Source organism: Jaculus jaculus, chromosome 13 (genome assembly GCF_020740685.1).
Source record: "Jaculus jaculus isolate mJacJac1 chromosome 13, mJacJac1.mat.Y.cur, whole genome shotgun sequence".
NCBI classification, from domain to species: domain Eukaryota; kingdom Metazoa; phylum Chordata; class Mammalia; order Rodentia; family Dipodidae; genus Jaculus; species Jaculus jaculus.
Genome location: NC_059114.1, coordinates 62,849,877 through 62,921,965, shown reverse-complemented (window position 1 = coordinate 62,921,965; position 72,089 = coordinate 62,849,877).

Sequence of the window (72,089 nt, the reverse complement as noted above, 5' to 3'; positions counted from 1 at the left end):
AGTGGCACACAGCCATGATGGGTAACCAACTGCTCTTCGATTGGCTAACAGATCTGCTCAATAGAATGGAACCCATATATGGAACTGGGAATCAAGTCAGGATCATATTCTCTTAATGAATTTTCTTCCCAATACCAAGCCCCCACAAATATTGGGGTACAAGAGGGCCTACACCCATTAACTTCTCTCTAAACTAACGACCTTTGTCCTATTTAACCTGTGCTGACTTCACTCTCCACTGAAAAATCTGCTTCTCTTTTTTCAGACAGGAATAGGACCTGAGGAGAGAAATGACTCATTGCACTTCATCCCGGACCCAGCTGAAACCATGGAAGAATTATGGAAATGAGCAAGAGTGCTGCTTTCAGTGAATCTGATAGATAACAGCACAAGGGTGAAGGAGATAAGACACTGAAGACACTGAACACCTACCAAAGCAGAGATCCAGGGGCTTCTATGAGCCCATCACTGAAGTAGACTGAAAACGAACCCAACATGGCTCAGGAAATTTTGAGGGGGGCTAGAAAGTTTGTTAGAGCACAAGCTGCACACAGATATTGCCTCTTCCCCAAAACTGACTGTTTCCCAACAATGCACGACCCACAATACCCACGGTGATGAACTGCATCCCTAAGGAGAAGAGCCCCTTTGGAAGAGGCAGGGATGAGGGAAAGGATGATGCCAACATATGCTGTTTACATTCTATGTATATCTATAACTAATAGAAAATAAATAAAAAAATCTTTAGTAACAATTATATGATAAAATTTACTGAAAAGGTAGACGGAAGGATTAGAAAGAGTGAAAGAGAGTAAGGAGTGATGAATGAGTCTAATTAAATACATGTGACAGGGCAGCAGAAAGGGGCAATTGTTTGGAGAGAGATGGATGGGAGAATACAGTGGAGGAAGACAGTTGGTGATGAAGACCATAAGAACAAAATAAAACAACATAGATGTGTGGGGAAAATGCCACAATGAAACGGAACTAAACTACCTCATATAGTCTCAAGTCTTTTTTTTTTTTTTTTTTTGAGGTAGGGTCTCTAGTCCAGGCTGATCTGGAATTCCCTATATAGTCTTGGGCTGGCCTTGAACTCGCTGTGATCCCCCTACCTCTGCCTCCCAAGTGCTTTGATTAAAGTCATGTGCCACCACACCCAGCTCCTCAAGTGCTTTTGATTAAGCCTCCTACTTATCCCCCAGCTGGTAGATCCTTTGGGGAGATGAAGTCTTGCTAGAGTAGTTATACCACTGGGAAGGTCTCGCAGTTTATTAGTTCAACCTACAGGAAGTTCAGAGCTTCATCACGTAGATTACTTTCATTATTACAGCTGCTATGGCACGATGTGTCACCCCCACTGCCCGCTCTGTCATGTTTTTCCCACCATATTAAAACTTCCCCTAAAAATCGTGAGCCCAAATAAAACCTTTCCTTCCAAAAGTTGCTTCTTGCTGAGTGTTTTGCCCAGACAACATGAAGGTAACTGCTACATTACTTTATATGCTATCATGTAAATTAATGAAAGCTTTTAGAGAATATGGTTAAGAGTAATAAAGAAAAATTTGACATCTTGCCACACAATAACAATTATAAATATTTGCATATATTCAATTAAAACCTGTTCTACACATAAATGTGCATATACACATTTGTGTGTATAGGTGCATATGCATAGGTACATATTTGCAAACCTAAAGTATATGTGTTATTAACCAACTTTCCAGTAACTGTTCATAAGCCTTTCCTTCATGTGATTATTATTTTCAAGCTTATTTTGGTGAGTGACATGTGGTATATTTGTGTGCATGTGGTGTATGTATGTGCCCAGATCTGAGTACCCCAGGTACACATATGCAGAAGGCAGAGAGGACATTATGCATCCTCTTTTGTTACTCTTCTGCCTTATTTACCTGAGGCAGAGTCTCTAAATGAACCTAGCAATTGCTCCCACCCCCCGCAATCAGTTTGAGTACTTGAGCAGCCAGCACCTTCAATCCTGTCTGTGCTCTCCTCAGCATTGGACTTTTTAAATGGGTGCTAGAGATCAAACTAGGGTTCTCTTGCTTGCATGGAAAGCATTTATTTGCTGAGCCATCTTCTCAGCCCCTCATATGATTATTTTAAGAATACTTTTGTGATAGCACATATTCTATTGTATGGATGTTCTATAATTTAATTAAGCTGCCATTGTTCCAAATAGACTGTTTTCATTTTTTTTATCTCCCTAAAAATATTCTGCAACAAACATGAGTGTAGTAAATGTTCATACAGATTTCAGCAAAAATATGCAAGTAATATTCTGTGAAGGTGAGAGGGTCAGCTGCCTGTCATATGTACCTGCTATTATCAATACACTATTTGAGGTTCTCTGAATAGATTTAAGTCCCACCTAAAACTACACAATCTTTTTGTCATTCAGAGATAAATTATATTTTACTTAACTGTGTCTTTATGCATATTTGCACAAAACTTGGTATTCATCAAATACAGTCTCTTAATGAATTTGCCATCTATCTTAAATTTGGGCTTTTTCTGTGCAACAAAAAGAAAGTAGTAAAAGGGATGCTTGCATGACTTCCAGTGTTACAATATAAGAAACTGTATGATATCTATTTCTTTGTGTATTCTCAGAATATGTATCCCAGAGAATTTAATACAAATATAATCTTCCTATCTTTGCCTCCTGAGTGCTGGGATTAAAGGTGTGTACCACCACTCTCGGCTTGGAATTAAGTTTTAATAGGAAGTGATTTGCAAAAATTTTCCATCAACTAAAATTTTATTTCAATTACTTGTTTTACATGTGAATAGATGTTATACTTGAAGGTGCAAACAGTTGGAATATAGTTGTATGAAATGCATAAATACTTGTCATGAATGATAAATAAAGTTGATGTAATTGGTATGTGCGATTAAAATAACTTTTCATTCTTTTAAACATTAGCCTATGAATTCAAAAGTTTATATACTTTAAAATATGGAATTCAGAGCTAGGAGAAAGCTTAGAAATTATCTGATATCATGTTTCCAAATGAGAAAACTGAGGTCAAGAGAAGAAGTAACTTGATAAAGTGTCAACAATGGGTTAAAAAAAGTCCTATGAATTATACTGATTTACATTCTGGGATTTCTGGGCCAACTTTGAGTGTTTATATTTTTTTTTGTATTGATTATTTTAAATCAGTAGCCTTTCTATATGTAAAGGACAAATACACAGAGAACAAAATCAGTGAGGCTGTCCCATTTTCAATAGCAACAAAAAATTAAATATTTGCAGTAATACTAACAAAAGATGTATATAGCCTATAAAATGAAAACATGAAAAAAAAACTCAAGAAAGAAATTGAGGAAGACTTCAGAAGATGGAAAGATCTTCCATGCTCCTGGATAGATAGAATTAATGTTGTGAAAATGACAATTCTACCGAAAGCAATATACAGAAATATACCTAAGTTTTGACAAAGTTTATGAATGAATATAATATATTTTGATCCCACCCACCCTTCCCGTTATCGTCCTTTGCCTTCCTCACATTCCTGCAGGAACCCTTCTTCTTTCCAACTTGTCCTTCTACTTTGATGTCTTTTTTTGTTTTGATGATCCAGTAAGTTTAATTGGAGTTGCTTGCATAAGCATGGGTTGGGATTATTTACAGCAACAAGGACAATTTGCCAATTGCTACAGTAATAAAGAAAATGTCTCTCCCCTCCTCCAGCAGCCACTAGCAGCTAACAGCTCCTCTGTGGTACTTAATATTCCTTTCCCTTATCTACGAAAAGGTGGCGGGCCTGGTCTTGTGCAGGTAAACATAACTGAGTTTGTAAATGCAGCAGTCATACAATGTTTGGAAGACATTGTTGCTCCTTATCCCTTGGTTGTCACATTCCTTCTGTTTCCTCTTCTGGTCTGGGGGATACAGCCATGTGTGAGCACTACTAACTTTTTACATGGGTCTTGCAGCAATTAATTAGCATAAGAGAGGGTGGTATAGATGTCTCATTAAGAGGTCAGCACTTACTCTCTTGATCAGTTACAAGTCTTTGCTGTAAAAGCTGCACACTGCAAAAAGAGACTTTCTGACAAAAGCTGACAGGATTTTAAGGGAAGTTTGAGGGGCAGAACATGTTGAGCATCTTCTTATAATTGATTTAATTCATTACTTTACATAGTATGTTTGGCTCTGAAAGGCATTTCTAAGTATGTTGTTTTGTTTTCATAGGATATGTGAATACAGGAATAGGATTAGTTGAACATGCCATTGAGGATATAATTGTGTTGAGTAAATTCTCTATACAATTTAAAACAATATCGATTGTTTGGTGTTATGTTTTAAAACACTTGGCTAATTTTAACTCAGTTATTACATATTCCTGGGAGAATTTTTATGCTTTCCCATGAGGAGCGAAAATCCATGCAAACAATGATTTCATCATCTTAATTTAAGAGCATTTTCTGAGGGAATAAAACTATTTGAAACATTCATTAGATTTTACTTTAGCATTTGAGATATTCCCTGTATACAAATGATAAGGAAGATGCAAGGGAAAATGTGCTGTATTCACAATTAGGACAGAAGGGCTGAAGGCCTAGGGCAGAGATCACAGAATCTCTTTCACTTTAATACAATCAATATTACAGACAGTCCTGTGCTAAATAAGAAAGTGCTCAGTACATTCTATCATGTGATTAGGATAATGATGAATATGATTTCTATTATCTTTTGAAAAGGTACTTGGTCATGCCCCCAAAATGCTATCAAGGGAAAATAAATGTTCCTATCACGTGGTGTTTAGAATTTTTAAAAGGTAGCAAATCTCCAACCTGACCTTCAAGGTAGCTTGAAGTGTGCCTGCTCTGCTTTCAGTTCCTGTGTATTAAGAGTGATCAAGTGGAAGGAAAGGTGGTGCAGTTACTCGCTTGTTGCCGCTGGCTTGTTTCTGGCACTCAGCTTAGATGGATCCCTGCCTTGTGTTCCTTCTCCTTGTTGTCAAGACTCTGACAATGGCTGGCCTGCAGATTATTAGCCTTGTGATTTTTCTTTTGGGAGAAATAAAGGTCAAACATCCCACTAGACCACTGAAATGTTTTCAAATCAATAAAGTCGGATTCAAATAGCTAAGAAAAGGTTCAATGTTTCATCTGTCAAAAGATTGTGTACACTAGAAAGGCTCTGTATTTTAACTCCCTAACACCATGGGCACACACAAAATAATTTATTTTACTTTTGAGATAAAAAAAATAAAACAAGGGAAAGAATATTACTGTAATGGATATTTGGAAGACATAAAACTTGAGTTATACCAATAAGTCTTTAGATTTAGCAGTTCCATGATATCATGATACTTTACTTAATTTGAACCTTACAGGTCAAAAGGCCAGAGTTTATGAAATAGCATATTAATGATATTGAGTCACATTCAAGTAGGTAGATGTTATATATTTATATTACTCTACAAACCAAGATTAAACACAGGAAGCATAGCATTTTTATGTTGGTTATGGAAACAACAATGCTTTTGTGTAGTGTATGTAGGTGGTGTGGCGTGTATGCATGGTTATATGTATGTGCAACTCATGTGTGTGCATGTGGAGGCCAGAGGAGAATGTTTGTGTCCTTCTGTTATTGCTCATGTGTGTATTTCTTGAGATGGGACCTTTTCCTCAACTAATTCTCTGTCAGACCCCCAAACCACCTGGACATCACTTATCTGTGCATTTCTTTCCTTGAGATGAGGGTCTTTCCTTCAACCCAGAGCTGCTGTCTGATTATCTGTCAGACCTCCACCTGGTATCGGGATACAGACATGTGTGACCACTCCTAGTTTTTTTACATGGGTTCTGGGGAGTTTGAATCTTAACTCACTACCCACACATAAAAAAAAAAAAAATGCGTAAACTTGGCAGTATCAGGCTGAAAGGCCCTCATGCAAAGTGGCAAGTACTATTACCTACTGAACCAACTCCTTGGGCCCAGTAAGTCCCCTAGCAAGTTTTTTTTTAAAACTGGAATTTCTTATAAGAAGAAGAATGAACTATTAGATTTTATTACTTCTTTTTTTTTTTTTTAAATCTATGATGTTTTGTGTCTTCACCCAGGTGAACTACCATGATATTTCCATAAATTATGTAGCTGCTTAGCAACTCATGTTTACCTTTTAAATTCTGGAGGCTATTAATTCTTACTTGAAGTACCAGGTGATTCAGCATTCGGTCAGGGTCTATTTTCTGGTTTGTGGGTGGAAATGTCTCACTATGTTCTCACATTGTGAAAGGGGAAAAAGAGCTCCTTTAGGCCTATTCTTATATGAAACTTTTGTTTTGTCCTAATCATCCTAAAGGCTCCATCTTCTAATAACATCACCTTCTGGGGTAAGATTTCAATATACAAATTTTGTGGAGCTTGCAAACATTTGAATTATATTATTGAAGTTAGTGTTAGTAGTCATACAAATCTGTACCTAGGTATATTATAGATCAGTGTTGTACAGGCAAATGCAATTTAGCTACTTGAGAAAGGTATAAAATTGCATAATTCCTACTAAATAAGAATGGTAAGGGCTGAAGAGATGGCTTAGTGGTTAAGGAACTTGTGAGGAAAGCCAAAGGACTGAATTTTCATTCTCCAGTACCCACATAAAGCTCAATATACCAGGTGGCACATTGAGTTATACTTTTATGTCCACTTTCACCACCCCTATTCCACTGAGGGTCCCCCTCAGTGAGGTTATTGGCATTTGCTGTAGGGTCATGAATGTACCAGTCAGTCTCTGTTTGGGAAGGGGACAATTCCAAAGAATACACCTTCCTACCCTGTTGCTATTAAAATCTTTCCATCTCCTCTTCCATAATTTCTCTTGAGTTTTGAGAGTATGTTATCAGTCTCCTTCTGTGTTGAGCTCTTAGCAGCCTATGATTTTATGCTCTACTGAGTTTTGAGTCTTTTTGGTGTTTACTGCCATTTCCCTAGAAAAAGTATTAAGGCTAGTAGTCATATTAAATCTGCCACTTCTTCTGTTAATGTTTCCTGTGTTCTTGCAGAAGGGATAGAGATGAATCATCTTTTCACTTATTTATTTTCTTTTAACTTTTTTGGGGGGGAGGGGTTTCCAGGTAGGGTCTTACTCTAGCCCAGGCTGACATGGAATTCACTATGTTGTCTCTGGGTTGCCTCAAACTCACACCCATCCTCCTACCACTGCGTCCAGAGTGCTGGGATTAAAGGCATACACCACCACACTCGGCTTTCTTTTAACTTTTTATTGACAACATGCACACATATACATAATAGACCATGATCATAGTCCCCTCCCACAACCTTCCCCTTTCCCCCTGTCATATGCCCTCTCCCCCAAGTTTCTTTTTATCAACTAATCCTTCTTCTATTTTTTTTAATTTACAGCTTTTATGCATGTACAAAATGTACTTTTTATTATTTTATTTTATTTTTGTAGTCAGTGAATACAGTCAAGTTGGTACCATTGTTAGCTTCCTCTGTGTCCTCACCCTCCACAGGGACCCTCCTTGTTGGGCTATATGGGTCATGAATTGTGGGGTTAGCCATCAGTTTTGGGTAGGAGGAAATGTCCCTGTGTGTCATGACCCAATGTGTGGCTCTGACATTCTTTCTGCTCCCTCCTCCTCAAATTTCCCTGAGCCATGTTGGGATCATATTAGGTCTGCTTCAGTGTTGAGATCTTGGGCACCTCTGTGGCTCTGGATATCTGGTTTTGTAGGGGTTGGTTGTTCTCTGTGTCTATCTCCTTCACCGTTGTGCTTGTTCCTCCTTCACCAAGAAGATAGCATTCTTGCTTGTTTCCCCAATTATTCTTAGTTTCAGCTGGGGACCTTTAGATGTATGATGGGATGGTTCTCTCCTTAGGATCTTCGTCTATCTGAAAAAGAGAAGCAGATTCTCCAACGGAGAGTAAAGTTAGCATAAAGTAAATGTGATAGCCATTGTTTTTTAGAGATAGTTTAATGGAGAGTGGGTTCATTTTTGGATATGGTTCTGATTGCTTCCCAGCTCCGGTTATGGATTCCCTTACACTGAACAGCTCAATTAGCCAAATCTAGAGCAGTTGGTTCCCACCATGGCTATGCACCACTATTGCACTTGCATGAGCATCCCGTCAGGTTGTTTGCTGCTATGTAGGTTAGACCATGCATTGGTTGGACAAATATTTGTCATTATCCCCCAGTTGCTCATGTAGCACTTTCCGGCACTAGATGTGCTGACTGTCTGGGGACTACTTTCTTCCAGCCATGTCACTCCATGATACTTACCAACAGTGTATGGTGTCTTCAGCACTAAGGGCTTACCACTAACCTATGGTGGATCATCAAGTGCTCTAACATAAATCTGTCTTCTTTTGGGAGATGATGTAGTTCTCTGTGATCAAAAGCTAATTGTGGATGATAATCACCTGCTGGTAACAGGAGTTACAGGTCAGCACCCAAGAAGAGAAGGAAGAAAAAGATAAGTTATATAAAAGAGACAGAGAGATAAAAGAGAAGAGGGAGCGAGGGAGGGAGAGATAGAGATAGAGAGATAGAGAGATATACAGAGAAAGAGAGAGAGAGAGAGAGAGAGAGAGAGAGAAGAAGAAGAAGAAGAAGAAGAAGAAGAAGAAGAAGAAGAAGAAGAAGAAGAAGAAGAAGAGGAGGAAGCAGGAGGAGGTAATGGTCAGTTTTTGTTGAACCCTCTCCAGGGCCGTGTGAATCCAGTGTTCCCTCTAAGGGCATGGTGCAGGTTCAACCATTTGGTCTGTCTTTTAGGATGTAGAGTTTTATGGTAGCATTGCCTTTTGAGCCCAGTTTTATGCCCCACACTCCCTCCCTTAAACTCTCCTTCATCCCAACTTTCCCGATTGTCTGGTTGTTGAGATGCTTGGTAGGTATGTTGGCAACTTGGGTAGATTCATGTTAGCAGCTGTAGATGAGTGAAACTATGTGGCAATTATCTTTCTGTGATTGGGTAAGTTCACTGAAAATTATCTATTCCAGGTTCAACCATTTTTCTTCAAATTTCATTGTATTGTTTTTTCTTACTGCTGTGTAGAATTTCATTGTGTTGTTATACCACATCTTAGTTATCCATTCTTCTAGTGATGGACATCTGGGTTGATTCCAGCTCTTAGCTATCACAAACTGAGCTGTTATAAAGATGGTTGAGCAAATCTCTGAGCTAAGGCATGGAGATTTTAGGGTACATGCCCAGTAAGGGAATAAATGGGTCTGTTGGTAACTCTATAGTCAGTTTTTTTTTTTAAAGAGTCTGCATGTTGCTTTCCAAAGTGGTTATACCATCTTACATTCCTACCAACAGTGGATCAGGGTTCCTATGTCTCCACTTCCTCACCAGCATTGGTTTGCATTTGATTTTTTGATGTTGCTGTCCTTACTGGGGTATGGTAGAATCTCATAGTAGTTTTAATTAGCATTTCCCTGGTGATTAGGGATGATGAACATTTCCTCAGGTGTGTGTCTACCATTTGTATTTCTCCCTCTTTGAACTGCCTGTCCAGTCCCTTGCCCCATTTTGTGAGTGGGTTGTTTGACATTTTATAGTTTAGGTTTTTGAGTTCTTTGTAGATTCTAGAAATGAAGCATCTGTCAGTTGGATATTCAGCAAATATTTTCTCCCATCCTGTGGGAAATCTATTGGCTCTGCTTATTGTATGTTGTCTATGAAGAAACTTTTCAGCTTCATATGATTGCATTGGTTGAGTGATTGTTTAAAATCCTATGCTGCTGGGGTTTTGTTCAGGAAGCCTTTTCCCTTTCCTAAATCATGGAATGTTCCTCCTAACTTTTCTTCCAGTAATAGCAGATTTATTGCTCTCTGTGTTGATCTCCTTCACCCTTGTGCTGATACCAGGTTCACCAAGAAAACAGCACCTTTGCTTGTTTAACCAATTATTCTTTTTTTTATAAAAAAATTTAAAATATTTATTAACATTTTCCAAGATTATTAAAAAAATCCCATGGTAATTCCCTCCCTCCCCCAACCAATTATTCTTAATTTCAGCTGGGGCCCTTTTTGGGTATGGTGCGGTGGTTCTCTTTTTAGGATCTGCACCTATCTGAAAAAGAGAAGCAGATTTTCCAATGGAGAATAAAGTTAGCACTAGACAAATGGGATAACCCCCTTTTTTTAATAGAGAATTATTTAATAGCTGTAGCCCTTCTTGTAGCCTACAGTTGGTGGTAGGTTGATAATGGAGAGTGGACTCATGTTTAGATATAGTTCTGACTTGTTTCACAGCTCCAACTATGGGTCCCATTCCACTGAGCAGATCAGTTAGCCAAATCCAGAGCAGCTGGTTTCCCACCATGGCTGTGTGCCACTATTGCACTTGTGTGAGCATCACAGCAGGTTATTTGCTGCTAAGTAGGTTAGACCATGAGTTGCTTGACAGATGTTGGTCATTTTCCCACAGTCACCCATGTAGCACCTTCTGGCAGGCACTAGACATGCTGACTGTCTGGAGACTGATTCTCTTCCAGTTTCCAGCCATGTCATTCCATGTTACATGTCAACTGCATGTGGTGTCTTCAGAAGTCTTACCACTAACCTTTGGTGGGTCATCAAGTACTCTGACAGAAATCTGTCTTTCTTTTAGGAAATCTTGTAGGTCTCTCTGATCAAAAGTTCATTGTGGATGATAGCCACATGCTGGTACTGGGAGTTACAGGTTAGTGCCCACTAAGAGAAGGAAGTAAAAGATAACTTATATAAAAGAGTTAGGTAGAAGAGAGAGACAGAGAGAAGCTGTAGAAGACTAAGGTCAGTCTTCATTGTACCCTCTCTAGTGCCTTGTGACTCAGGTATTCCTTCTAATGGCCTGGTGAAGGTTCAAACATTTGGCCTGCCTTTTAGGATGTAGAATTTTATGGTACCATTGGCCTTTGTGGTCTAGATTTGTGTTCTCCACCCCCTCCTTTGTGCTCCCCTCCCACCCCACTCACCCTATTGTCCTTGAGATGCTTGCTTGGTATGTCAGTATCTTGGGTAGATTCAGGTTAAGTGCTGTAGATGAGTGAGACTATATGGCGATTATCTTTCTATGATTGGGTAAGTTCAGTGAGAATGATCTGTTCCAGGTTCAACCGTTTTTGTTCAAATTTTATTGTGTCATTTTTTTTTTCTTACTGCTGTATAGAATTCCATTGTGTAGATATGCCACATCTTAATTATCCATTCTTCTAGTGATGGACATCGTGATTAATTCCAGCTCTTAGTTATTATGAATTGAGCCACTATAAACATGGTTGAACAAATCTCTCTGGAATGAGGCTTTAAGATTTTAGGGTACATGCCCAATAAGAGAATAACTGGGTCTATTGGTAACTGTATAGTCAGCTTTTTTAGGAGTCTCCATATTGCTTTCCAAACTGGTTGTACCACCTTACATGCCTACCAACAGTGGATGAGGGTTCCTATTTCTCCAAATTCTTGCCAAGATTTATTTTTATTTGAATTTTTTTATGTTTGCTATCCTTACCGGGTTAAGGTAGAATTTCATAGTTATTTTAATTTGCATTTCCCTGATGATTAGGGATGATGAACATTTTCTTAATGTGTGTTTGCAATTTGTATTTCTTTCTCTGAGAATTGCCTGTCAAGCTCTTTGCCCCATTTTGTGAGTAGGTTGTTTGACTTTTTATTGTTTAGGTTTTTGAGTTCTTTGTCAATTAGGCCTCTGTCAGTTGGATATTCAGCAAATATTTACTCTGGTTCTGTGGGTAATCTACTGGCTTTGCTTATTGTATGCTTGTCTGTGAAGGAACTCTTCAGCTTCATGTGATCCTATTGGTTGAGTGACTGTTTAATCCTGTGCTACTAGGGTTTTGTTCAGGAAGTCTTTGTCCATGCCTATATCATGGAAAGTTCCTCCTATATTTTCTTCCAGTAGTAGCAGCATTTCCAGTCTTATATTACCTCCAGAGGTATTTCTTTTGGTGAGGATGTGCTTGGATATCTGAGGCCTTGTGCCTTTCTATTTGAATTTTGAGATCATTTTTTCTATTTATGTGAAGAACAATGTTGGGATTGCATTAAATCTGTATATTGCCTTTGGTACAATTGCCATTTTCACAATGATAGTTATGCCTGTCCAGGAGCATGGGAGGTCTTTCCATTTTCTCAAGTCTTCCTCAATATCTTTTTTTTTCAGTGTCAAAAGCCTTTTCTGCATCTATTTAAAATGATCATGTGGCTTTTGTGTTTTACTTTGTTTATGTGGTGTACTACATTAACATATTTCTCTATGTTGAACAATCCCTGCATTCCTGGGATGAATCCCACTTGGTCAAGGTGGATAATGCTTCTGATGTGTTTTTGGATTCAGTTTGAGAGGATTTTGTTTAGGATCTTTGCATCTAAGTTCATCAGGGAAATAGTCCAGTAGTTTCCTTTTCTTGTGGCATCTCTGCTGGTTTTGGAATTAGGGTGATACTAGCTTCATATAAGGAGTTGGGTAGCTTTCCCTGTTCTCCAATTGTGTGGCATCATTTGAGAAAGATTGGTTTGAGTTCTTCCATGAAGGTTTGATAGAATTCAGCTGAGAAGCCATTTGGTCCTGGACTCTTCTCTTTGGGGAGGGTTTTTTAAAAAAATTTTATTAACATTTTCCATGATTATAAAAAAATATCCCATGGTAATTCCCTCCCTCCCCACCCCCACACTTTCCTCTTTGAAATTCCATTCTCCATCGTATTACCTTGGGGAGGGTTTTTTTTTTAATTACTTTTTCAATCTTGATGTGTGATGGGTCTGTTTAGGAGATTAATCTGCTCTGAGTTTATCTTTGATAGATGGTATGTGTCTAGAAATTTATCCATTTCCTCCATATCATCCAGTTTTGTGGGGTAGAGGTTTGTGAAATACATCCTGATGATTCTCCCAATTTCAGTTATGTCTGTTATGATCTCTCCTTTTTCATTTAGGATTTTGTTAATATGAAGCATCTTTTTTTTTTTTTTTTTTTTTTTTTTGCTTGATCATATTGGCCAGGGCTTTGTCAATTGGTTTTTTTTTCTACTACTTTTCTATGTATACTTTCCATCTCTCTGTCAAGATCCCTTTTCACATCATTTTATGATTTTCTTGATGCTTCTTGGAGTTTATCTTTGCATTTCTTTATGTCTTCATTTAGCATTGCCAGCTGATTTTTGAGGTCCTTTTTTTTTTTTTTTTTACTCTCCATATCTCTTCACTGTCTTTGAACTCCTTTCATTTTCTTATCTAATAGGTCTAGTCTAGTGATAGCAGCATGATTATCGGTCCTTTGTTGCTTTTCTGCAAGTTTTACCAGTAGCTTGGTCAGGGTTGCATTGCTCATAGCTTCATTTTGGTGTTTTGATCCTAATTTCTCTTCTATGTTTTGATTAGAGATGTTCATTGTAGGACTGGGTGATCTTACTGGATTTACTTGCATTTGGTTTTTCCTGTTACTTCTTTTGTTCTGTGGTTTGCCTATGGCAGTGTATGGGCAGGGACAGTAGGACTGTGGTCTTGATGGGTGGGCAAAGTGGTGCCTCTTGGGGGAGCTGGCCTGAGCTAGCAGGCAGGCAAGCAGATGGGTAGAGTGGTCCTGAGCTAACACCTGGTTGTGTGGATCAGCCTGAGCTCTCACAGGGTGGGAAGCTGAAGCAGCCTGAGGCCTGATGCCAAAGCAGTCTGAGCTCTCACTTGGCAGAACGCCAAACCATCCTGAGCTCAGGTTTGGCAGATAAGCCAAAGCAGCCTGAGCTCTCATGCAGTGGGACATCGAAGCAGCTTGGGCTCATGCAGAGGGACACTCTAGCACCAAGCACTGAAGCAGCCTGAACTCACGCGTGGGGACTCTGGGACACTGAAGCAGCCTGAGCTCATGTGTTGCAGGACACTGGTGAGTGGCCGGTAGGGCAGACAGGCGATGGGGCCTGAGCTGGCCTGGGCGGAGAGGCAGTGTGAGCCTGAGATGCTTGGGCAGGTGGAATGGGCCTGAGCTTGTGTGTGGACAGACAGGCAGCCTGAGCAGTAAGCAGGCAAATGGGAAGAGCAGGCTAAGCTTTCAGAGCAGATGGGCAGCACTCGTGTAGTGGAAACATGGACTGATGGAACCTGAGCTGGAGAGGGCCAGTGGGTGGAGCCTGCCCAGGGTCACACGTGGGTGGGGGTAGCAGGGTGATGGCCACTGTACAGTGAGGCAAGTGGAACTATGCTGGCCTGGGTTTCCTTTCCTACAGTAAGTTCAGGAGTATCCTGAAGCTGGCACTATGGATACAGCAGCTGCTTGGGGGGTTGGGGGACTGGTGGGCTACCCACAAGTGAGGGAATCAGCAATTCCCTTTTATCCCCATCTGCACTCTCCCACTGGCTATCTATTGGAGATTGCTCTCCCCTAAAAGACCCAGTGAACCCTTAATGCCTAGCCTTTCTTTCTCCGGGAGGTGTGGCACAGTTGCTTGGTAGCCATCTTGACTGGAAGTCCCCCTGTTTCCAGTGTTTTGATCATGAAGTGGTGTTGTATTTTGTTGAAGGACTTCTCTGCTTCAATTGAGAGGATCATGTGGTTCTTATGACTCAGTTTTTTTTTTTTTTTAATTTATTTATTTGAGAGTGACAGACACAGAGAGAAAGACAGATAGAGGGAGAGAGAATGGGCGCGCCAGGGCTTCCAGCCGCTGCAAACGAACTCCAGACGCGTGCACCCCCTTGTGCATCTGGCTAACGTGGGACCTGGGGAACCGAGCCTCGAACCAGGGTCCTTAGGCTTCGCAGGCAAGCGCTTAACCGCTAAGCCATCTCTCCAGCCCTTTTTTTTTTTTTTAATGTGGTGTATTACGCTGACTGATTTCCATATGTTAAACCATCCTGACACCAGTGGGATTAAGCCACTGGGATTAAGCAAGATGGATAATGTTTTTGATGTGTTATTGAATTCAGTTTGTAAGGATTTTGTTCAGGATCTTTGAATCTAAATTCATTGTGGATATAGGAGAATAAGTGAGATAAAATACAATATAGTAGCTTGGTGTTTCAAAAGTTTACACAAGACCACCTTATTTCCAAGAGATTTATTAGAAACACTCCCAGGAGCCAGTGTAGTCCTGCCCATGACTGGGATTCACTATAAGGATGCAAAGTGATTGGCAACATCTGTAGGCTGCTAGGCACAAAGTTGCAAGAGTGTATTTGTGAATTACAGATAGCTTTGTCAATGTCTTTAGCAACCAGTTGTTGGACACTCATTACCTAAAGGCTTTACTGTAAACCAGCTGCATATGCATTCTCTGCTTATGCACAAATTTAAATTTTAACTTGCAGGAAAGTAATGTTCAGGATTGAATGTACTATTTTCACATAAAAATAAAGGACAAGCTATGGGGGTACAAATGGGCCATTCCTATCAATCTTTGGTACCATCATGGAATACAAATCCTTAGAGCTACCAATCAAGATCCAGTTTGACAACCATATACATAATGCCTACTTGAAGGTAATAATCATAATTATTGTGTGTGATGTACATGCAGGTATATATGTGGACATATGTGTGTACATGTGCACATATGTATATGCATGCATGTGGAGGCCAGACAATAACTCAGAAATGCTGTATATCTCTTTTTGAAACAAGATGTCATATTGGATTGAAACTGATTAATTAGGTAGGATAGATAGCTGGCACACTCCAGTTTTTATTGAGCTAAGGAATTGAACTAAGGTCCACTTTACCCACTGTGCTAAAAACCCTACCCTGTATAATCATGATTTTAAGGTTAGAATGATGAATATAGCTGTGATTCTTTTCAGTCAACCAAAGTGAAGAGTTTACATGAATGTAGGTAGTACTGTTACAAATGATTATAGTGTATAATAAGAAACGTAAGGGGGCTAGATTAAAGGAAATATTATATACCTCCTATGAAATTCAAATTGAAAAGTGAAGAGAAAGAGGATATCAATGGGTTAATGGGAATTGGTTAAGATAGTACAATTGAGCATAAGAATATAAGATTATTGAGTTGAAGCTCTACAGGGAAGAAGCATTAATGATGTGTTGTGGTTACAAGGTGGGAAACATGCTAATGAGATTGTGCATGGGTTAGTTATTGAGAAATAAGAGGTGTCTGGCCAATTCTTTGGTGTAGTGATGGAGGTAGATTAGAGAACAGCATAAGTCAAGCAAAAAAAGATTGAGGATCTAAGAAAACAGAATATTAGAATGCTTCTATGTGGATGCTACACTTACCACAAGTTAAGGCAGAAGAATTGTGGTGGAAAATGACAAGGAGCCAGCAGCCAGAATGACTAGGGGCTAGCTGGTGAACAATAGTGAAGTGTAGCAGAGTGATGTGCCTGATAACATAAGATTTAAAAAAGGGGGACTGACAGTGAATCTATGAAGAGAGGAGTGATGAGATCACACTGGGTGGTGGTGGTATTACTGGAACAGCCAGTTTTCTGCTTCATGTAACAAGAAAGTTAATGGGATGCTAAAAAATGTTTGGATAAAGACTTTTGTTTATCATGAATTAATTCTTAAGAGTTCAGTGGAAATATTTTGAAAATAGGTATTTGTGTTTTGGGCGAGGGTTTGAGAGTGATCTTGTTAAGGCCTTATGAGAATTAAAATATGAAAAGTTGGAGACAATCCAAGAGATTAAAGAATCTTGTGTTTATTGACACAGAAGTAAAGGGACTAATGCTATCGGTCTTGGTGTATTCAACAAAGTCAGTGGCCATGAACACTGGTTAGTGGGGAGTTGTTATCTAAATTTTTTCTGATGTCTTTTGTTACGTGATTTCCTGGGGACATGTGAGCAAACATCTATTCACTTCAGCTAGGCCACTACTGATGGATCGAGGAAATAATGCCACACACTTAGCTTGGTGAAACAGTGTGTTGGATTTACTGATTTATTTTTCCCACATTTTAAGATGCATATTGGCCATGAAAAAAATACTATCTAATGAAGAGAATTGCTTATAAAGTTCAGGAATACATGTGCTTCCTGAAATAAATATGAATGTGGCTGGAAGAGTCTCAGACACATTTTCCATTCTACAAAGGAGCAAAGTTTGGACATTAAAAACACTGCCAATTTTGTTTATTTATTTATTTATTTATTTTGGTTTTTCGAGGTAGGGTCTTACTCTAGCCCAGGCTGACCTGGAATTAACTATGTAGTCTCAGTGTGGCCTTGAACTCACGGCAATCCTCCTACCTCTGCCTCCCGAGTGCTGGGATTAAAGGCGTGCGCCACCACGCCCGGCAACACTGCCAATTTTGAATAAAGCAAAAGATTTATTTGTTCATATAGCTCAACCCATGTATAATGCTTGTTAATTTTATTTTTTAAATATTATATCCAAATCACAACAAAAATAATTTCAGGACTCAACACATAACATTGAGTTTGTTCATTTATTCATTTTCCAAATGTTACATTTTTCTTCCTGGTGGAAATTTCATCATTGTCTAAGTCTTAGCAAATTTATAATCTTTTTTTAAAAATTTTGTTTATTTTTATTTATTTATTTGAGAGCAACAGATGGAGAGAGAAAGGCAGAGAGAGAAAGAGAGAGAGAGAGGGAGGGAGAGAGAATGGGCGTGCCAGGGCCTCCAGCCACTGCAAACGAACTCCAGGCGCGTGCGCCCCCTTGTGCATCTGGCTAACGTGGGTCCTGGGGAATGGAGCCTCTAACCTTCACAGGCAAGCGCTTAACAGCTAAGCCATCTCTCCAGCCCAGTCTTAGCAAATTTAAAGGAAGAATTGCATGACATTTTAATCCTTTAGACCTCTCTGAAGGTGTGGAATGGCTGGTTTCTAGTTTCTTAAAAGGAAGAAACAAGCAGTGGCATTTGGGAATGTAATTACCTCTCACCATCAATTTTCTTATGGTTACTTTTGAGAATGTTGTTCCGTTTGAGATTCCAGAAGACCCTGAACTTAGATCTGGATTCACAGGTATATGTGATGCCTAAACATTTAAAAAAATATGGACTGTTTATGAAAAGAGCAGGGCTCGGTGAACAGTGTGACTGGATATGATGTTAGATGGAGCCAGGATTAAATGCTGTCTCTTTCACCTGGTAGCTTTGTGACTTGAACAGGTTACTTAACTATTTTGGGACTCAGTTATTTTTATCAGAAATAATGTATATGTTGCAGAATTATTGTGAGAGTGGCAGATATTTTTGGAGATGGTACATATGATTGTTAATATTGATTGTGAACTTGCCAGGATCTGGACTTACCTATGAGAAAAACCTGCTTATGATTGTGAGGAAGTTTCTAGGTTAGGTTAATTCAGGAGGCAATACCCATTCTAAGTGTGAGTTGCACCATGCCACAGGCAGGGCTCCCAGATTGCATATAAAGGAGAAGGTATGCTGAGCATAGATGTTCATTACTGTCTGACTCCTGTGTGGAGATACAATGTGACCAGCTGTCACACTCATGAAGCCATGTATTTGCTATCAGGATTCATTGCACCACTGAACTGTGAGACAAAAGGAGCCCTTTCTTAACTTGCTTTTGTCAGGTCTGGTTGTAGAAATGAGAAAAATAACCATACCATACATGATCACTATTTAGTAGCAAGATTTGTATTACTCATATGACTACATTCTGATTTTCTTCTCAATTTTAAATTTTCTGCTCTGTTTTTCTTTGGTTCTTCAGAGGAAAAAAAGTTACTCTTTTTCTCCTTCCAGTTTAAATCTTGAGAACAGATAGCCCTGTCTCCTAGAGTATATATAGTTTGTAGCTTGCCTGACATTGGGATTAAAGCAGATGTTTTGATGCCCCCAAGCATCTCTCCTGTGTATCAGCTAGAGGGATTTGTCAATGTGGCTGTTTGAATGTAATGGGACAGCCTGTTTTGTTCTGAGTCAAGACCCTTATTTGAGGGCAGTATCACTTGTACAAACATCTCATTTGCTTTTTGAGTAAAGACGTGGTAGCTAATTTCCTCATCAAGTAATAAATGCTTGTGGTTTGTAAAAAATTGACCTTTCTGCTCCATGTAAAGGGAAACATGGGTGCTATTAGTTTTGAGATTTGTTCTATTTGAGGTTTCTTGAGAAAATGATCAACAGCATAGTGATTTTTTTTAAAAGCATTAAAGTGCAGTAATTTCATTGTCTTTTTTTTTTTTTTTTTCCTGAGGAATGAAGACAATGGTTGCCAAGAGACAAAAATGAATCTTAGGGTAGTAGATGAAAGTAAAATATTCCACTAGCCCCTAAAAGAAAACCTGAAAATAGAAAATATTCACAGTAGCATTCCCAAATGACTAGAGCTTTTCACTTGGTTGGATACACCAATAAAATCTGTCTAGAAATCAAAGCCAGGTATTTTATGCCTGAACATACTGTGGAGATAAAGGATAGTGAAACTTTGTCTTGCAAACTCATTTTAAACCTACAAAAGAAAGCCTTCAAATTATTGCCCTGAATTGTTCCTTCAGCTTATAAGGATTTTCTTTGTCAATCCATCCCATGGATACATCTGTTATTTGTAACATTTTCATTTTATTTGTGATGCTGATGATTCTCAATGACTAGCCTCAGGGCAAACTGGGTGATCTTGTCCCAGCCTGTAGCCTCCCTTCTGTTGGAGTAGACTGCTTCTTTCTGTTGATCTGTAGATTGACTACAGCTTGGAAAATGCTCCTTCATCCATTCTTGCCTTTCTTTTCTTTTGTTCACAGAGCCTCTGATGAGTGCTTCTGGGCTTTATATATGAAAAATTTCATTCCTTGAAAAAGATGTGTTGACTTTCAAAAAAAAAAACAAAAAACATTTACCTCAGTCTTCAAAATAGGAAACTAATATGTACTGAATATTTGGGGGGATTAAGGGCAAATGCCTTCATAGATCAGGGAAGTAGCAAATATGTGAAATGTGACAAAGGCAGGACATAGAAGAAAATAGGGAAGAATGGAGTCTTGGGACACCAGAATTATATTTGACTTTTGTAAATACCTGTAAGTTAATTCGTTTTGGTTTGTTAATTTTTGTGAGATAGGGTCTCATATAGCTTAGGCTAGCTTTGAACACCTGATACTCTTATATCCACCTCCTTAGTGTGGAATTATAGGTGCCTACCACCATGTCTAGCTCTTTCTATGCTAAAACATTGTATCTAACCAGAAGTAATCACTACTGTATTCATCTGGTCAAATTATTGTGACATTTAATGCATCAGTTTAATTCTCTCCTTCCTTTCCTTCCTCGTTTCTTTCTGTGTTCAAAGCAGCAAGAGTTTTGTTACTATATTTTCAAACATGAATCTTCATGACTAGCCAAACAAGGCATCCCATATTCAGGAAGCTATATTAACAAACCTGTCAACTAAGTATCCTTTGGAATGTCAACAATGTGTGAATAACTCTAAATGAAATGTTTAAATTATTCAGTGATTAAGCCATAAAATCAGCTTATAATAGTTAACCTGTGAATTTTAATCTGATTCTTCAAACTTAACACAGATGACTATAATCCTCATATTTTCTCACCAGTAATCTTAGGAGCTTTAATTATATCAGTTATAAAACACACCTACTGAACTGCAATGAACACAATTCTTTTTTCTTCTTGTTTATTTTTATTTATTTGTTTCTTTGAGAGTGACAGACACAAAGAGAAAAATCCAGGGAGAAAGAGAGAGATAGAGAGAGATAAAGAAAGAGAATGGGCATGCCAGGGCCTCCAGCCACTGCAAATGAACTCCAGATGCGTGCACCCCCTTGTGCATCTGGCTAACGTGGGTCCTGGGGAATCGAGCCTCAAACCAGGGTCCTTAGGCTTCATAGGCAAGCACTTAACCTCTAAGCCATCTCTCCAACCCATGAACAAAATTCTTACCTACATTTAACTGTTCTTGCATTTTTCTTAAAAATTTTAAAACTAATGTCATTTTCAACTGATATATAAAAACATAAAATTGCACATATTTTTGGGATGCTATGTGATATTTTGATACATATAACCATTGTACAGAGTTTGTAAGGATATTTTTTATTCATTTGAGAGACAGAGAACAAGAGAAAGAGAAAGGCAGAGAGAGAGAGAGAGAGAGAGAGAGAGAGAGAGAGAGAGAGAGGGAAAGAGAGAGAGAGAGAGAGAGAGAGAATGGCATTGCAAAGAAACTCTAGGAATGTGTGCCACTTTGTGCATCTGGCTTTACATGGGTACTGGGGAATTGAAACTGAGCTATCAGGCACCAAGCAAGGAATTTAATTGCTAGCCATATCTCCAGCCCTATTGTTCAATGTCTAAATGAAAACAAATGTATTTATCTCTTCAGACATTTATCATTGTTTTGCAGTGAAAACTTTCTTTTTGCTTCTACCTTTTGGTAATATAGTGCATTGTCATTAAACTCAGCTTAATGTCCAAGAGCAAACCAGAAATGCCTTCTAATTCTTATGATAAGTGACTGGCAACAGATTTTATTATTTTGATTTTATACATTAGAAAAATTGAAGCGCTGGAAATTTAGGAAATTTATTCAAAGCCAGGCTGAAGTTTAAGAAGCATAGATTTAAAAATCATATTTTCCACAGCCAAATTTTACAATTTCCCATTTTAATTTACTGCCTTTTTTGGTTATTTTTATTTATTTGAGAGCAACAGACAGTGAAAGAGACAGATTTTGAGAGAGAGAGAGAGAGAGAGAGAGAGAGAATGGGCACACCAGGGCCTCTAGCCACTGCAAACAAACTCCAGATGCATGCGCCACCTTGGGCATCTGGCTTACGTGGGTACCTGGGAACCGAGCCTCGAACCGGGGTCCTTAAGCTTCACAGGCAAGCGCTTAACCGCTAAGCCATCTCTCCAGCCCCATTTTTACAGCGCTGCTGTCATAGCCTTGAGAGCACAGACAACGCATTCCTTCAAGTTACTCCTTATGTCCAAGAGAGTATTCTAACACAGGAAAAGAAGCGAAGAGTAGATTAGACAAGGATACCTTCATTCTGATTGATTTTCTGTTTCCTCTCCAATGTTAGATTATTCTTTATTACATGGAATTGCAAAGCCAGAGGTTCTCAGCCTGGATTCTGGCATTATTTACTTCCAAGGTTCCTCAAAATATGTGAAAAAAATAGTTTCTGTGTATTTCCATGTGTATGCAGAACTAGCTGTTGAGTAGGACATTGAGGGACTAATAAGATTTTCAAAGCCTCAAAAGTTCTAAAACTCAAAGAATAAAATGTTAAATATATCATTGGTCTGAAATGTTTTCTTTTTCTCTAATAGCACAAGATGATGCTACTGATGTAAAGTACATAAAATACATTGTTTATGAACGACAATTTTAAGGAAATTTTGTACTTTTAAAAATGTACTTTTAACGTTTGAGAGAGAATGGGTGCGCCAGGGCCTCCAGCGGCTGCAAACGAACTCCAGATGCTGGGCCCCCTTGTACATCTGGCTGACGTGGGTTTTGGGGAACCGAGCCTCCAACCAGGGTCCTTAGGCTTACAGGCAAGTGCTTAACTTCTAAGCCATCTCTCCAGCCCAAATTACTGATTTTTTTTTTTTTTTTGAGGCAAGCTCAAAACACTCTTTTTTTTTTTTTTAATGTGAGAGTGAAAGAGTGAGAGAGCGAGAGGATGAGAGAGAGAGAATTGGCATGCAAGAGCCTCCAGCCCTCCAGATTCATGCACCCCCTTGTGCACATGTGTGACTTTACATGCTTCCTAACTGTGCATCTGGCTTAGGTGGGACCTGGAGTTTGAAAATGAGTCCGCAGGCTTTTCAGGCAAGTACCTTAACTGCTAATTGGTCTCGCTAGCCCTGAAATTACTGATGTTTTTGTTCATTTTTATTTATTTATTTGGGAGAGAGAGAGAGAAAGAAAGAGAGAGAGAGAGAGAGAGAGAGAGAGAGAGAGAGAGAGAGAGAGAGAGAAAGGGGGAGAGAGAGAGGGGGAGGGGGAGGGGGAGGGGGAGGGGGAGGGGGAGGGAGAGAATGGGCACGTCAGGGCTTCCAGCCACTGCAAACGAACTCTAGACTCATGCGCCCCCTTGTGCATCTGGCTAACGTGGGTCCTGGGGAATGGAGCCTCAAACCGGAGTCCTTAGGCTTCACAGGCAAGCGTTTAACCCCTAAGCCATCTCTCCAGCCCCTGAAATTACTGATTTTTAATGTTAAAATTTCTTGAACTTACACAATGTCTCATCTAAGATACCAAGAAACTTGTACTTGCTTATTTTTCCTTTGTTTTTATATGGATATTTCTGTGTTCATTATAAAGAGTTGTGAAAGTTTATTCTTGTGAAATATTGTTTATATGATTTTTGCTTTTTGTCATGCGATTTTATTAAGTAGACACTTTGTATAGATACATCATGTGTTGGCACCATCATTTCCTTTCTCCATTCCCTGATTCCACTGAGGTCCCTCCTCAGTGGGATTGCTGGTATTCACCATGGAGTTTTGCATTATAAGTTGCTAGTCATTGTCAGTGGTTTTGGTAGTTGGCAATGCTTCTGGATATTCTGTCCCACCGTGAGACTTTTTCAATCTTTCCACCCAGTCTTCCACAAAATTTCCTGAACCGTGGCGGGTGTGCTTCCCTTCTATGGCAGGAGTGATGATCCAAGGGCATGCTGGTGGTGGGAAAGTAGATGGTTTTTGGAAGATAAGGGGGAGGTTCTGGGATCCATAAAACCAGGCCTTACTATGGTCTAAGAAGGTGGCTGGTGTGGGGTGTAGGTGTGCAGAGTTGATCAGCAGAGTGGCTTGGCTGATCAGAGGGGGTCCCCGTAGGCTAGAAAGATACGCTGGGGTTGGCAGGGTGGGGAAATATCAGGAGATGGTGGTGTGGGGTGGGGCCCTCACTGGTGGTGTGGGGTGGGGACCCACAGGAGCTGGCAGCTGGGAGAACATGAGGAAACATGGGGCCTAGCTCTGGCTAGTGGTGAGGATAGAAGTGTAGGCCCTGGTCCTGGCACTGTGAAGACATGCAGCTGCAGGTGAGGGGTAGGCAGAAGCAGCAGTGTGGTGCAGAGCATGGGCCCTGGCTCTGACACTGTGTGTACGTGCTCAGTGGTTTGATCCCAGTCTGTGTGCAGGTAGGGGTGGGGGTAAGGCCAATCGGATTATCCTGAAGGCCTGAGCTCAGGTGGCCCCAGTTAAATAGACCCAGGCTACCCCAACTTGATAGGCTAGAAGGGTTCCTGTGGTTGTGTACTATCTGTGCCAGAAAAGGTAGAAATTGGCAGCTTCCCTTGCATACATCCCCATGGCCAGCCATTGGAGGTCCACTAGGACCTACTAGTAATGGTGCCCCACAGTTATTGCCTGATTTTACCCCCAGAGGTCAAGTGTGGTTACAGGTCAGCCATATTGACCAGCTGTCATATAATTTTAATTAGGAAAGTATTAATTAATATTTTATTTGAGTTATTACACTTAAGACCTAAATCAAGTGATTGTATAGCATATAAATAAGTACACTAAATATTTCATTTTTTTTCACATCCATGTACATTTGCTGTGTGAATGCATGTTTGTTTTTCAGACTTAAGGTTTTTTATTGCTATAATGAACTAAGAATCTCCATAAGACATGTTTTTCATAGTAGTAAATGTATTTTAAATGTCTCTAGAACTTTGTCTCTTCTCCCAAACAAGACTATCAGCTCTTCACTTTAGAAAGCATGATACTTACTCTTATTCATTTTAGCAAGTCACTCATAGAGGCAGAAGAGTCCTCTGTGCATGGCGTTTGCTGACCAGATTAAAAAACAGCTAATGGCCAGGCTACAGGCCCTCAAGAATCAAAATGATAGATATAATATGAAGTTCCAATAGGATTTGTGGAATCCATTATAGAACAGAATCTCATCATTTCTCCCAGTCAGAGTGAGTATATGAATGAGTCTCAACCTAGACTCTACTAGTTTGAACATAATGGGAGAAAGTGCAGAGGGACAGGGATATGTATCAATCCTTCCATGTCCCCACATTCTGTAATAACCAATAGATTCTCCACGAGAATCTGTTCATAGCAGCTATGTGAACAACACTCTCAGAAAGTACACTGGCAGTTTGTGCTCTTGCACTTCAACAGTGGAAGTTAGGATTCACATAGCTTGTATGAATGTTTGTATGTGTATGGGTGCACTTTGTGTGCAGGTGAGCACACACATGTATGAAGGTGTGTGTAGAGCCACAGGGAGTTCTTCGTAGTTGCTCTCCACTTATTTCTTGAAACAGGGTCTCTTAATGAACCTCTAGTTAGCTAGAGGGATTCCCCCTCATTTCCTGGGCACATTATGTCTGTGTGTTGCCACACCTGCTATTTACATGGGTTCTGGGGATTTGATTTCTTGTCCTCATTCCTGAATATCCTCAGCCTCTGTATTAAATATTTCTGACATAAATTATCTTACGAATACTAAAGTAAAATGCTTCTTCTCAAGAGACTAGTATTTGTTACCATGAACAACTGCTACTTTTGAAATCACTCCTACTATTCAAAAAAAGAATTCTGTAAAACCCATTATATTTTAGTTGTCATATTTCTTGTTGCAACTGTTGGAAGATATACAGCCCCTCTCATTGGATATTACTATTCACAGTTAATGAACAGATCAAAATATGTCTGTGCTCAAAAGTTCTTGTTGGTCTTCTAGTAGTTGGAGCATAGTCTGTGCTGATTTTCTTGTCTCCTTAGGGCAAAGGTAGTATTTGTCACAATGTGAACATCTTTAAACTCCATCAAGGAAATAGCAGCATTATCATATGGCATTTACTCTCAGTGATCCCTGAAATGCTACTGGATAAATGGCATTTACTTAAGTTTTAGGTATTTGGAATAGTATTTTTCTCCCTGCATGTTTCAAGCCTTTACCACAATTATCAAAATTGCCCTTTGCATTTTATTGGACTCCCATTTCTCTTCTCTACCTTGAAGTTGGTTCTCTGACATGTCATCCTTCTTCTTCGCTAAAGGTCTCCTGTATGGATTCTGAAAACAAACAAACAAACAAACAACAACAACAAAACGAAATAGTAAGCTATTAATATCAACATCACCAACTAGTTTACTCATTCACTTTTATCCTCCTTTTCAGCCAGTCTTGATCATTAGTACTAGAGGTAATTTTTGCCCTAACTGGAGGGAAAAAAAAAATTGCAATAGATTAATTACTTCAAGCGATCTACTTTCATTGCTATAGCTTATAAATAATATATTGTTCACTTTATATAATTTGTTCAAATTCTCACTCCTGGTTTTAGAACTCCCAACTTGTTATTAATTGACATAGTGTTTTCATTTAGTGTGGTGGTTTGATTCAGGTGTCCCCCATAAACCTAGGTGGTCTGAATGCTAGCTCCCCAGCTGATGGATATTTGGGAATTAATGCCTCCTGAAGGGAGTGTATTGTTGGGGGCAGGCTTATGGGCTTTATAGCCAGTTTCCCCATGCCAGTGTTTGGCACACCCTCCTGTTGCTGTGGTCCCTCTTATGTTGGCCAGGGGGTGATGTCCACCTTCTGCTCATGCCATCGATTTCCCCTGCCATCGTGAAGCTTCCCCTCGAGCCTGTAAGCCAAAATAAAACTCTTTTTCCCAGAAGCTGTTCTTGGTTAGGTGATTTCTACCAGCAATGCAAACCGGACTGCAATAGTAAAGTGGTACCGAGGAGTGGGATTGCTGCTAGACACCTGACTGTGTGGCTTTGGCCTTTTGGAGCTGATTTTCAAGAGGAATGTGGGAGGATTTGAAACCTTGGCCTAAGAGATGCCTTGCAGTGCTGTAAGTACAGCTTAATGGACTATTCTGGTCTGAGCTCCAAGACCTGAATGCAGTAAGAACTATGGACTGTGAGGTTTGGCTTATGAGGGTGAGAAAGAGCTGTGCCTGGACTGGGCTGGCAGTTTGTGTGAGAAGCTTGCTCTTGTGCCTGTGTCCTGAGAAGTTGTGCAGGGTTGCTTTGCGTAGAAATGAATTGGTGTGAGCAGAGGGATATGGCACAGAAAGAAAAATCTTTGGGTGAACTCTTGCCCGTTCAGCTGCAACTGAGAGATTACAACCTTTGAGACTGGGCTAGCTGACCTGTGCTGGAGCAACAAGAAGAATGTCAACTCTTTTGAAGGGGCCTGAGTGCTCAAGGAGTGTCTTGTTCTTCAAAGTCTGCTTTATTCCCCCCTGGATTAACAAATTGGCACCCTACCTGGTATTGTGGAGTATAAGAAATGCTGGAAAGAGGGTCATTGAGTTTGCAACACGGTCTTGTGTTTTGGAAATGGCCATGGGCAGTGTGAAGCAGGTTTGTTGGTTGCCTGCATAGAGACCCCATGGAGCCATGAGGATGAACCGTGGCTTGCAGTAGAGACCCAGTGGAGATGCTGGGACCATGAGATGGCTGCCGAGGAGCTGCTGGCCCCGATGAAGTTTTCCAGGACTGTGAGTAGCCTAGCTGGAGGGGCGGAATTGGAATGCCAGAGACTCGTTGCTGGTTAGAATTATCAGACTTGAAGATTTGTCACTGGCTAGAGTTGCTGGACTTGAAGCTACAGAGTTTGATATTTGCCCTGGTTGTTTTAAATCTTGTATTGGTTGAATGTTTCTTTGCTATGCCCACTGCCATCTTTTGCAGTGTGAATATTTATTCTGTGCCATTATGGGTTTTTTGAGGTTATATTTTGGTATTATGGCTCAGTTAAAAGATCTTGAACTATGGGGATGTATGAACATCATTGAGATTGATAAAAAAACTATGGGGACTTTTAAAGTTAGACTGAATACATCATGCATGGATATCAGTTTATGGGGGCCAGGGGCGGAATGTGGTGGTTTGATTCAGGTGTCCCCCATAAACCTAGGTGTTCTGTATGCTAGCTCCCCAGCTGATGGATATTTGGGAATTAATGCCTCCTGAAGGGAGTGTATTGTTGGGGGCAGGCTTATGGGCTTTATAGCCAGTTTCCCCATGCCAGTGTTTGGCACACCCTCCTGTTGCTGTGGTCCATCTTATGTTGGCCAGGGGGTGATGTCCACCTTCTGCTCATGCCATCGCTTTCCCCTGCCATCGTGAAGCTTCCCCTCGAGCCTGTAAGCCAAAATAAAACTCTTTTTCCCAGAAGATGTTCTTGGTTAGGTGATTTCTACCAGCAATGCGAACCGGACTGCAACATTTAGCATATGCAAACTTGTAAGTATCCCCTTTGTCTAGTGAAGTGTGTTGAAATGTGTCTCCCAGAATAATATTTCCAAGTCCTAAGCCCCAGTACTATGAAGCGGACATTCATAAGGTCATTGCTTATGTAATTAAGGTAAAATGGGATCATCGTTATTTAGAGTGGGTCTCAGCAAAGGTGCAATGCTTTATAAATGATAGAAAAAGAGAGCACACAGAGATGCAGAAAAAAAAGACCACATGAAAATAGAATGAGAAAGGAAAGTATCTTTAATCTAAATGACACCAGCCACCATAAGTTAGAATCAATTATGTCCACACTATGATTTCATACTCAGTCCTACAGAACTGTGAGGGAATGAATTTCATTGTTTGAAGAAATTATAAGGACTTAATTACATTTAATATGTAGGCTATGACAGTAATTCCTCTTGACTTTGTTGCTGCCTATGTAATTGACTTCAGAAGACATGATCCATGGAACTCAGACAGCCTGCCAACCCACTCTCTGCCCACACAGAGATCCTTTTGTGTGTAGAAATGATTCTAGAGTGTAAACATGACTCAAAGAGTCCAGTGCTGGAACCTTCTAGCTGTTATCCTCTCTGTCCTTGTGGTATGTACAAATAACTTTTGCATGAAATTATTAAGGACTTAGATAGAGGGGAGATGGAATTCACTAACTCACTGATTAAAAGTCTCAGAGATTCCGTGGTACTTTGTGAACATACCCTCCAAGCAGCCTTTCTGCCTGTGCTTGCTTTTCTAATACAGACTTAGGTATCTTTCTCTGGGATAATTTTTGGTTGTAGCATTAATGATTCTGTGAAGGCTGCATATCATTTTTCCTGATCGCCCTCCATTCTTCAACCATAGACGGACTCTCAGCACCTGAGGTGGCAATCTTAAATGACTGTGTGGGTCATCTGGGCATGAAAGAAGTTGCCATCTGCTTCAAGGCAGAGTATAGCAGTATCCCACTATTCTCTTTATTAACTGTTACTTTTCCTTCTACAACATTCAGAATTCCTGGCACATTGCATAAACTGCTCGGGTCCTGTTCTTTAGTTCACACTGATAAAACTCCCACCTCTAATATGTGGCTTGTGCTCTGGCTTTGACCTACTCTGACCCAATTTCCTACCAGAGGAAAAATGAAGAGATTTAACTAGCCAGTTTTGCTAATTATTAGATTTTTTGTTATACCTTAAAGAGTGAATATTCCAGACAATATCAGTTTTGGGATTTATGCATTTCCATTTTCATGTATTGTATATCACCTATTATTGGAATAATTTCTACTTGGTAGTGGTAAAGCCAATGATTTATATGAAAACATAATATGTAGTGGCAAGACAATGAAACAAAACTAGTTATATCTGCCAAACAGATGTTAATTTGGTGTTTAAGTTAAGCCTAATGCATCCCAAGTAAGGTTTATTCAAGGAATTTTTTTTTTGGTTTATTTTTATTTATTTATTTGAGAGTGACAGTCAGAGAAAGAGGCAGAGAAAGAGAGAGAGAGAGAGAGAGAGAGAGAGAGAGAGAGAGAGAGAGAGAGAGAGAGGGAGAGAATGGGCACGCCAGGGCCTCCAGCCACTGCAGACGAATTCCAGACGCATGCGCCCCCTCGTGCATCTGGCTAACCTGGGACCTGGGGAATCGAGCCTTGAACCGGGGTCCTTAGGCTTCACAGGCAAGTGCTTAACCACTAAACCATCTCTCCAGCCCTATTCAAGGAAAATTTAAAAACAACTACTCTAAAAGGTACTGGCAAGAAACTAAGAAGCTAGAAATCTTTAGGGACAGTAATGATAAATGGGATAAATGGAAAGCATTGTTAAACATGAGTAAATAAGGTATAAGAATGGATTTTGAAAGCACAGACAAATTGTTCCCCATTATTTTAGAGAGCTCATCGATTGATCATCACTGAGAAAAAGCAACAGCGTCACTCTAAGTCATTATTCTGGACAGGTCAGACTCACTTTAAGTATCAGGGACAAAGATTTGAAACACTTAACCTGTTCACTGTGTAAACCAATGCATTTTTCTGAGACCTCCAGGAGTTGAAGAAAAAGATGGTTTCATAATGTGGTTTATTTTTCAATGGGTTAGTTGGTAAAATATGACCTTAAGGCTATGTGGGCTCAGTACATTAGCAGTCACCCTCAACCTTCCAAATTTCTTAGTGACACCTATTCGGAAGAAGCTGTAACTTCTTTTTTAAAAAAATATTTTATTCATTTGAGACAGAAAGGGAGAGAGAAAGATTGAGAGAGATAGAGAAAGAGAGAGAGAAAGAGAGAGAGAGAGAGAGAGAGAGAGAGAGAGAGAGAGAGAGAGTATGGGTTGCAAATGGATTCCAGAGGCATGTACCACCTTTTACACAGAGGAGACTTCCAAAGAAGTGAGGTGCTTTATTATGATTTGTTAATTGTATAAGTTTTGTATAAGATTTAATTAATTTTAATTAATGATTTGTTAATTGTATAAGATTTGTTAATTGTATAAGGGAAAGCTGAATGCAGTGAACTAAGATGTTTACTAGATCAACAGAAAACCAATTAATTACCTTCCTTCCTGTCATGGAAATGCATATATATGACCCAATAATCTTTGAGTTATATACTCTTATTTTTTTTGAAAAATGCAAGCAGCTTTTATAAATGTTTTATTTTTTTAAAAAAAGAATTCATGTTCTCCTGAATGATAGTGTTTCTTATCACTTTGACAAATGCAGTCCCATGGTATTAGAACAGACATTCAGGTTGATGGCAGAGAAGAAAATGGAAACAGTGAAAAATGATTTAATTGTTATATTCCCAGAAGCATGAGTATTTCTGGAAGCAAGGCTCTGATTAACAGTCTCTGGAGACATGTGTGAGGCTGACTTTATATTTGCTGTGGTAATGTCCTTCATTCCATCAGTCTTTCTCTGCTAGATTTCCCCAGGAATGAAGTCTCCAGGCTTTCACGATCCTTTCAAAAGAGAGTTGCAGGTGAGTACATTGTGAAATTGCCTGTAAACAGCCTTCTGCTTACGGATGAGTGAATACACCGGGAAACACTTTGAGGTGGCTTTCTGCAGACTGTAGTAGTGAGTTGTGCAGCAGCTGCAAGAATTATCATTGTTTATACACATAGGGTGGGGCAACTCCTTTCTCTCATAAAGAAATTAGCTGTGATGATAATGATGAGGGTATAGAAGAATGAAGGCTCACGGAGGCAGTTATTAATCCTACTGTACACAACATCTGCACAAAGTAGGGAATTATAGAGAACTTTCTGAATAACTGAAATAATATTAGTGATATAACAGTTGAAAATTTGCAATATCTTACTTCTTTACTATTTCATTTCTCTTTTTAATTGGAAACTAATATACAAACATACGACATATTGTTCACATTCTCATCAGGTTATATTGCTATATTTTCCCCCACCCTTATTTCACTGAGGGATCCTCAGTGGGATCGTCTACAATGACTATGGGGCCACAAATAAACCAATCTGTCTTTGTCAGGGGTAGAAGTAATGGCTCAGAATCCACTTTCCTTCCCTATGGATCTTACATTCATTTTCCCTTCTTTCCTTCTCCACTTTCACAATGTTCCCTGGGCCTTGGAGGACATTTCATAACTCTCCTTTAATGTTGAGCTCTCTGCAGCCTGTTGTTTTCTGCTTTGATGGGTTTGAGTCTTGTCAGTGTCTAACACCATCTCCCTGAAGGAGGTGATTAGGCTAGCAGTAAGAGTAGCACTTGCATTCAAATCACCACTTCCTCTGTCGTCTCTCTTGAGGTCTGAAAGATGTGCTAGAGATGACTCATCTTATGCTAGACAGTTGACTGTCTTTTGCTACTGTGTTGATAGATCTTGGCTCTCCCTTGTATTGCTGCAATTTATTAAAAACAGCAGATTCTCCAACCAAGAGTGAGAACAGCACTTTTTGATGGGCATACTATCTCCTCTTAGACAAAGAATGGAATTAGACAATCACTCAACCACTGGGACCTCATGAGACTAAAATGGCTATTCTACAAAGAAGCAAATCATCAATAGAGCTAATAGAAAGCCTATTGAGTAAACAATCTTCACCAGCTATACATCTGGCAGAGGTTTAATACTGAGAATATACAAGCAACTAAAAAATGGAGCAATAAAAAAAAAACAAGCAACTTACTCAAAAATTAGATAGGAAACTGAACAGAAAGTACTCAAAGCAAGAAGTACAAATTGCCAATAAACACCTAAAATAATGTTCACATCTTTAGCCATCAGGAAAATACAAATTAAAATGACTTTGAGATTCCGTCTCACTCCAGTCAGAGTGACAATCATCAAAAAATTCAATGACACCAAATTCTGTTGAAGGAATGGGAAAAGAGGAACCCTCATCCACTGCTGGTAGAAATACAAACTTGTCCAACCACTATGGAAATTAGTATGGAGTCTCCTCAAAAAGATTAAAATAGATCTACCATCTGATCCAGTTATTCTACTCCTGGGCATATACCTTAAGACCCTGCTTTTTACTATAGAGATATTTGCTATTCTTGTTTGTCACTGCTCTATTCATAAGGGCTAGGACCTGGGATCTGCCCAGACACCACCTGATGACTGGATAATGAAGATGTGGCACATATATACAATGGAAATATACTTAGCACTAAGTGAAAATTAAATATTGAAAATATAGTAAAAATGAATGGATTTGGAAAGAAATCATTTTAAGTGAGTGTCACAGCTCCATGCCTCTGGGATGAACTTTTAAACCAGACACAGTTTATCAGAGGAACAGTATTTATTTCAGACTTTCAGATCCAACAGAAGTTCCATAATGGCAAAAGAGGATGATCTCCTTTCATAGATCCAAGTAGTGAGACTTGTAGTAGCAAGAAAAGAAACCACCACCAGCACCACTGACAGCAAGCAGAACTGCCAGACAAATAGCAAGGAACCCAGGCAGAGCTCAAGCACTCTGAATACCTTAGGCTGGAATTCATATCTGACTCCATGTCACCCCCAGCCATAGCTGGAGCCTTCCTGCTAGGGACAGACACTGCAAACTCAATTTTAATACATGCCTGAGCCTATTAGGGGGCACATATTCAAACTACAACATTCCACCCTGGCCCCTAGTTGACTCATGACTATCTCACATTGCAAACTGTATGTAGTCCAGTGGTCCCATTGTCTTTGTTAACTGTAAGACTTGTTTTTTTTGTTTTTTTGTTTTTTTAACAGTGAATTCTTTAAAATTAAACAAGTTACATACTACCCACATATAATGGCACAGCATAAACATTTCCGTTGCTATAAGACATAATAGAGAGACTGGACCAGTGCAAACTCAAGAACCACTAGGCAAATATCTGCCGTTCAAGTCTGATATTCATAACAAGTGACCAGTGATGAGTCTCAGCATTTCTTTTCTGTGTTAGTGTTTAAACTACAATGTGACATGTGGAATATCTTCTCTGTTCCTTTCTATTTTGTGTTCTGTGTGTTTCATGTACTTCAATTTGTCTCTTTTTGATAAAACTCAGAAAATTTTCTTTCATAATTTTACTGAAGTTGTTCTTTATGCTAATGGCCTATAGATCTTTCCCTTCTTGTTTGCTCATAATTTGAATGTTTCATCTTTTTAAGCTGTCCCACTTTCCCTCATATTCTGGTCATACTTTCTTTTGATTTTGTCATTGATTTTGGCTTCTGGGTCTATTTTATTCTGTTGTCTCTTTAAGTGCTGATAATCTGCCCTTCACATAATTTATTCTGTTTGTGGGTCTTTTCTGGTAGTCTTTTAAATGATATACTTCATTTTTGCTTTCCAATTGGTTTTTCTTTAGTGTTTCTATGTCTTCATTGAATTTAATTTTCATTTCTGAGTTTGACTTTCTTATTGTCCTTCAAGATTTTCCTGTATTTGATCATTGTTTGTCTTTGAATTCATTCCACTGTGTATTGAAATTTCTTTAATTCGTATCCATTTGATTCAGCTATCTATTTTTAAAAATTTTTTAAATTTAATTTATTTTTTATTGACAACTTCTATAATTGTAAACAATAACCCATAGCAATTTCCTCCCTCTCCCCACTTTCCCTTTTGAAACTCCACTTTCCATCATATCCTGTCTCCTCTCAATCAGTCTTTCTTTTATTTTGAAGTCATCATCTTTTCCTCCTGTTATGATGGTCTGTGTATGTAGTGTTAGTCACTGTGAGGTCATGGATACCCAGGACATTTTTTTTTGTCACCCCCATTAATCTGTTCTTCTACTTACATATACACAATACAATACTAATAAGTCCCCCTCCCTCCCTTTTTTTCTATTCCCTTTATGTCCCTTTCCTAGCTTACTGGCCTCTACTACTGAGTTTTATTCCTACTCACATAGAAATCCAATAATTTGTAGCTAGTATTCACATGTGAGAGAAAACATGGGATATTTGGCTTTCTGGGCATAGGTTACCTCAGTAAGTATAATTATTTCCAGATCCATCCATTTTCCTGCAAATTTCTTTCAGCCAACTATTGAGTTTTACATGTTTCTCTTTCATTTTATTCAGCTGTTAGTGACCTCATTAAAGTTATTGAATATGGTTATCATAATTGTACTTTAGAATTCTCTGGAATCTCCATTAATTAGTCTTCACTGGTGATCTACTATGGGATTAGGAATGTTTTTAAATTTATTTTTATTAGATTTGAACATACTTAGTATGGAAACAACACATGATGGTACCATAGTTCCCCTTATCCATGACCCTTTTCCGAAGAGGCTCTCCTCATTGTGCATGCAGGTCAACCCCAGGCAGATTGTGGGTGATGCATTGTGGAGGCAGCACTCCATTATGGGGGAAAGGCAATGTCTTTGTGTATAATGTTCCAACTTATGGCTATAACAATCCTTCTATCTCCTCTTCTGCAAAACTCCCTGATCCATTTGGGTGCATTATAATCTACCTCAGTGATGGGCTCTTAGGGGTCTTTTGATCTCTGGTTTGGTAGGTGTTGAGTGTGATCAGTGGCTATGTCCTTCACCCTTGCATTGATATGAGGTTCACTGAGAAAACAACACTCTTTCTCATTATCCCAATTCCCCTGTGGTTTCATCTGGGGCCTGAGTGAAGTGAGCTGGGTTGTTTATCTCCACATGTCCCACTCCCATCTGAAAAAGAGAAGCAGAATCTCCAATGGAGAGTGATGTCAGCACTGGTTAAATGAAATGACTATTATTAATTGAGAGAGAATTTAAAAGATGTAGACCCTGTTATAGCCCAAGATTAGTGGGAGCTTAACATTGGAAAGAAAAATTGTTATATGGATATGATTCTGACTAGTTTCTCAGTTCCAGATACGGTTTCCTTTCCACCAAGCTGATCTGTTAGACAATCCAAAAGCAGTTGGTTACCCACTATGGCTGTGTGCCACTATTGCACTTGTATGAGCATCATACCAGGTTGCTTGCTTCTGAGCAGCTTACACTTTGAGTTACTCAGGCAGGTGTTGGCTACTTTCATCTGGTAGCTCATGTAGTGCCTTCCAGCTCCAGATGGGCCATTCTTCTGGCACTGGCTCTCTTCTAAATTCAAACTGGGTCTCTCTCTGGTCTGTGCAGACAGCATATTGTGCCTTAGCAGTAGGGTCTTACCATTAGCCTCTGGTGGGTAATCAAGTGCTCTGACAGAGGTCTGTTTTGTTTGTTGTGGGAGACTTTCTAGGTCACTCTGAACAACAGCTCACTGTGGGTGTTACTGCATCCTGGTACAGGTAATTACCCACCAGTGTCAAGGGAAAAGAAAAAGAAAAGAGAAAAAGACAGAAAAGAAGAGAAATAGGAGAAAGTGTACATCCTAAATAGTACCATAAAATTCTACATCCTTGGGCTGGAGAGATGGCTTAGCGGTTAAGCGCTTGCCTGTGAAGCCTAAGGACCCAGGATTGAGGCTTGATTCCCCAGGACCCACATTAGCCAGATGCACAAGGGGGTGCATGCATCTTGAGTTTGTTTGAAGTGGCTGGAAGCCCTGGTGCACCCCTTCTCTCTTTCTTTCTCTGTCTGTTGCTCTCAAATAAATAAAAAAAAATAAAAAATCTTAAAAATAACAATTTTACGTCCTAAAAGGCAGACTAACTTGCTGAACCTTCACCAGGCCCTTAGAGAGAACACCTGAGCCACAAGACGCTGGAGAGGGTATGATGAAGACTGACCTTAATTTTCTACAGCTTCTCTCTCTCTCCCTCTTCCTCTCTCTCTCCTCTCTAACTCTTTTATATTAGTTATCCTTTCCTTCCTTTTCTTAGTGGGCACTGACCTATAACTCCCAGTACCAGCATGTGGCTACCATTCACAATAAGCTTTTGATCAGAGAGACCTACAAGGTTTCCTTAAAAAAGACAGATTTCTGTCAGAGTACTTGATGACCCACCAAAGGTTAGTGATATGACCCAACTGCTGAAGACACCTTATGTGGTTGACACACAAAATGGAATGACATGGCTGGAAGCTGGAAGAGAGTCAGTCCTCAGACAGTGCATCTAGTGCCAGAAGGTGCTACATGGGCGACTGTGGGAAAATGACCAATATCTGTCCAAGCAACTCATGGTCTAACCTACTTAACAGAAAATAACCTGTCATGATGCTCACACAAGTGCAATAGTGGCACACAACCATGGTGGGAAACCAAATGCTCTTGATTTGGCTAACAGATCCCTTCGGTGATACGGGACCCATAGCTGGAGCTGGGAAACAAGTCAGAACCATATCCAAACATAAGCCCACTCTCCATTATCAAGCTACCAACAATCGTGGGCTACAAGAGGGCCTACACCTATTAAATTCTCTATTAAAAAGTAAGGGTTATCTCATTTGTCTAGTGCTAACTTACTCTTCATTGGAGAATCTGCTTCTCTTTTTCAGATAGACCTAGATCTTAAGGACAGAGCCACCCCATCCTATCTCAAAAAGGCCACAGCTGAAACTAAGAACAATTGGTGAAACAAGCAAGGGTCCTGTTTTCTTGGTGAATCAGGTACCAGGACAAGGGTGAAGGAGATTAACACAGAGAAAAATCAAGTCCTATGAAATCAGATATCCAGAGACCCAGAGGCCCCCAACACCTCATCACTGAAGCAGACCAAAGATGAACCCAACATAGCTCAGGGAAATTTAGCAGAAGAGGGGGTGGAAAGAATGTCAGAGCCACATGTTGGGTCATGATATACAGAGACATTTATCCTACCCATAACTGTGGACTAACTCCAGAATGCATGACCCATACACCTTAACAAAGAGGGACCAGGGGGAGGGGGTAGGACATGGATGAGCTTAACAATGGTACCAAATTGACTGTATTCACTGAGTACACAACTAATTAATAATAATAAAAAAAGACAGAAAAAAAGAGAAACAGGAGAAATTCTAGGTTAGGCTTCATCTCACCCTCTCTTGGTCCTTTCAGTCCACATGCTACCCCTAAGGCACTGCTGAGGGTTCCACCTTTTAGTATAACTTCCAGGACATAGGATTCTATGGTACCAGGTCAATTTGGGTTCAGTTTTATGTTCTCTCCTCACCCTTTCCCCTCCCCAAGCCCTATCCTCTCTATTGTCCAAGCCTTGTAATGCCATTCAGGCATGTCAGGAACTTGAGATCATCCATATTAGGAACAGCAGGTGAGTGAAACCAGGTGATGATTACCTTTCTGTGATTGTGTAAGATCACTTAGTATGATAGCCTTCAAGTTCAACCATTTTTCTACAAATGTCATTGTGTCATTTTTTTCTAACTGCTGAGTAGAATTCCATGTTGTAGATATACTAAATATTGTTATGCATTTGTCCAGTGGTGGGCACCTTGGTTGATTCCAGTTCTTAGCTATTATGAATTGAGCAGCTATAAACATGGTTGAGCAAATATCACTGAACTGAGGTGTGGAGCTTTTAGAATAAATGCCCAGTAAGGGAATAACAGGGTCTGTTGGTAACTTTATAGCCAATCTTCTTAGCAGTCTGCATATTGATTTCCATAGTGGTTGTACCAACTTACATTCCCACCAACAGTGAAAGAGTGTTCCTATTTCACTACATCCGCACCAACATTTGATTTCATTTGATTTTTTTAGTGTTTGCTATCCTTATTGAGGTAAGGTGGAATCTCATATTTGTTTTAATTTGTATTTCTGTAATGGTTAGGGATGTTGAACACTTTCTTAGGTGTGTATTTGCCATTTGTATTTCTTCTTCTGAGGACTTCCTATTCAGTTCTCTGCCCACCTTTGTGAGTGGGTTGTTTGATTTCATTAATAAGTTTTTGAGTTATTTGTAGATTCTAGCAATTAGGCCTCTGTCAGTTGTACATCCAGCAAAAATTTTCTCCCAGTCAGTAGGTAATCTATTGGCTCTGCTAATGGTACGTTTGGGCAAAAACATTTCAGCTTCATGAGATCCCAATAATTGAGTGATTGTTTGACTTCCTGAGCTACTGGCATTTTCTTAAGGAAGATTTTGCCAATTTTTATACAGTGGAAAGTTCCTCCTGTTTTTTTTTTTTTTTTCATCCAGTGATAGTGTTGGTATTTATTTCCTTTTTGTTGTCAAGTAGATTTTGTTTTATAAATTGTAGTGCACGTGTGTTTGGCCCATAAATACTTATGATTGTGATGTGCTCATGTTGGATTATTCCCTTGTTATTACCTTGATGGGTAAGAAGTGGTCTTCTTTGTCCTTTTTGATTACTTTTAGTTTAAAGTCTATTTTATCAGATATTAATATAGCAACATATGTTTGTTTTTATTTCCATTTTCTTGGAACATCATTTCCCATCCTTTTACCCTGAGCAGATGTCTTTATTTAGTGGTAAGGTAGATTTCTTGATGACAGAGTTAGGAGGGTCCATTTTTTGATCCACCCTGATAACTTGTATCTTTTTGTGGGTGTGTTAAGAACACTGATATTTAAGGTAATTATTGTGTTATCTTAATCCTTGACATGATGAGGTGCTTTATGGGATTTGTTGCTTTATTGTGTTTTGCACTACATTGAGCATGGTCAATTTTTAGTTATTATGATCTTCTTTTTGTTGACTCTTGAGATGGGTTGTTTGACTGTTCTGTGTGGAGTATTCCCTGACATATTCTCTGTAGGTTTGGCTTTGTGTTTTTATAATCATAGAGTTGACTTTTTCATGGAAAATTTTCCTTTCACCATCTATTATGAGTGATATTTTTGCTGGGTAAAGTAGGTTGGGTTGGAAACTATTGGTTTTTAAACTTTGAAGTGTTCAATTCCAGGGCCTTCTGTTTTTCAGGGTTCCCATTGAGAAATCTGAGATAATTCTGATGAGATTGCCTTTGCATGTTGTGAGTTGTTTCTCTCTTGCTGCTTTTAACACATTCTCCCTGTTTTCACTGTTAAGAGTTTTAACTATTATGTGCCTTGGAGAGTTTCTTTGGTCCTGTCCTGTTTGGTATTCTTTGGGCTTCTTTTATCTGGATGAGCCACTCTTTTGGGAGACTGGGAAATTTCTTTTTCAATAATTTTGTCAAATATGTTTTCTGTGTCTCTCTTCTGGATTTTCTCTCCTTCTGGTATATCCCTGATCCAGAAGTTTGGTCATTTTAGGGTATCCCTAAGTTCTCTCATATTCTAGTCACTTGATTTTTTGAACTTAGTGATGTTTTTCACATCCTGATCAATTTCTTCTGTCTTGTCTTCCAAGTAAGAGGTTCTGTCTTCCACATGAGTCACGTTGGTGAGGGGTTCTAGAGAGGTTTTATAAGTTTTATTTCATTTTTGTTTTTGTTGTCTTATTTTGCATTGTATCCATCTCTTTTTTGAATTACAATTTCAGCTTGAATTATAATTTTCTTGATGCTTCATGGAATTCATTCTTATATTTGATCTAGTCTTTGTTAAGCTTAATCAATTGGTTGTTGAGATCTTCCATTTCTTGACTCACCTTCAATTTATTCATACCTCTTTTTAGGGTTATAATGTTTCTTTAATCAAGTTAAGGCTACTGTCAAAAGCTGAATGCGCTAAGAAATGATTCTGTTCAATTTCATTGATATGATTGCTTATTCTTTAATTCTTTGTTTCCAATCCAGCTATTCTTTTTTTTTTTTTTTTTGTCAACTATTCTTTTTATTAAGGTCTCATTGGCTGTTGTGTTTTATTTTGGGATTGAATTTCTGTTGATTTCTCTGTGATTTCATTGGAGGCTTCCATTATAGGACTAGGCATCCTTGGTGGAGAACTTTCAGTTTTCCCATTTTTGGCTTTTTTTTTTTTTTTGCATTGTGGTCTACCTGTTTTCAGAAGACTATTTTATTGAGGAGGAAACAAGATTTTGTACTTTGGCCCATCTGCCCTCTGACTCAGGTGAACAGGGATGTTGGTACCCAGTGCCCAGTCAGGATTGCAGAATAAAAGGTCCTGATTCCACAGCCCACAGAGGGATCAGGCCTCCCCAAGCAAGGCACAATGGTACTTATCAGGACTAGGGAACTTGGAGGAGTCAGGGATCAGAGATATGACCTATTCATTACATGTTGCACTCACTTGCACACTGTCTGGCATAAGGTTCCCAGACCAGGGAACTGGGAGGAGCTGAGAAACAGGGATCTGACCCACTCACTCTGTACTGTGCCAGTCCACACACTGCCCAGAGCCTGGTACCTGGACTAGGGAAGTGGGAGGAGCTGGAAAATAGGGATCTGGCCTACTCACTCCATACCATGCCCACCTATACACCATCTGGCAAAGGGTACCCAGAACAGGGACAGGCCTAGTCATTTCTTATGGTTATACCTTGCCTTATTTTATTGTGTTATTTTTCTGTGTTGGAGTTTGCCCACCTAGAGATTGCCATATTGTCTTACTGAGCATGCAGCAAATTATCTCCTGTGGATCCTGTGTTGAGTATATTGGTCGTTTTGATCTAGGTGGTGGGTGTGAGAAAGTGGTCTATCCACAGGTATGGGCTGAACACACCAGAAACTCAGCCTGAGTGTGTGTGTAGTCTCCACAAGGGTCTAGGCAGGGATGTGGTGTTTTGCTTCAGTATCCTTACTCAGGACTGTCTAGGTGAGTTGGCCAGTGAGTGTGGTCTGTAGTAAACAGGCCTGATCCCCATTCTGAGTGAACAAGGATTGGTGTACCTGTGTAACTAAAAGAAAATACAGCAGCACTTACTTGGACACTGAGTGGCCTCCTCTGCCTGGGTCTGCGTAGTGGGATCAGTTTGTATGTTCCTACTCACAGTGGCTCTATGCTCTGTCTTCTAGAAGTGATATTTCAGATAAATAAGAGCTTAATATTTTTAAAAGCCATAAATTATAGATAACAAGCTTGTTTTATTTTTTATATATATTATTTATTTGTTTATGAGAGATAAAGAGGAAGAGAGAGAGAAAGAGAGAGAGAGAGTGAATGGGCACACCAAGGCCACCAGCCACTGCAAATGAACTCCAGATTCATGCGCCACCTTATGCATTGGACTTACATAGGTCCTGGAGAATTGAACTGGGTCCTTTGACTTATAGGAAAATGCCTTAACTTCTAAGCCATCTCTCCAGCCCAATAAGCTTGTTTTATGTCATATTTATATATCTTCAGAATAGTTAGAAGTCAAGATTATCTTATATTCATATAATAGACATAATTTGTGATTCTTTTAGAGCAATAACATGATATAGAGTTGTTTAGATACCTAAACGGACATAGAAGAAGAGGAAGACAGACACAATATTTTGTGTAATATAGGTTCCAGCTTTACATGAAATGTCATGTAATTCCATTAAAAACAATGATCTGATTAGTTCTGTCCATGCAATTATGCCACCTTATTATTATGCTTGTAGTTATAAGTAACATGGATTTATCAGAATAAATATTACAAATATAAATAGCACAACAAAATCATTATTTATGCTAAAGTTTTTCATTTTACTTAGCAAATATCTTCAAAGTTTGGTTTGTCTATCTAGAAGATGAGTACCTGAGAAGTTTTATGAACATTGCATCTACCTACCTTAGATGTTCAGTTGCATACCACCTTCTGGAATGAAGAAATCTACTTAGGAGGAAGGATACTTCTAGGCCAGTTCCAGCTTGGTTTCTCTATACACTGCAGTGAATGCATGTGGTGTCACTAGTAACAGGAACTTATCTCACTTTGGTGGACAACCATTACATGGAAACCTGTCTGGGGCCCCTGTAGCCTCCCTGTCCAACAACTCTTTGGGAAGTATCTCATTCCTGACACTAGAATTATCTATTGATACCCTATGATTTCTGGGAGTAGCTTTACCCACACATATAGGGGACCTTGAATTTTAAAAAATAAATTTAAAATTGGTTTACAAAGTAGTAAGTTTACATATAGCCTATGCATATGTCCTTAGTTTTAGTTTATTTTCTCACCATCCCCTTCTCTCCTTAACCCCCCTTTCCTATCCCTGATCAAGTCTCTATCTACTTTCATGTTCTATGTGTTCTACTATTGCCCTGCATGAACTCTCCCTCCCCGAGCCCTGCTATAGGCTCTCTCTAGCTTTCTATCTTTCACTAACACTCACTTTTACTTATACCCACTAATCTAGAAATTCAAAGTTAGGATTAATGTATGAGCATGACCAAGTGGCATTTGTGTCTGAGTCCGGATTATATCACTTAGTATGCATGTTCTTGTCTAAATGTATACCATATCTTCATAATCCATTTATCAGCTGATGGACATCTAGGCTGACTTCATTTCCTAGTTATTGTCAATAGAGTATCAATAAACATGACTGACCAAGTATTTCTGAAGTAGAATGTATATAGAGTCCTTAAGAGTATGTGCTCAGCAAGGGGGCGCACGCGTCTGGAGTTCATTTGCAGAGGCTGGAAGCCCTGGCACGCCCATTCTCTCTCCCTCTATCTGTCTTTCTCTCTGTGTCTGTCGCTCTCAAATAAATAAATAAAATTAAAAAAAAATTATAAAAAAAAAGAGTATGTGCTCAGGAGTGTTATAGCTGGTTTGCTAGTTCTATTTTAACTTTTTAAGAAGCATCTACATTAATTTATATAACGAGTGCACAAGTTTGCACTCCTATCAACCGTCCATGAGGGTCCCTACTTCTGTGGACCATAGCCAACATTTCTTGTCATTTTGGGGGGTGGGTAGGAGGCAGTATTTTGATCAGAGTGATATGGATTCCCAAAACAGTTTTAATTTGCATATTCCTTATGGCTAAGTATATTGAATCCTTTTTTTTTTTTGAAGAAAACATATTTAAACGATCTAAAGAGAAACAAGAGTATAATGAACACTTAAAAATTATTAACCACTTTTGGGCTGGAGAGATGGCTGAGTGGTTAAGGTGCTTGCCTGAAAGATTAAAGAGCCATGTTTGACTTTCTAGGTCCCATATAAGTCAGATGTAGAAAGTGATGCAAGAACACACATGTTGACATGTGCACAATGTGGTTCATGCATCTGGTGTTCAATTGCAGTGGCTGGAGGCCCTAGCACACCAACCTTCTCTCTCACACACACACACACTCTTGCACTTGCTCTCTTGCATAAAAGAAAGGCCAGTCTGTTGGGCTTGCCTCAAAAAAGGTATTAGACATTTTTATTTCTTCTTTTGAGGACTCTGTTCAATTACTTTGCCCAATTTTTGATTGGGCTGTCTGTTTTCTTGTTGCTTTATCTTTGATTCATTCATATATTCTATATATTAATCCTCTGTCAGATGAATAGCTGTCAAACATCGCATAAGAGTGGAAAAATTAGATACCCAACCAGGTGGAGACCTATATTAGCAGATTTACTACTGGACTAGGTGATTGTGAGGCTGGCCTGTAAGGGGTGAAATCTGTAGTATAACCTGTCAGGAAGAATAGGATAAAACTTTCAAATGGATACAGTTTCAGTTTATACAACATTTTTTTTTGAAAATATCAGTTATGCTAAGACCTTTCTAATAATTAGGTCACTTGTTTCATCTATGTCTATCAAATTATATAAGCTAATATTTGTTACTTAAAGGTAACTGCCTATGAATGCTAATTGGTTCTACAAAATACCTTCCTAGCAATACCTAGATTAGTAGCTGTGTGAATAACTGGGTATTACAGTTTACTCAAGTGGAACAGCAAACTAATGATTAAAGGAGCTTTAAGTCCTCTGGTCCCTATGTCTGCAAATTACCTGTACATAAATATTTCTAAGATAATTTCTTCCTACTTTTGAATTTTTAGCTAAAATGCTGTTGTCTAAAGAAGATGATGATCCAAAAGTAGTTCTCTACATGTGACTTTATGTCTACCATTTGAGATTTTGTTTATAGATATTCTACCATTCTTTTGTTTCACTTTCCTTCTTACTTGAGGGGCTTAGAAGGAAGATAATTATCATTGTTGCTTAAATTAAACACTTATCATGAGAATTAAAATGTGGTGTTTACTGAATGTGTATTCATTGAATTAATATATTTGGAAACATTTTAAGCAAAAAATAAGACCTGCTAGATATGTGTATATACCTATCTAAGAAGATATATGAAAACATATTTATTATTCTTTATGGTTAAGAATGTTACTGTGAGTTTTAGTTCATCTTTTTAAAATTTGCATTGTCATATTTTCTATAATGAACATATGTTATTTTAAAGTAAAATATTTGTAAAAACATCTGCACTGTTGTACTGTAGAAAAACACCAATAGAGCCCAAAGTTCTATTTAGGGCAAACTTTTTTTTTTTTTAATTATTTTTTTACTTAAAAATATGAAGTAGAAGATTCAAGGAAAAGATTGGTTATGAGAGTCCCAATATAGCTAAAGGTTTATTTTTCATTTTTTAAATTGACAACTTATATACTTACAGGTAATAAACCATGATATTTCCCTCCACTCCCCCACTTTCCCCTTCACAACTCCACTCTCCATCATATCCACTCTCTCTCCATTTGTCTCTCTCTCTCTTTTTTATTTTTGGTTTTCTGAAGTCTAGTCTCACTCTAGCTCAGGCTGACCTGGAATTCACTATGTAGTCTCAGGGTGGCCTCAAACTCACAGAAATCCTCCTCTGCCTCCCATGTGCTAGGATTAAAGGCATGTGCCACCGCATCCAGCTTCTCTCTTATATTTTGATGTCATCATCTTTTCCTCCTATGATGAAGGTCTTGTGAAGGTATTTCTAGGCACAGTGAGGTCATAGATTTCAAGACCAATTTCTTTGTGGACAGTTGCCTTATAAGGAGTTGTACTCTTCCTTTGGCTCTTACATTCTTTCCACCACCTCTTCCTCAATGGACCCTGAGCCTTGGAGAGTGTGATAGAGATGTTTTAGTGCTGAACATGCCTCTGTCACTTCTCAGCACTATGTTGCCTTTTGAGTCATCCCATTAGTCACCTCCATATGAAAAGAGAAGCTTCTTTAACCAAAAGTGAGAGATGCATTAATACATGAATATACACATTAAGCGAAGGGCTTTCAGGGCAGTTTGGTGAGCATAATGTTTGCATTTAACCAGACAAGACTAGGCTTTATACCCCTAAGTCTCATGACCTCCTCTGCCATAGGCTTTGGATTAGATTTTCAGTACCAGACATGTATTCCCACCTTTAGAGCAGGCCTCCCATCCAATTAGAGAGCAGTTGGTTTCCCCTAGATTAGACATGCCACTATTGCACCCATTGGGTCATTTGGCCTGGCTGAGCAAATTTGAGGCTTCTAGTGTCCATTGTTCCCACTGCTGATGACTTCTGTCTCCCATAGGGCTGCATGCAGTGTAGTGTTTTCCAGCTTTCAGTCAGCTGGTCTATAGGGAGGAGGTTTTCAGTTCAGCCCCAGCTTGGTTTCTCAGTGACCTTGCCACCCAGGCATATGGCATCTTCAGCAAGTGGGTCTTACCTTCTGTTTCTCATGGGAAACAAAGGGCCTTTGTAAAAGCCTGTAATATTTTGGAGGCAATAGGGACCTCCCTGGTCAATAACTCACAGGAAGGTATCCCATCCCTGACACTGAAAATTTTCTAGTAATAGTATATGGCTTCTGGGTGTGCCAGTATCCACAAAAATAGGCTTTCATATGTCTTATTCCCAATATCTTGAATTTTGAGTGACCTTCCTCCCAGCCTTCTTTTACTCAAGAGATTGAGTAAAAAAATGTTTTTAAGAAATGAAGAAACTCAGAGAACAATATGTATGATGGTTCATGAAGTTCGAAGTCATTCACAGATTATTGTATTTGGAGGCAGAGCTCTGAATTTAAAGAAGACTAACTCTTGAATTTTTTCTATCCAGAAGTGGGTCAACTATTTCTAGGAGTAGAGTCTGAGAAGTGGGAGAGCTAACTCTTGGTGTATGCAGTTCAGAAGTTGGCTGGTTGCCTTTAGCAGTAACCTGAGGAAGAAAGAAACTAAAGAGAAGTTTCATTTAAGCCATTAGTAAACTTGCTGCATCTGCTGTCACCTCTGCTCTGATCTTACTGCAGCTGTGGCTTCTGCATACAGACACTGGCATTTTCATTGAACCTCCAAAACCAGCAATACATAAACAAATAGTACATTGTATGAGCAAAGGGCAATGAACTTTTGACTTTGACTAATCATTAAACATTTGTTACAGGAAGGGATGGCTCCTGTTGGACACATGGCTGTTGGGCTCTGCTGATCCAGAACACACATACACTCTGTTCACAATAGCACTCACAGTGAGCCCACCCATTGTCTTTAAAAGACCTATGGGCCCTTAGTTACCAACCTTGTTGTCTTCAACAGTACAAATAGCACTCCTTATGCATGCATGTTTTCTCTAATTCAAGAGTCCAGTCAGATCCTTGTTGCAATTGGGTAAAGAGTATAACAAGATCAGTGATCATGTTTGAACACTGCTGGATATTTATGTAGAGTGCTTATATGTTTATGGACCTGAGTTTTATCTCTTATATTGGTAGAGGTAAGTAGACTAATGCAGTATTTGTTTTATGTTAACTTTTTTACTGACATAGTTTTTTTTTTAATATTTTTTATTTACTTATTTGAGAGAGAGAAAGAAAGAGAGAATGGGCACACTAGGGCCTCCAACCACTGCAAAGAAATTCCAGACGCATGCGCCCCCTTGTGCATCTGGCTTATGTGGGTCCTGGAGAATCGAACCCAGATCCTTTGGCTTTGTAGGCAAGTGCCTTAACCACTAAGCAATCCCTCCAGCCCAACTTACATAAAGTTTTAAAATCATCAATATTACTAAATATTTTAAAATTCATAGTTTTTAGAGGCTAAAAAATTCTATTTTCTATACTTATTTTTCCATTCATCTTTCACTGAGCATTGCAGCTGTTTTCACATTTTGGCTGTGAAGAGTATTATAACAAACATAGGGCATTCATGTGTCTGTGAAAAACTAATTTCATTTTTTTGGATGTGCTCACAGATGTAGAATCAATGTATCAAATTTTGTTTATTTATATTTTTAAAAACTTCATACTGATATTCACAGTGGCCAAACCATATTACATTCCCACTAATGAGTACATGAATGCTCTAATTTATGCATTTATAGTAATGATTAGTTTACTTTTTAGTTTGTTCAGAGCCATCCTGACAATTGCTGAACCTCATTACCTTTGATTTGCCATTGGATGATTAATGATCTTAAAGAAATTTTTCATGTACCTGTTTTATCATTTGTAGGTGTTCTTTAGAAAAATGTCAATTTAAGACCTTTGTTATTTTATAATTGGTTGTTACTTTGTTTTGCTACTGAGTTGTAGGAATTTATTATGTATCTTGGATATTGATTCCTTATCAGATATATGTCTTATGCATATGTTCTCCCATTCCATGGATTTCATTTTTACCTTTTATTTTCATTGATGTAGAGAGCCTTTCAGTTGGATGCAAGATGACATTATTTCTATTTATGTTATTTGTGTTTTTAGGGTCATATCCATGAAATCATTGCTGTGGCCAGTGTCATGAACCTTTGCCTCTTTTAAAATTTTATAGTTTTAGGTCTTATATTCAGTATTTTTTGTTTATTTTTTATTTATTTATTTGAGAGTGATAGACAGAGAGAAAGAGGGAGAGAGAGAGAGAGAAAGAGAGAGAGAGAATATGGGTGTGCCAGGGCCTCCAGGCACTGTAAGTGAACTCCAGATGTGTGTGCCCTCTTGTGCATCTGGCTAACTGGGACCTGGGGAATCGAGCCTCGAACTGGGGTCCTTAGGCTTCACAGGCAAGTGCTTAACCATTAAGCCATTTCTCCAGCCCATATTCAGTATTTTACTCACATGAGTTTATTTTTACATATGATGATTCACTGAAGAGGTTACCCTTTTTCCACTGGCCCACTTGTCAGAGTGATGAAGCATTTTGTGTGGTTTATGTCTGGGCTGTGTGTTCTGTTCTCTAAGTATGTATGCTGCTTATTATAGCAGTTTGATTGGGTAGCAATTATTGTCACTTTGTTGTGTCAGTTAACTTCTTATTACTGCAATAAAATACATGACAAAAGTAAGTTTAAAGAGCTGGGTGTGGTGGCACAAGCCTTTAATCTCAGCCTTTGGGAGGGAGGCAGAGGTAGATGGATCGCTGTGAGTTGGAGGCCATACTGAGATTCCATACTGAATTCCAGGCCAGACTGGACTAGTGTGAAACCCTACCTTGAAAAACAAAACAAAACAAAAGTTTAAGGGAGGAAGGGTTTTTTTCACTTACCGTTTCAGATCACGGTCCACCATGGCAGGAAAAGCATGGCAGCAGGAGCTTGGGAAGCCAGTCACCTTCAGTGAAGAAACAGAGAAGAGTGGTGAACGCTAGCCCTCGACCAGGACCAGTCATCTCCTCTTTATACTGTCTGGTACTCCAGCTCAGGGAGTGGTGTCTCCCACAGTTAAGGTGGGTCTTCTTAATTAACATAATCATTTTAACATAATCAAGATAATTCCTCACAGTCATTCTTAGAGGCCAGCCTAATCTACATAATCCCACACAGGCAATTCTAGGTCTTAATAAATTTTCAATCAATACAAACCACTACACATCCACCATTTGTCAAATTGATACCCAAACTTATCACATTTATGCCACAACCTTCCACTCCTTACCTGCACAGGTTCATGGCCATCTCATAATTCAATTAGGAGCAGTGCTCATAGTGTTTAACAGTTTCAACCATGTTAAAAGTCCAGGTCTAAAGCCAATGTAAGCCTTATAAAGTCAACAGACAAGTTCCACACTTATAACATGTAATAGCACAGAACAAGCATTCCTATTCCAAAAGAGATGAATGAAGTATAACAAGGAAATACTGAACCAAATCAAGGCTTACACCTAGCAGGACAAATACAGCTCCATGTTTAGTATCTGGGACTTATGATGAAGTTCTCTGGTCTCTAAAGGGCTTGAGTAGTTTTATCTCTCCAGTTGTGCTACCTGTAGCCTATAGCCTCTCATGGTCCAGATCTGCTTTGAGCTCCCAGGTTTTACTGGCATATTTCCTGCCCTATTTCTTAGCATAAGCTTTCTGGTCTTTTCTGCCTCTGAAATTTCTATACTGTGTATATTGGTCTACTTGAAGGTATCCCAAAATTGACTCAAATTTTATTCATTTTGTTGTACTTTCTTGTATTTTTGCTGTTCTGACTGAATTATTTCAGTGACCCATGTTCATAATCAATGGTATTTTCTTTGATGGGTAGAGTGTTCTGTTGAATCCCTCTAATGATTTTTTTCTGTATATTTGCTATGTTCATCAGTGTTGTGGTGGCTTACATTTGGTACTTTGCAATGTTCTCTAAACTTTACTAAAATTTTCTCATTATTCATTATTATTTTGATATTAGTAAGCATCTTTATGTTTATTATTTTAAATTCTTTATCAGTAAATTAATACCCCTTAGGATTAGTTTCTGGAGATTTATCTTGTTTCCAACAAGCTTGCCTGGAACTTTATTTTTCTTGACTCTAGTGTTATCTGTAGAAAATAAGATGCTGCCTCTCTCTCAGTCTTTATGGAATAGCCTCATGGAAAAGAATTGTACCTTCATTTTCTGATGGCCAGCTGTTTGCTCAGGGAGAAGGAAGGACCTCTGATGGTGTTTGTATACCTTGAAGATGATCTCGAGGAAGGAGCTATAGAATCGTGCGTCTTTTGGCTAACCATGCCAGTCCTCAAAAACTTCAAGACTAGAGGGTTAGATGCCAGTTTTTTGTTCATCTTCAGAGAACTTGGAGTTCTGGGCATGTGAAACAAGTATGTCACCCTGGAAGAAGCTGTGAGTTGGTATTTATTTTGCCTACTTAATCCATGCTGAGTAGAGAGGATTGATGTTGCCTGTCAGCTAAGAAAGATGTTGCCTCTGTTCTTCCCTAGGTGGCTTCATGATATTTGGCCTATCATAGCTCCAAGTTTGGCAACACAAACCTTTTCTCCAAGGATTTTTTCTTCCTTGGAAACATTGGATTAATGGATGTTTTAATCAACCTCTTGGTTCTCTTGGTGAAGGTGGCATCTGTTTTTGATTTGATGGGTTTTCACTGAAATAGCTCTCTTGTCAGAGCAGATTCCCTATTTCATTCTGGCTTCATGGAGTTTGATTTTGCTTTCCTACAGAGAGAAGAGAAACCTCAGCTAGTTTCTACTTTTAAGGCCACTTGATCAGGAGCTGTTGCTGAACCTGAGTGTTTACGGCAGAGAGGATCTAGTTTTCTAAATCTGCAATGCTGCTAGTTTCAAGCTTCCATATTTTTTTTTCCCAAAGCGACTTATGTAACTAAATTCATTTAGTTGAAATTTTGTTTAGTCTTTAAGTATTTAATGTGTTATTCTTAAAGATATAGTGTAAAAATTAACTAGAGCTCTGCATTTTATCCTGTGAGGTGTCTGAAATTACATAAAGCAGTTCAGGGAATTGGTTACTCAGTAAGTGGACATTACAAATGATAACAAGATAATACTTGTAACTCTTTAAGAAATATGACAGTGAAATTTAATGTGAAGCACATAGATAAACTGACATATTATCATATCAATAAGAGAGACCTACATGAAATCTAATGGTCTACAGTACTGAGCCATAAGCCAAGAAAACATTTATTATCCTCTTGAATCTGTTTATTTAATAAGGCCATGTAGAATCATAGCACTTGACCTTAAATGTGCACAAATAAAAAGCCCGATATTTTACTCTCATTCCTTTATTCTGCTGTTCAAATCCAACCCATATGTGTCTGTACTCTCTGTTCTCCCAGGCGGAAAGTTAAATCATTATAAGTCAATGGTGGTACTTGTACTTCAAACAAGTCTACAGATGGCAGAGTCTTAGTCTAATTCCCCAGCACTAAAAATGCTGCAAGTTATGACCAAATATAGTTGCCTGTATCCATTGTTTCTGATTTAATATTTGACGAGTCTCTGGGCACTGTGATAACAAAGTCTCATGCTATTTTTAAGGAAACCAACATTGTAGATTATACTTGCTTTGCATGTTACTATGTACACAGCTGCCAGCCACAAGAAGGCAAAATTTGGGAATATTCCTTCTTTATTTAATTCCTTCTGCAGGTGTCATTTCTGTGTTTTAACCATCTGGTATTCTGCAGAGTAGAATTTCAATAACAAAGATTTATTCAGACATCCAAGCTTAAAAAAAAAAAACTCTTCTAAGTAAAAGTACTAGAAGAACCAAGAAAAGAGCTACATTATTGTGTTTGATTTTACATGTTGAAAGAGATGTGAATTAAAAGGAACTTTCACTATTTAGCCGATCTTGATAGATGGGAAATAATACTTACATTGGGCTTGCTTTATGTATATTATAAATGAAAAGTAGTCTATTCTAAAACAGTGTCAGACTTGAGATTCAATATATTGTTATTCCTTCTGCCCTTTTCTGGAAAAGATTTAGTACTTGGGAACAATAGATTTAAAAAGCAACTTTTAATCTTTTGCTATAATAAGATCATGATTAGAGTTTAGATAATAGGTTTTATTTTGTGAGACAGGGCTTGCCATATATGTAGCTCAGACTAGTCTGAAGTTTATAGTCCTCTTGCCTCAGCTTCTCAAGAAAGTTTTTTTTTTTTTTTTTTTTTTTAAGAGAGAGAGAGGGAATTGGGGGCTAGGAACTCTAGCTACTGCAATAGAATCCAGACGTGTGTCACTGTGTGTGCATGCGTGATCTTGTGAGCATGTATCCCCTTGTGTGTCTGGCTTACTTGGGTTCTGGCGTGTTGAACCAGGGTCCTAAGGCTTTGCAAGCAAGTGACTAAAACACTAAGCCATCTCTATAGTCCTGAAGAAAGTTTTTATTTCCTTATTTTGTCCTTAACCATTTTACTACAGAGTAGGTTTATTTTGAAATGTGATAGGGGGAGCTCAAATGATTTTACCCATTTCAATCTGCATGTGAAATGTAATTCATATTACATATTTAATATCTATGGACACATTAGCTACAACACAAGATTCATTCCATTGTCTTTATCACTGTGGTAGAGATTAGTTCTCCATAAATTTGTAGGTGGAAAAAATATTATCTTGGTACTGTCTGCACTCAATGTGGCAGAGATAAATGCATTATTGGAAATACCTTAAACTCTCTTCACCATACTTTACCACTTTCAAACAGTATACCTCCTCATATTAAAACAAATGTGGTAGTAGGATATGCAAAGCAATTTTGCTAAATGTTGAGCAGTTGATTTTTATTATTTTTTAATGATTCACTTAATGCCAGAATTCTACATGAAATTTTGAGGAACAGAAAGTCATTTAGAGATTATTCTTGATGTTTAATATAAAATGAGCACTGTCCCATGCAGCCATGAGCTCTATAGTTTGTCATACATTCTTTTTTAAAAAAACTAATCCGGGAAGTTTTAGTTATAACTTTCTCATAAATAGAGACAGTGAATTGTAACTTAGCCTCATTTTGTAATCTTCTATGGGGAAATCATGTGTGTTTGTGTCTTTGTAAGATATAACTGAAGGAAACAGCATGAGTTCCACTCCCGTTCCATTATAGTGTAGTATGTCAGTAGATTATAAAATGATGACTGAAACCCTCATTTTTTTGGGAGGCTGTATAACAATTCATTAATTGAAAGTATTTTGAAGAGCAAACAATTTGAACAGCCACTTCCCTATTCTAATATTTGATTGGTTATTTGGGCTTCTTCAGTGGTTACTTGAAAAGTTAGCTGCACTAATTCCCCTCTTTGTGCATCAGTGTTAAGTAATCATTTTCTAAGACCCAGTATGTGACTTGTTTAGACTAATGGATTCTAAACTAGAAAACAAGTAGAGGCTTGCGAAGCACTTGTATGTCGAGTCTTGTTCACTTGTTTTTCTTCAGGATTTGTCAGCTATCACAATGGCAAAAAGCCTGTGTCATCCTGCTGAATAAAGAAACAATTGTACAACTCACCTTGGCAGCTCCAGGAGATACTGAGAGAAGCTCCAGGCATATAAACATGGCTGTATACTTTACTTTTCAGTCTGGTCCAGGCCAGCACTGGGTAACCACCCAGCTGATAATAGCCCTGTGAGACCTCATCGGTGTTTTCTAAGCCACTTAATGTTGAGATGGTTTGTCATGCAGAAAACACTGATACTAATAATTGGTTTTGCTTAATAGCCTGCCTTAAAGTGAACTGCATGGTGTCTCCTCAAATTCAACACCAACTGGACTTCAAATTATGAGCTCATTTGCAAATTGAGCTTTTTAAGTTATAATTAAGGTAATTACTAACCTCACATTGGACTGGATTTGAGTGTCCCTAAATACAATGTGGTTCTAGCTTCAGAGACAGGACAGGACATAGAGTCCATAGGAAGTAAAAACGGATGAAGCTAGAGGCAAGGGCTGAGGAGATGCATGGTCCGGGCATGGGATGTTAACAGTTGCTGGGCAACCAGTTGAAGCTTGGAGAGAGACATTAGAATGACTCCTGAAGCCACCAAAAGAAACCAGTCAGCTTGAGTCTCTATTTTTATCTATGAGGGAATACATTTCTGCTATAAGCCACCAAATAAGTGGTAATTTGCTATGCCATTCCTAAGAAACCAATACGTAAAACACTTGAATCCCTGAGTTTTAGGTGATATGTGACAGGTCTACCTGGAATGTAAAAATTCTCAGTAAATTTTAGTGCCCTCATTATTATTTTATTGTGAGCTTCCGTAAGTATATCTATTGTACTTCCAAGCTCAAGAACCCAGCATGGTATCTAAAACACAAACAGTAGAAACATTTTTAAAAATTAACTGACTTTGAAAAGATGAGGGTTTCAGAAGAAGGCTTCAAGTATTTCTAGAAGAAAACATAATCATCTTCTAAGAATACTGTATATCTATGTGAAGCCTGTCCAGAAGCAGTTGTCCTGACACTGGACACCTCCTCTACAAACCACCTCAGCTGAGTTGTATTACCTCTGTCACTTCTCCATACCCTCGATTTCCATCAGGGAAGCTGGGAGGAAACAGTGCAGAGAAAGCAGAGGGTGTTTCCACACAGGGAAGCTACTTTTCAAGTCACTTTTTTCCATTAGTCATGGCCTTTCAGGGTCAAGCCACCGAGGGGTATATATACAACATATTTCCATGGCTTGCAAGGTTGGTTTTCTTCCAGGGAGCGCTCTGATTTCTACCTTCTTGAGCAGCTGCTCTTAAGATTTGTACTTGCATAGAAGATGAATAATAAATTACTGACACAGGATAATGGGTCTAGTTTCCACAAGTTGTAAAAGTATAGTTTCCTTGAGATTGAGTAGGGGGTGATGATTTCACAGTTAATTCATGGTAGCCTATAGCAATTCATCAACATTAGTTAGGCAAGGTCACCGATGTCAAATTCTATGAAAACAATGCATTATAGAATTGCATATTTTATGCCATTTTTTTCATTTTATAACCAAGTACTTTGTGATTTTCATAACTTCACTTTCTATGCTTTTACTGACATTGTGTGACGATGGAAGAATATATTTGGATTAGCATTTATATAAGATTTTCTATTTACTTTAGGAAAGTTTATTAGTTTTCTTTTTCTTTGCTTGGTATGTTAGCTTGTAGTCCAGAATTTGCATTTTGCAGGTTGGATCACTGAAACACAAGAAGGTTAAATAACTGGTCTAAGGTTAAACTGAAAAGTAATGGAAGAGCTGAGGTTAGTTCTAATAACATCTTTGCCTTGGTTTATTGAGCATAGTTATCTTCTTCAAACCACGTCTACCACGCCTGTTATCACTGAGAAGGTGAACTGATTAAATTTCAAATTTAGGAACTTATTTTTATATAAGCAGTCAGTGAGGCTAAGGTTAAAGACAATCCCAATCACATTTCAAAAAAATTTCAGGTCAAGTACAGTTTAGGAAAGGCTTTAGGATATTAGGCTTTTTTTTTTTTTTTTTTTTTTTTCCTGAGCTGAAAGCTTACGTTCCAGCAGCCTATTACACTGAGTATCTGCTAGGTTTGCTGAAATCAACCTATTCAAAACTCCAATTCTTCCTGTAAACTAGATCTTTCTCATAGATTTCCTATATTTGCTGAAATATTTTATGATAAAGTTGAAGCATAGAACCACCCACCTTTCTTCTTTCTCCCAATTCTGAAATATGCTTGGTGGACAGAAATTCTTCCTCATCCCTTTCTCATGCTGACCCCTCTCTTTTAACTGTGCACATGGTGAGTTAGTTTTGCTTGTTCCTGTCCCATTCCATAACCTAGCTAATGAATTTCCATCTTTAGGATATGGTGTCCATTCTTCATATGAGCACATAATGGCAATTTGAAAACAGCTTACTTTTTATTGAGTAGAAACTTGGTTTGGGCACATCATGTGTTGGTACCATCACTTCCCTCCTCACTGACCCCACTCCACTGCGGGTTCGGCTCAGTGGGATTCCTGGTCTTCACCATGGGGTTGTGGGTTTTGAGTTGTGAGAGCAGCAGTCAGTCATTGTGTGGGAGCAGCAGGGTTGGACAATCCTTCTAGATATTCTCTCCTACCCTCTAGCTCTTGCAGTTTTTATTATTCCTCTCCCACAAAATACTCTGAGCCAAGGTGGTTGTGCTTTAAGTCTACTGTAGTATTGAGCTCTTAGCAGTTTCTAGACTTTTGCTTTGGTAAGTTTTGAGTATCTTAGTGCCTGTCTCCCTTACACTGGTGCAGGCTGTCAGGCTCACTGTGGAAGCTGCGTTCTTGCTTTCACTAATTCCTTTGTTGTTTCACCTAAGCCCTAGCTGATGTGTGAGGGGTAGTTCATCACCTTCCAGGGAGTGAGCTGTCTTTTCTATCTTATTGATAGTATTTGATTGTCCTTGTAAAACATAACTTATATAGTGTCACTCCTTTATTTAAAATGTTTCAATTACCAGGTATGGTGGTGCACTCCTTTAATGCCAGCACTTGGGAGGCAAAGGTAAAAGGATCACTGTGAGTTCCAGGTCAGCCTCGAACTACAGAGTGAGTTCTAGGTCAGCTTGGGCTAGAATGAGACCCTACATCCAAAAAAAAAAAAAAAAAACATCCAAAACAAAAAGTTTCAGAATCACTGTAGTGTATCACAAGTATTTACTATGTTGCAAATGACCAGATTGATGCTTTGCAAAACCATTTTAGTCCATACACGAAATTTACAAAACAATTCTAGTTTCCCAAGGTTCTATGTTTTATAATTCCCTGTGTCCTTGAACTTACTACTTTTTCATTTTTTCTAATAATTCATATTTTGAACTCAACTCAAGCACTAATTCCTCTGTGAAGTTTTACTGTCCAATAAGAATTGAGGTTTATCTCCTCCTAGCATATTTCCTGAATACAATACTATCTTAGCATCTGTAATAGTTTTCAAACACATACATATAAGCATACACATACACACACACACATATATATCATATATATACATATACATATACTAGATTACAAGTTAAACAAGGGCAGAAATTATGTACACTTAGCTTTTATGTGTCTAGAATATACTGAAATTTATGTTTTCTGTGTTATATGAAAAATTTTATATCATATTGATATTAAGCACATATTTCTTGTATCTGGGATGATTTTTTTTTAACAACAGAGTTGATTTGATGTACTCTTTCTATGTTAAAACATGTAAAATATTTGCCTATTTTTTGCTTATTTTATATCACAGAACAATAACTCAGAAGATATGCTAACTCATATGTACAGATTTTCCAATGTTTATCCTCAGGGAAAAATAAATATAAAACTTTTTTGTATCCCTGTAAATCAATAAATTGATTGTTGAAACACATTTCTCAAGTTGATATTTGAGTCATAAACATTTTAGTTTCCTACCTAGATGATATGTTTCCAATAATTTAGGCTTTAAAAATATCTCAAAGCTAAGATAAGCAGTGTTATACTCACAAGAGATTATATAGAAAAGCATTTGCTTCCCAGCCTTGTAATATGATAGGGTTAGTAAATGTCTTCTTTCTTTTAAATAATTTAAAAAATGTATTGTTAGTGCAAATGAATGATGACCTAGACCATGTTATGTTTTCATTTTTTTAAAACTTGCTTGGTTTAAATTAGGCTGATGAATGCAGCTAAAAGCATTAATGCAGTTAATCCACTTAATAAAAGACAGTTCTTCCAGCATGTAAAGACATTTAGCTTTAACTTCTTAATTTCATTAGTAGAAAGCCATTCTCTTGCCACAAGCACTTATTACTTAGTCATCCCAGATTGCTCTGAATAGATGGCTGAAGACCATCCTTGGCAATGACATTCTGTTACTTATCATGCAAGTCCATGAGCAGTTGAGTTTCCCCTTTGATTCTGTGTCTTCCCACTTCTTTTAACCATTTTGCATAATATTGACTTTCTACTGAAGACAGGTTGGTTATATTAAGGTATATGGTAATAACTGTAGAAGTTGGTGCACTTGCTATTGTAACTCTGGTTTTTACCAAGAATTTTTAGCCGAGAAATTTTATAACATAGATATGAAACCAATTAAAGAGTAAAATCATTTGTAAACTTTTTTGGTTTTAGAAACTCTCCATAGGGCACAGAAGATTGCAATGAACTCATGGTTATTTGACAACCTATTTTAATACTAGCATCAATTATTAAAGTTTTAGAAAGGCTAAGAATGTTTGCTCTTTTTATATTTATCTTTTTTTATTAATTAGTTTTGTACTCAGTGAAAACAGTCAAGTTGGTACCATTGTTAGGCTGATCCATGTCCTGCCCCTTCCTTCTGGCCCCACCTTGTTGAGGTATATGGGTCATGCATTGTGGAGTTAGACCTCAGTTATGGGTAGGAGGAAAGGTCTCTGCATATCATGACCTAACGTGTGGCTCTGACATTCTTTCGGCCCCCTCTTCTGCAAAATTTCCTTGAGCCATGTTGGGTTCATTTTTGGTCTGCTTCATTGATGAGGTGTTGGGAGCCTCTGTGTCTCTGGATATCTGATTTGGTAAGAACTGATTGTTCTCTGTGTCGATCTCCTTCACCCTTGTGCTGGCACCAGGTTCACCAAGAAAACAGCACCCTTGCTTGCATGATTAAATCTCATAATTTCTGCTAGGTAGTGAAACATGAACTGGACTTGATAAAGAATGATGTGGGTTGTCTGCCCTTCTTTCCTCATAGGATAGAGTTGGCTATAAATTTTTGAGTCTGACTCCACCCCATGTACTTATGCCTCCTCTCGATGGCTTGATGACCTACTTTGCCATAGAAGCCATAAGCACAGACTCTGTATAGATCTGGCCCTTGTGTGTCTGATATTCAGTATTTTATTGCTTGTGTTGTAAACAATTTAATAATTTATATTTCTGGTCTTGCTAGCACTCTGAACAATGATGATTTTATATCAAATGGTACAATAGAATTGTATCAGGAGATAAAAGACAGGATGGAAAAAAAAATGAAAAGAAAAACCATTGAAGAATATTTTGTACTATTATCCAGATACACTAAGAGCATTGAGCTCACATGACAAATCAAATGAGCTTAGAGAACAAGAGAATAGCACAGCACAGGGTCGAAATTTTATGATTTAACTGTCATATAGCTTTGTACAATAGCTTACTTTTCATCCAGGTTTGCCTCTATGTGCAAGATGAAATAAAGATACTAGAACCCATGCCATGGAGGTGTATTGAAATATAAGTTACACTAAATAACTCAGCATAGGAAAGATTTCATGGTGGCTTGGTTTTATGTCTGCCAAATTTACTCATTAGAATTTAACAAGACCGTCATTATTTTGTACTTTGCATTATTGTTCACTTTTCAATTCTTTTTTTAAATCATTGTGATTAATACTGTTTTGAAGCTTGTTTTTAATTTATACTTGTTCAGACACAATAAAAAATTGTTATGACATACTGTACATTAAAATATAGGGCATTATATAGCATAGTGACACAGCAGAAATGTAGACCCGCAGGCCTGATAGTAGTATTATATGATAGTCAATGAATTGGGTGACAAAATTCAGCCCTGAGAAAAACTATATAGCATTTTTGTACTAATAGAATTTCAATATCCTGGGGTGAGAAAAATTGAAAATCTTCAAAACTCTTGAAAGAGATAGACTAGTACAAGTTTAAAATTACATCTCCCTTTCCAACCCCACAACCTGGTTTTAAGGTGCTTCATCCAAAGTGTATGAGTAAAACATGAAAACTAACTCACATGTGTGAACACTAAAAAGATTTACAAACCTCTACAGTCACATAAAGTTTCAAAGTATATCAAAATTTAAGTTTAAAATAGTTAAATTTGTGTCATATTTTGAGTTTGGAAAGATAACTTTAACTTTTTTCATTAGCAGAGTGGGCTAATATCATGAAAGATGCGAGAGTGAACAATTCCCCAAAGGGACAACAAATCTAATGCTCTTGATCTTTCCTATCAGTAGAAAAGAGATGCTGTAGAGGAGTAGAGATCTGTTCAATGTCCTGATTTAGGAGTCCAATCTTTCAACACGTGGGTTCCAGGATTGCTTCTATATCCTGAGGAAGACTATCACTGTCAACAGTCCTTTGGTCCCTGAAGTGCCATATGTAGAAAGAAGGATTTCAGACCTTTGAATGCATTCTAGCCCTAGGTGTGTATCTTTTACATCTTTATCCATCTGGAGAGTTTTCATTAATTCTTATCCTATCTTTCTTTTTTCCTTCTAAAATATTATTTATTTATTTATTTCATTTGAGAGAGAGAGAAAGAGAGAGAGAGAGATAAAACAAGGGAGAGAGAGAAAGAGGCAGCTGGACAGAGAGAATGGGTTTGTCAGGGCCTCCAGCCACTGCAAACCAATTCCAGATGCATGCATCCTCTTGTGCATCTGTTTTATGTGGTAATTGAGGATTTGAACCTGGGTCCATTGGCTTTACTGGCAAGTGTCTTAACAGCTAAGACATCTCTCCAGCCCATATTCTATCTTTCTTTAGAAAAATTGTTGCATATTCTGTGCTTACAACAAATTTTAATCCAGTCCCAAAGCATAGGGCTATTGCAACTCATCTGACTGGCTTGAAGTTTGGTTCTTACCAAATGACCCAGTGGATTAATACATTTCTGGATTACTTGTTGCACTAAAATTATTTGCCAGGAGTATCTTAAAATGATTATCTGGTTGGAAAGTTTCTGTTATTATTTTAAATGTTCACACATCCTATCTAGAAACATTTGCTCATCTGTGTTCACCATGTCTGAAGCAATGTAAGATGCATTTGAATTTATTAATGTTAAGATATCTTTAACTCGAAGGAACAGACCCAGAAGCTAATAATCACTAGGTGTAATAAAATTCATTAGAGATTTCCTTAGGATACTGTGGGTAAATAATTTGTCTTGTTCCTGAATGTGATAAAATAAAAATAAATTCTGGTAATAAAGATGTGTGCTAATAGTAATAGAGAGGTTTCTGTGAAATACAGAAAAAATAAGGGATACAGAAATAATTTTAAGGCACAAATGAAAAACCATAGAGTCTATTGTGAGTGACTGTTAAGATATCTTTAAATTAAAAGTGTTAATTATGTAGTATAATTAGTTACATAGTTATTAAAAATAAATTTCTAATTAAAGCCAATCCTTTATTGTTTGTATACTGTATTGCCCTAATTACCTTTGGTCCATAGCACATGAATAAATTTAGTTTGTCATTTTGCTAGAAGTCAATGTTATTCCTCTCTCTTTTCTTTTCCTGCCTTTAGCATGACAATTGTTAACATTATTATTTTATATACGAAGACAATGTTCACTATGAGAACTTGACTTATGCAATTTGATTGCTAGTAAGATATTGAGTTTAAACCTGATGAGTTAGATAGAAAATACCTTTCTGAAGAGGTAGTGAATACTCACAGTTTTCTGGTAGAAGTAAAAAAGACCAAAACGTTAATATATGAATAGAACTACTTCTGCCATTTTTAAATAAGACACCCTGTTGTACTTAAACTCATTATCTAATTTTACTTTTGATATAGTGCTTTTTATGAGTTTTTTTTTTTTTTTTAGGTAAGGTTTCACTTTAGCCTAGGCTGTAGTTTCAAGCTGGCCTTGAACTCATGGTGATCCTCATACCTCTGCCTCCTGAGTGCTAAAGGCACTAAAGGCATGGGCAAGCATACCCCCCCTTAAACTGTACTCTTCTTTTTCATCTTTTTAATTTTTTTTTTTTTGCAAGGAGGGAGACAGAGAGAGAGAAAGAGAGAGCAAATGGGTGCAGCAGGGCCTCTAGCTGTTGCAAATGAATCCAGAGGCATGTGCCACTTTGTGCTTCTGGCTTTATTGTGGGTACTGGGGAATCAAACCTGAGTCCCTAGGCTTTGCAGGTAAGTGCTTTAAGTGCTAAGCCATTCTTCCAGTCCTAAATTTATCCTTTTAATGAATAACAAGTTAGAGGATTTAACTGCCATCATCTGGCATCTTTTTGGCCCTGCTTTTGTATTTATTTATTTATTTATTTATTTATTTATGTATTTATTTATTTATTTGAGAGTGACAGACACAGAGATAAAGACAGATAGAGGGAGAGAGAGAGAATGGGCGCACCAGGGCTTCCAGCCTCTGCAAACGAACTCCAGACGCGTGTGCTCCCTTGTGCATCTGGCTAACGTGGGACCTGGGGAACCAAGCCTCGAACTGGGGTCCTTAGGCTTCACAGGCAAGCGCTTAACCGCTAAGCCATCTCTCCAGCCCTGCTTTTGTTTTTAAACTTTGAATAAGTTATTTGAACTAAATTTGAAGTAAACATTTTTATTTATTTGAGAGAGGAAGAGAAAGAGAGAGACAGAGAGAGAGAGGAAGAGAGAGAGAGAGAGAGAGAGAGAGAGAAAGAGAGAGAGAGAAAGAGAGAGAGAGAAAGAATGAGCACATCAGGGCCTCTTGCTGCTGCATATGAACTCCAGACACATGCCTCAGTAGTGCATGTGGCTTTACATTGGTACTGGGTAATCAAACCCAAGCCGACAGGCTTGGGAAATAAGCACTTTTAACCACTGAGCAATCCCCTTAGGGTGGCCTCAAACTCACGGCAATCCTCCTACCTCTGCCTCCCAAATGCTGGGATTAAAGGCGTGCGCCACCACGCCCGGCTTGGATTTCTTAACTTTTTATCCATAAATATTCTGATGCTAATACCATCAGATTACCCATTGCTCATCCACTCTAATTCCTTCTGTAGTTGTCTTTTCACATATCTAGTGTCAATACCTTCATTTCCTTGTTACTTGCTATTCATTTCTCTTTCTGTTTCTCCCTAAGAGAAACAGCCCAAAGTTCAACTTACACTGTTCCAATGGCAATAGTGACCCATGACAATTTAAGGGCACACCATTTAGATGTTCGGTGCTTCTGAGTTTTCATTTTCTACAACTTGCCACAATGACATTGACCTTCAGAGCTCCCCAGGCATTCTGGGAAACCCATTATGCCATTCATATGACACAGAATAATTATTTTGGGTCAAGACATAAATATTTTGTATCTATGATACTGCATTCTATAATAACACTGCTCTAATATCTACCAAAGTTTTTTTCTTTTTGTAATTTAAGAAACAAAGTTATTCAATGACATTTTAAAATGCATTATTTCTACTTAAGGCAGTTTTCTCCAAAAGAAACAAATTTAGCTAAGTAGATTCAGTTGTCTATCTGAGATCTGAGTTTACTATTATAGATAGCAATTGTGTAAATCATAGATTTCCCTGCCCAGAATTCAATTATGCATGCTCAATATAATAGTTGCTATTTAAGGGTTCATTGGCATTATCATGATTGAAAGGGGGCAAGCAATTTTACTTGGTGTCAAATGTGAGCAAACATGAAAGTCTGTGAAAGCTTTTATTTCTACATTTTTCTTTTATTTATTTATTGGAGAGTGACAGACAAAGAGAGAAACAGAAAGAAAATCAGTTTCTACACTTATTGCAATTCTCATCAAAGTCCCAATGGCATTTTTTTAAAGAACTAGAAAACATACTTCTAAAATCCATTTGAAAACACAAAAGATCCCAAGTAACCAACATAACAATAAACAAGATGAACATGTTGGAGGCATCACAGAAGCTCACATCAAATTGCAATACGGAGCTATAATAATCAAGGCAGCATGGTACTAGTTAAAAAACAGACATAGACCAATTAAATAGGATGGAACCATTAGAACAAACTTACACAGTTAGAGCTATGTGATTTTTTTAATTTTTAAAATTTTATTGACCAGTTCCATAAATATATACAATATACAATGATGATATTCCCCTCCCAATACTTCCTTTTTCTACTTCTAAAACCTCCCCTCCACTGAATCCCTTATTTCCAACTAGTCTCTCTTTTGTTTTGATGCCTTCATTTTTTCCCTCCTACAATGCAGATCTTGTGTAGGTTATCCATGTTATTTTTGGACAAATGTGTTAAAAAGTACAATGGAAAAAAGATAGCTTCTGTATCTAATGTTGCAGGGCATATTAGATACACATGTTGAAGAATGAAAATCAGGACTGGGGAGATGGCTCACTCAATAAAGCACTTGCTATGTAAGCATGATGACCAGAGATCCATAGCACTCAGATTAATGTCAGGATGGTATGGTTGCACACCTGTATTCCTGGTATTCTGGAAACAGAGACAGGTCATCTCTGGGGAAAGCTGGCTAGGAAGACTAATTGAATTGACTAGTTCTAGGTTCAAGAGAGAGACTTGATCTCAGTCAATAAAGTAGAGAGCAATCAAGGAAGACATCTTCTGTCAATTTTAACCTCTGCATTCATGTGCACATGCACCCACACACACATGTGCCTGTGTTCATGTACACACACACACACACACACACACACACACACACACACACACAAATACACACATGCATGTGCACGGGAAGAAAGAAGGAAGTAAACTAGATCTACATCTCTCACTGTCTCCAAAATCAATTCAAAATGGACCAAAGCCCTTAAGAGGAGAAACTTTGAAACTTCTAGAAGAAAACACAGGCAAACTTGAAGACATATAGCATGGGAAATAAGCCCAGAAAAACAGGCAAATGGGAGGGATGACATGGAACTAACAAGCTATTGCACAGCAAAGAAAACAATCTCCACAGTGAAGAGACAGTCTGGAGATTGTAATAAAGTCTTCTCAACCATACACAGGACAGGGGATTGATAATGAACATATACAGAAATGCCAAAATTAATCTCCCCAAATTCTACAAATTATCACATTAATAAAGTGTTCAGATTTTAAAAGGGAAAATACACATGGGCAGTAACTGGTTTAAAAAATGTTCACATCCTTAGCCATAAAACAAATGCAAATTGAAAGTGCATGGAGATTCCACCTCAGTCCCGTCAGAATGGCTACAATCAAAAAATAAAATAAATGGGGTTATCTTTATAAGTGATGTACTGTTTTTCCCTAGCTACTTTTAGAATTTTCTCTTTGGTGTCAACGTTTAGATGTAAAGCATGAATATGATAAAAACATAATATATACACTTATAAATATCACAATGAATCCCATTATTTTGTATAGCTAACATATATTAATAAAATGTTCTCAGAAACTATAGTGATGGTAGCTTAAGGAAAGCTAGGAAATTATTGCATCCTTGGGGATCTTTAAGATCATGTCATTGTCAGTTATGGTATGTAAAGACTAGAGGAACAGTGTGACTTCTCAAATTCCCTCCATGTCCTCTGACTAATTATTAATATTTTGCTTTATTTCCTATAGCAGAAACATTTTACAATTTGTTACATAATCAAAAATAAACTAATATTTTGAGGGCAGAATTATTTGTCTTTTACTGATTAGTACTTTTTGAAAATCATATGCATAAACTATCGTTCAACAGAGTCCAAGTGAAATATTAATATGATATGTGTATTATGGACACATTTCTGTTTTTAGGAATAATCTTGAATAACAAGGGTACATACTCAACATGTAATCAGATCTTCCTAGAAATCTCACACTGATTTATTTTCCCTCAAGTTGTCTGTGAAAATGCCTTTCCTTCCAAAAGATTATCTAGGATAATAATCATCAGTTTTGCTCATATAATAATTAAACAGAAACAGTATTTGATCCCTAAGACAATGCAGGCTATTGCCAGTGCTCTTGGCTACCAACCAAACTTAGATGGTCAGACTCTATTTTTTAAGATACCGCATGCTGTAGTCACAAGATGCTGTAAATCCAGCTGGAACTGAGCTGGATAGGAACCATAGTGCTGGAAAGTGCTATACTGGTTGCTAGGGGTAGAGGTGAAAAAGATTCATCAAGGGTTTTAACAAGCAGAGGATACTGCAAGCCACGCAATCAGCCAACCAGGCAAGATGGGCCCATAAATTATGATGTAACCAACTGCTCTCTGATTCAGTGGGAGGCAATGCATACCTGGTACTGAAAACCAAGTCAAAAGCTAATGGCTTGGAAGGGTACAGACACTAGAGGGAAGTACCACTGTTCTTTGGCTAAATGGATGCATTTTGCCCATCAAAATACCTTCTGAATATTTATTTTGGCCCTTTCATTAATGTTGTTATCACCGTTGGTCAGAGAGGCTTCTTTTATAGATGGCAGTGAATACTGGGTATGAGACAATTCATCAAGAGGATGAGAAGAACAGAAAGCCCAGCACTGAGTATGGGATGAGTCATCTGTGTTACAACCACCAGAGCCCAGGGACACTGTGGAGAAGAGGATGGAAAGGAGGTCCCTCAAAGGAATGGGGACAGGGAGGAAGGAAACGATTGTACTAACATTTGATGATCCATACAACTTTCTACTTAATGAAACAAAAAGAAGGTAAGAATGACAGGGTGAGAATAAGTACTTAGAGGCACTGTCCTCTAGACATGAACCAACCAACTGGTGAATTCATGACCTCACAGCTGTTGCTGTTGCCACACAAAACCTGCACGGCTCTGACCATCAACATTTTCACGTGGCAGACAGAAGAGAGCTAAAGGAATGAGACATCAAACTGAAAGAAAGACTACTTGAAAAGAGGAGGGTCTTCAGTGTAATGAGAGTGGGGGAAAAGGGACAAAAGAGAGCATTGGGACAGAATATGATCAAATCAGAGTTTTTTTCATGTAGTTGTCAATAAAAACATACAAAAAGAATATTGACTATATTTTCATACGCTTTTAAGCCATTTGTTTTTTTGTATAAATTATTCTTATATAGTTGCCTATATTTAATTTATTCTTTTCTTTCTTTATAAATTCTTTCTCAGATGTGTTTATTACTGATATTTTTGTGTCATTTTCTAAATATTTATTAAAGTTTTATAGTTTTTGTAATCTATTTCACAGTATACAAAAGTCATGGGGAGAATGCTAAGTGGTTAAAGGCATTTGCTTGTAAATGCTACGGGCCCAGGTTCAATTTCCCAGTACCCATGTAAAGCCAGATGTAGAGCAACACATTCATTTGGAGTCCATTTGAAGCCTTGATCTCTCTCTCTCTCTCTCTCTCTCTCTCTCTCAAATAAACAGAAATATATATATATATATATATATATATATATATATATATATATTTTTTTTTTTTTTTTTTGGTTTTTTGAGGTAGGGTCTCACTCTGGTCCAGGCTGACCTGGAATTAACTCTGTCATCTCAGGGTGGCCTTGAACTCATGGCGATCCTCCTACCTCTGCCTCCCGAGTGCTGGGATTAAAGGCGTGTGCCACCACGCCCGGCCAGAAATATATTTTAAACAATCACTAAGTTTCAGACAGCTGCTATGAAATGATATGAAATAATGTGTCTGTGAGGGTGTTGAAAAAAGGGAACCCTTGTACAATTGTTTGAAACGCAAGTTAGTACCATTATTATGGAAAATGGAGGCATCGTGAAAAACTAAAGTATAGAATTATGTAATCCAGTAATCTCACATCTTTATCCCAAGCATTTGAAATCAATTTTCAAAGAGATACCTATATACTGCTGCACAAAGCAGCTCTATTCATGTTAGCCAAGTTAGGGACTTAACCTGAGTCCTGTTCCTGTTGTCCACTTGATGTTGGTCAGGGGGTGATGTCCACCCTCTGCTCATGCCATTGTTTTCCCTGCCATCAGGGAGCTTCCCCCTAGAGCCTGTAAGCCAAAAATAACCCCCCCTTTTTTTTTTCCCACAAGCTGCTCTTAGTTGTGTGATTTCTACCAGCAAAGTGAACCTGAGTGCAACAGTATGGTGGTACTGAGGAGTGGGGTTGCTGCTGGACACCTGCCTGTGTGGCTTTGGCTTTATGGAGCTGATTTTCAAGAGGAATGTGGAAGGAGTTGAAACATTGGCCTAAGAGATGCCTTGCAGTGCTCTAAGAACAGCTTGATGGAATATTCTGGTCAGAGTTGAAATACCTGAATGCAGTAAGAACTATGGACTGTGAGGTTTGGCTTATGAGGATGAGAAAGAGCTTTGCCTGGACTGGGCTAGCAGTTTGTGTGGGAAGCTTGCTCTTATGCCCATGTCCTGAGAAGTTGTGCAAGGTTGCTTTGCGTAGAAATGAACTGGTGTTAGTAGAGGGATATGGGACAGAAATAAAACAAATCTTTGGGCCTAAATTGTTGTCCATTCCACCTGCAAATTGTTTGACAGATTACAACCATTGAGTTTGGGCCAGCTGACCTGCACTGGGGCAATAGGAAGAATGTAGACTCTTTGAAGGGGCCTGAGTGCTCAAGGAGTGTCCTGCTCTTCAAAGTCTGCTTTATTCCCCCCATGGATTAACAAATTGTCACCCTCCCTGGTATTGTGGAGTGTAAGAAATGCAGGGATGACAGGATCATTGAGTTTGCAACACACTCTCATGTTTTGGAAATGGCCATAGGTAGTGAGAAGCAGGTTTGCTGGATGCCTGCAAGGAGACCCCATGGGGCTATGATGATAAACCAACCGTGGATTGCAATGGAGACTCAGTGGAGATGCCCTGACCACAAGATGGCTGCTAAGGAAAGCTGCGAGCCCAGATGAAGTTTTCTAGGATTGTGAGCAGCCTAGCTGGAGGGGTGGAATTGGAACTCCACAGACATGTTGCTGGTTAGAATTATCAGACTTGTTACTAGCTGGAACTGCTGGACTTGAAGCTATAGAGTTTGATGTTTGCCCTGATTGTTGTAAATCTTATATTGGTTGAATATTTCTTTGCTCTGCCCAATGCAATCTTTTGCAGTGTGAATGTTTATTCTGTGCCATTATGTTTTTTTTTTTTGAGGTCATTTTTTGGTATTATGACTCAGTTAAAAGACCTTGGAGTATGAAGATGTTTGAACATCATTGGGATTGATAAAAAATATGGGGACTTTGAAAGTTGGACTGAATGTATTACATTTTGCATCATGTATGGTTATCAGTTTGTAAGGTACAGGAGCAGAATGTGGTGGTTTGATTCAGGTGTTCCCCATAAACTTAGGTGTTCTGAATGCTAGGTCTCCAGCTGATGGAGATTTGGGAATTAATGCCTTCTGGAGGGAGTTTATTGTTGGGGGTAGGCTTATGGGTGTTATATCCGGTTTCCACTTGCCAGTGTTTGGCACACTCTCCTGTTGCTCTGGTCCACCTTATGTTGGCCAGGGGCTGATGTACACCCTCTGCTCATGCCATCATTTTATCTACCATCATGGAGCTTCCCCCTTGAGCCTATAGGCCAAAATAAACCTTTTGTTCCCTACAGGCTGCTCTTGGTTAGGTGATTTTACCAGCAATGTGAGCCTGACTGCAACATGTGTGTTTTCATATGAACATAGGTATGTATGTATGTATATTTGCGTAAATATGCACATGTGGTACATGTGCGTGTGGAGGTCACCAGGACAATTCAGGTGTTGGTCTTAGCTTTCCCCCTTGTTTGAGGCAGTCTCTTTTGTTGTTTACTGCTATGGAAGGCAGACTAGCTGGACCACAGTCTTCCAGGATTCCCCTGTGTCTAACTCCTACCTAGACATTAGGAAGGCAGAGATTACAGATGTCTGCTCTACTTACTGTGTCTGGCCTTTATGTAGATCCTTCAGATGTGAACTCTGGGCATCATGTTTGTGCAGCAAGCACTTTGACACCCCAATCAATCCCTCCAGCTCCACAAATGTTTCTAGTCATTCTCCATGTAAGTGTTTTATAGAGGAGCAGAACAAAATAGACTGAATATATAATAGAAAGCGTGTGAAGTAGAGTGGCTTCTAACCAAAAGGGACTAGGGAGTCCAACAATAGCTGTCTTCACACTGGAAAAGCTGAGGGCCTGGCTGCTGCTTTGTCTACAAAGCTGGATGCCTCAGCAGTTCCAATCTGGTGTTAAAGGCCTGGAAAATTTCTGGGGGTGTCACTGTCTAAGAAGCTGGTGTTTAATGTCAGCAAGGCATGGCAGCAGCAATAGCAACATGAACATGAAGGACACGCTTGGCAGCAGGAAATGCATTGTGGGACATGCAGGTGCATTTTCCTCCAATCTATATTATTTGGGCCAATGGGATGAGGTGGGGGTGGGGTGAGGTGTGGGGGTGAGGGGAGGTGGTAGGGCAGGAGGGAGGTTGATGTCCAATCTGGGGGAGAGGCTTCTTTCTTTTAATCTTCCCTGGAAACGTCAACACAGACCAGAGGCATGCCTCTTAGTTGGTTCTAGATTCAGTTGACAATAAAGATTTACTATCAGAGAGGCTGGAGAAAAGGCTCAGCAATTAAGGGCAGGCTGGCTTCAGTTCTCCAGCACCCACTAAAGCCATGGACACAAAGTGAGTGGCATGTGCATCTGGAATTTGTTTACAATGGCAGGAAGCGGGTGCTGTGCCCATCATCTCTCTGTGTCTGCCTCTTTCGGTCTCTCTCTCAAATAGTTAAACAAAATACTTAAAAAAAATTAACCATCACAGCATCCCAGGGCTATGGAAACATTTTCTCTAGTTTCAGAAATGAATATAATACCAAAATAAATACTGGAAATTAAACAGAATCACTTGGTAATATTTCTTCATTTACAACTCATTACTGCTTGATGTTTTATTGCTATTTAAACTTATTTTAGTTTCTAAGCAGTGAATAGAAGGAATGTAGGAATTTACCTGATATTTTGCTTAACTTTGACAAATCTTTTATGAGCCAGATTATTATCCAGATGATAAGGCTAAGGTTTAGTAAAATCAAATTACTTGCTGAATCTAAGATCTTCTCACACTGAATCTTGTATGCTTAGTCAGTTTTATATCTGAGATCTTCCTTACTCTACAGTATGAAGAAGTCAATTGTCTATCAAGGCCATTACCTATTCCTAAGCACAGTATTATTTGCCATTTTGTTTGTTAATGAAACTGTTAAAGATGAATTTTTGCTTCAGCAGATGAGTGATTGTTCCTAGAGGTAAAGAAGTGGAAGCTGACGTAATTCGCTGTGTAAAAGTGATTTTCAGGTGCTTGCTTGGGTAGAGCATGTAGCACTGGCACATAGTGGGAGATCTGAGAGAAGGGGACACAAGCAATCTGTCCTTGTCTCTGCTCATCTTAATCCACTCCTTTCCTTGGCAAGATCGAGCTTTATAAGACCAACCTTATACTTCATGGTGTGTCTTTAAATTATAATGTAAATAACATACACCAATATTTGATGTAGTTTATTTAATCAGGAAATTATGAATAATTCTATAATATATTTGTGTATGGTATTTTCAGGCATTTTATTAGGGTAATACTTTTCAGAGAGAAAACTCTGTTATATAGAAGAAAAAACTCATTAAAATTTAGATTATTATGGGGAGGTAATATGATGGAGAATGGAATTTCAAAGGGGAAAGTGGGGGGGGGGAGGGAGAGAATTACCATGGGATTTTTTTTATAATCACGGAAAATGCTAATAAAAATTAAAAAAAAAATTTAGATTACTAGATGAAGAAAACAGTGTACAGATTGAAAATCTGTGCAGGTCAACCAAGCATAAGGAAATAAAGATAGAGTAGAAAGGGGAGAGGGAGAGAGTAAGGGATAGAAACAGAATGGGGGGGGATATGGTTTATATGCCGTCTGTATTTCTTCCAATAAGAACTCCCTATTTAGTTCCATAGTCCATTTTTTTTAATTGGGTTGTTTGATTTCTTATTGTTTTGGTTTTTTTTTTTTTTTGAGTTCTTTGTATATTCTGGATATTAATCCCCTGTCAGATGTGTAGCTGGCAAAGATTTTCTCCCATTCTGTAGGTTGTCTCTTTGCTCTATTCACAGAGGCCAGGTCTAAAGTGCCATGATTTCTATTCTTCTGAACTATATGAAGTCAGAAGCAATATGTTAAAAAAATAAAAGCTAAAGCACTTGTTCTGTCAAAAAAAACCCTAGTTCTTGGCAATGGGGTTGTAAGTGTTCAAACCATGTTTCAACGGAGAGCAGAGTAGTAAAGGGCAGGCTGCTTGTGTACTCATCAACTCCACTTTGGTGAGTGTGGGTG